Source organism: Camelus ferus, chromosome 21, assembly GCF_009834535.1.
Source record: "Camelus ferus isolate YT-003-E chromosome 21, BCGSAC_Cfer_1.0, whole genome shotgun sequence".
Taxonomy (NCBI): Eukaryota; Metazoa; Chordata; class Mammalia; order Artiodactyla; family Camelidae; genus Camelus; species Camelus ferus.
This window is the reverse complement of record NC_045716.1, coordinates 20,373,988-20,434,935: the sequence shown is the minus strand read 5'-3', so window position 1 is coordinate 20,434,935 and position 60,948 is coordinate 20,373,988. Positions and strand designations below refer to the sequence as shown.

The following is a 60,948-nucleotide window of genomic DNA, read 5'->3' as shown; positions in this document are numbered from 1 at the left end:
TTATGCATCAGGGGACTTCATAAACATTCAATTTGACAGCCATTCGTTGAGCACCAACTGAATGCCGGGTACTATGTTGGCTCTGGATGTACACAAATTGGATCTGGGCTTTGCTTTTAAGGAACTCTCAGTCTTTCAGGGAAACAGAAAAAAGCACAGGTACCTATAGCAGGGGAGCCATGGAGAGGAAAGAACTCTGTCCGGGGTGCTGGGAATCCTCGGTTTAGCTCAGTATGTGCTTTGCCACTAACTGAATGTGTGATTTCCATCTAGTTGCTCTTTCCCTCTAGTCTTCAGTTTCCAACCACAAAATAAGAGAAGTGGCCTAGATAAACTCTAAGTTCTCTTTAAACATTAACCATTAGTGATTCCAAGGCTCACTATATAAAAGTGCTAAGGGAGCCCAAAGGAGAGACAGATAAATTCTGGTAGGAACTGACCTTTGAGTTGGGGCCCGGGGAATGAGCAGGATTCTAGTATATACAAACGATGGGGAAAGGCCTTCCAGGAGGAGGAAGTGCAGAGAGGCCTGTGCTAGAAAATGGGGAAGGTTATCCCATGACTGAGGGTAGGGTGTGGAGGGCAACCACCCTGTCAAAGCCTGGAGAGGGAAGTAGGTAGTGCCAGGTGGAGAAGGCCCTTGAAAGTCCCTTGAAGGATTTTATTCCAGGGCAATGGAGCTTGGACATGAGCCCCTATACAATTGCCTGGAGGGTGGAGATTAAGATAAGGTGTGATGCTCATCCTAAAAATGGAACAAAATATGCCAATGGCTCGAAGGTGAGGTTGATCAACTTTGAATGGAGGAGATGTATTTTTTAATTCCCTTCATGGAAACGTGTGAGGCCTGGGGGTGGGGAAACAAAGATGGTGGAAGCTACTTTTTCCCTGCCCAGGGTTGGGGAAGAAACCCAGCATGTCACAGAGAAGTTCTGTCAGGGACAGCAGCAGGTAGCGTTCTAGTGGAAGGGCAGCGTGGGGAGCATGTGGTCTGCGTGAATGGCCCCCACAGAGCTGGGCAGTGGGTAGCCGGAGCACGCGGTGCTTCTCCATGGGCCTCTGCCAAGACCCACGGGGCCCTGTACTCAGTACGGTCCTAGGATCAGCAGCGTCAGTATCTTGCAGAAGCTTGTTATAAATTCAGGATCTTAGCCTCTGCCCAGACCCACTGAGTGAGAATCTGCTTTTAACAGGATCCCCAGGTGAACCATAAGCACTTTAAAGTTTGAGAACACTTCCTGCTTTCTGAAGGGAGCTTTTCTCACCCGAACTCCTTTCCTTAGTTTATTTCCTACTCAGGGAGGAGAAAAGAGTACTTCCTTGATTTCCTAGGGAGCACAGTGGATCAGATGCCAGTTTCTGGCAAGAATGCATTGTAATGACCCATAATATCTTCCTCATTCATTCATTTATTCATTCAATCATATAGTAATAGAACAACTCCTATATTCCAATATGCATTCCACTTGCATCTTTGGTCCTCCTGGCCATGACTGTGCTGGGTTACTTCTGGCAGGATGGAAAGGATCTAGTTCCCAGGGTATGAAATCCATTTCCTGGGGCATGTAGACAGTGGCGCATGGGCAGGAGAGACGTTAGCCCAGTGTCAGGTGTTGAGCTTAGAGTTTCAGATGGACAGAGGGGGAGCAGAAGTCCCATCCTGCAGTCCCAGTGTGGGGAGGTCCACAATGAGCCCAGGGCACACGTCTCCGGGGGCGTGTGCTGTCCTGTTTAGCAGAGCCCCACAGTAGCCCCACCAAGCTGATGGCAACTGAGAAAATCACCCACTGAGAGCAGGTTGTCTACAGCAGAGTTCAGGAGTGGGTCTCATAGAGAAATGGTGGGGATGTGTGTGTGAGCAGGACTCAGAAGAGTGACCAAAGCTGAAGCCCACTAAGGAAGCCAGGAGACTCAACGGGGCCCTGGGTTGAGAGCAACATGTCATTAGGAAAAAGGACCACTAGGGCATGGTTGTCATTCACAAATAGGCTGGAGTCCTGCAGGGCCCTGAGTTCTGTTCAGTCTAGGGTGTGGGCACTCGACACAGAGGCCACTGGATGTGGCCTGGGGTCTTTTAAATCTCCCCACCTGGGTGTCCCTTCTCCCCCAAGGGTGGCTTTGGGGTGCAGAGGCTGAGACAGCAGTTGGGAGCTGTGCGGACTCATCTGTGAGGAGCCGAGAGAGCCATGAGCTGGGGCACAGAGGCTGGGGTTGAAGGGCCCTTCACCTGGGAGTAGATGACAGAGGAATCCTGGGGGAGAGAGCACGCAGCTGAGGGCCAGAGGCTGGCGGGCCGGAGGTGGGAGGGTAAACAGGTCGTGGGACTCATCGTGTTCTTGAGAAGCCCTGGTGCGGAGGCCACTGTGGAAAGAAGGGAAGCATTCAGCGGTGAGCTCAGAGCCCTCTCCTTGTGTCAGCCCGGCCACAGCCATCTCCGTGGGGCCCAACCGGGACTGCTGCCTCCGCACCTTTTCCAAGACCCTCAGCCTCACAGCTTCAATCTACTCGCTCTTCACCAGCACTTCCCTCCTTGTTCCCCACGCTGAGCTCCCCAGGGGCTCGCAAAAGGAAGAAATCTACCTTTTGCTCTTGCTTTGATCATAGATTCATTGCGTGTGTTATGGAAAAGCATCTGGCCTGGAGCAGAGGCAATGCAGTAGTTTAGAGCAGAGTCTGGATCTAGACGTGCCACCTCTGTGGCCCTGGGCAAGTCACTCAATACACTCAATACCCCCTGCCTCGGCCGTCTCACTTGTATGATGGGAATATCTACCTATAGGGTTCTCGCAAATTTATATCAATGTATATGTGTATGTGTATGCGATTTCTAGTATCTGTCATGTGTTGAGCAGTCCCAATGTGCAGGTACAATTCTGAGTTCTATAAACAAACAAACTACAAATGTATATGTGTGTATATGTTTATGGCATATATATTTATAATGTGTTTATTTACAGTACTCAGGACTGTACCAGGCATATAGGAACTGCTCAACACATGTTGATATGATGCTAGAAGCTATTATTATTGTTATGTTGTCTTAAAACTGGAATGAAATGTGACATTCTTCAAACAGGGCTCTCTCCTTTGGGTTTGGAATGAGCATCAGGGCTCCCTGGAATGGCCCTGAGAAGCAGAGCTTGGTCCAAAGCTTGCACTCTGACAGACTGCTTTGTGATTTGTTAGCTACGTGACTTCAGGTTGGTCATTTAAGATCTCTCCACCTCAGTTCATTCCTCTGTAAAATGGGGATAATAACAATACTCACATCAAAGAAATTCGTAAGTGTGAATGAGTCCGTGTGTGTGAGGGGTGGGCCATTGAACCAAGGATGGGAAAAAACAGTTCACTTGACTTTATCCAGGAAGGATCAAAAAACAGAGATGGGGAGGTGGTGGGTGTAGCTCAGTTGTAGAGCATCTGCTTAGCATGCACTAGGTCCTGGGTTCAATCCCTAGTACCTCCATTAAAACAACAACAACAATAACAATAAAACAAAACCAAAGGAGGAAGCAAAGTGGCTAAAATCATACAGCACTTTTTACAGAATAGAGTTAGAAAGAAGTGTGCCCTGAAGGCTGTTCTCTCCCTTTCCTGCTCCTAGCTAGAGGAAACCAGCCTGGGATCTTTCACTGCAGATCTTTTTCCATGATTGAGGACTGATGACACAGCCAGACAACCAGTGGATACTCATCATAAGAGCTGCTTAATCTCTGCTGTGGTAATAGCATTTCCATATCCATTTTTGTATTTGATCCCCACAAAAGCTCTGTGAGATAGTGTGGTAGGCAGAATGACATCTCCCACAAAATGTCCATGCCATCATCCCTGGAACCTGGGACTATGTGACCTTAGATGGAAAAAGGAATTTTTGCAGATGCAATTAAGATTAAGAACCTTGAAATGAGGGATTATCTGAGTGAGATTTGAGGGAGAACTTTAAAATCTGAGAACTTTTCCTAGTTGGGGTCACAGGGAGGCCTGACTATGGAAGAATGGTTAGAGAGATGCAACATTGCTGGCTTTGAAGATGGAGAGTGGGGCCGTAAGCCACTGTTTAGAACATGCTGTTTAGAAGCTGGAAAAGGCAGGGAAATAATACATTCTCCCCTGGAGCTTCCACAAAGGAGCACAGCCCTGCCAAGACTGATTTTCAGCCCAATGAGACCTGTGTTAGATTTCTGACCTATAGCACAGGAAGGTAATAAATTGTATTGCTTAATGCCATCAAGTTGGCGGTCATTTGCCACAGCAGCAATAGGAAACAGACACAGGTAGATGGGGAATGATGGATAGTCCTATCGCATTTCACAGACTGGACACCGAAGCTCCGAGAGGCTCAGTGACTGCCTGGGGGGTGGCCTTGTTACTTAGGTGGACTTCCACGGAGATGGGAGAAAGCAGCACGGTGAGCTTGGATCCACCCCAGCAGTGTAGGTGGGCGCAAGTTAAGAAGCCCAGTGACCTAGCCTGAGGGGCAGCTCTGCGTCTGACTGGCCCAGACCTGCTGACAGGGCGGAGACAGAGCCACACATAGCAATTGAACTGTCAAGATCAAAGGTCCTCAGGTCTTACCTGCATGTTTGCTCTTCCCCGGAACGCTCTGGACTTCTGCGTATACTATGTCTCCTCCTTTGGGATTTACTTGGAAAGAAGTTGAAGTTTGAGAAGATTCTCAAGATTCTTGCCCCTTGTCTGAGCTACTTCCTCCTCCCCCAGCTAGAGCTGGTTTTCTGAAGGGAGCAGAGCCCTCCAGGCTTCTGCACTGACCCTTCCTTATCTCCTGTCCCACTCCTTCCCGGACCAACCCTGGGGCCCCTGCGCAAATGGAGGGTCCTCAGTCCTCACCATTGCTGTACACTGGCTGCAGTTCTATCCAGGCCGGTACATTGTGGTAGGTGGGCTCTTGGGAGTCCGAGTCTGAAGGGTTCCTATGAGACAGAAATGTTGATGTTTCCCAGAAATCCTTACAAAGTAGCTATAATGATCACTCTCTGAGAGTGAGTCTTCACCACAGGATAGTTGCCAGTCCTGGAAACATAGGTAACTGCATGACAAATGGTCCGTTGCTATGGACTATTATATTATACATCGTGATAAATTGATATTATCTATGTTCCCAGACTTTATGGTCACATGGTATGTCCCAGGTATTGGGCTGGTGCTTATAACAATATTAAGTCAATTCTATTATTATCTCTATTTTATAGATGGAAAACATGGAGGTTCCAAGGGATGAATTGACTTGCTTGAGACTTTGTAATTGGAAAGGGAAAGAGCCAAGATTCAAACCTGGCTCCAAGGCCTAGACTCTCAGAGAGATCAGTGTCCCAGAGAAATCAGTGATTAGAACAGCTCAGAGGAACTCTGGATGGTTTGGATGCTGCTACCGGGAGCTTGCCCAGGGATAGTTTGTGAGCTGTGATGTGGCTTCTCAAGTCAGCCTTTGGGATCCAAGATGGCAGCCCCTTCTTCACAGGTACAACCTCCTGTTAGCAGAGAGGTCTCTCTGGGCGATCGAGTTGTGTGACTCCACCTTCTTGGCTGTCATCACAACAGGTGTTGGTTAGGCTGGGTTGGCCATGGCCAGAGCTCCCCAGGTGGATAAAGCTAAGATCATCTTAAGACATGGATCAATTTAGTGGTCGTAGTGGTCACACAAACAACAATGAATAAGGCAACAATTGAACGAGGACGTAAGTTAATAAATAAAAAACAATTAACACTTGCTGCAAGAAAAAGGACCATTTAGGTAAGATGATGGGTAAGAAGGTCCTGGGAATTTTCTGGAGGTATCCCAGGGGAGGTGGCAACAAGAAACTGGCACAGCCCATCTCAGTAACATTAAGCAGTGACTGTGCTCTCAGCAGGAACCAGATTCAATTCCATTTTCATACCCTATGGGCATTTTATTAACCACACAGGAATATAGCCAGGGTCTTACCTGGAGGAGTTAGAGGTAGGCCTTCTTCCTGCAAAGGAAAGCAGAGAGGCATTGGATCCGGGAGAAAGAGAACTTCACAGGGAGCACAGCTCATAGGAAGTTTACTTAGAACCTGCGAGGAGTTGCTGTCACTAAAATGTGAACCCTTCTTTGTTATGTCCAAGGGCAGTGGCAGATAGGGCAAAAACTACTGTTCCTGGCTTCCAGGAGGAGTCTAGTTACAATACAAAAGCCCACAATCCATTACCCTTTAACCTGGAGTTTAAAGAATAATGGTCAACAGCTGAATGTGGGAAAATAGACTTGATCTGCTATGAAAGTACTGAGCATTTAGAAAAATCAGTAAGTTATCAAATTCCATTTGGTTTCTGTTCTCACTCCTATTCCTCAGAGTTTTTTTTCTCTTCCCGTTCCCTGGGGGTCTTGTAAGGGTAGAGAGGGAGATACCCGGCAGTTTGTCAGGTGAAGTCATTGTCTACACAATAGGGCTGCTTTGGAAACTTTGCATTTGAAAAGGCAAACTCTGGAGGCCCTAGAAGGGACGGTGAGGGCTGTGGAATTGTGTGGGGAGGAGCTGTTGAGAGCTTAGGGGTGGTCACAAAGGCAGCATGAGCCTGAGGGAATGGAGATGGGAAGGACAGGGACTCAGGCAGAGGTTATCCAGGGAGGTACCCACCTGCTTTTCTTAGGGGCCAGCCATAGAGCAGCAGTGCCACGGCAGCAAGACCCATGATGCTGAGCAGCCCCCCGGTGACACCAGTGGCAACAGGGCCAATTCTGCTCCCTGTCAGCCCTGAGAGGGAGACCCCAAGCATGAGCCAGAGGGAGAGGCTTGTGGTCTTGAGCTACCCCGACCCCTGGAGCTGATGCTGGGAGGGAGGATGAGCCTGTGGAACCAGGACCCCTGAGGCTGAGCAGGTGCTGGGGTGGGAAGGGGCTGGTGCAGGGCTTGAGGGCCCGGATGGACAGTGCCAGCTGATGTACATTAAACTCAGTGATCCTCTTTGGCCCTCCCTCTTCCACCCGGGCGCTATGGCTCCAGAAATACTTCTAAAAACAGCAATTTAGAGACCTTCCAGATTTGTGTACTGGTCCCTGAGAAGCACTGTCCTGGTCAAACATCATGAGGATTATCAGAGTACCTTTGGAGGAAATACTTTGCCCACATCTGTGGCCTGGGCATAGGAAACTTACCAGTGATGTGAAGTGTCACTGCCTCACTGCACTGGGGACCCAGGCCATTGTCAACCTCACAGGAGTAGTTCCCAGAATGTTCTGCAGTCACTGAGAGGTTGAAGGACACTCCTTGTCCAGAGTGGGACACACTGCTCTCCAGGGTGACATTCTCATGATAAAACCGGTACAGGATGGGAGGAGAGCCTCTCTGGGCCTCACAGAGAAGCTCCACCATGTCCCCCTCCACAGCCTGGGCCCCGGGAACCTTCAGAGTGAGGACAGGGCGAGACACTGGAACTGAGGGAAAACAGAAAGTCAATAGCAATTCCTAGTTCTAGCATATTCATAAGGAAAAAAAGAATATAAACAAATAATAAGTCAGATCTCAATCTAGGAAAACAGACTAAAACGCATATGACAAAGTTAATGACCTGAATCTACAAACAGTTTTCAATGCACAAAAACATCCAGCAGGAAAATGAAAAAGGGTATGAATCAGTAAAAACTTCAAATAGCCAATAAACGTATACAGAGATTATCATCTTCATCACTAATTAACGTATACAAATAAAAACACCCATTAGATAGGCAAAGCTTAAAAAGACACATAATATGGATGAGGTTGTGGACTAACAGGCACCTTGATATGTTCTAGGTCGGAATGCAAATTTGAGACTCTTCCTTGATTTGGCAATATCTACTGAATTTAAAAGGCACATAAACTTTGATCCAGCAAATCTACTTCTAAGACTATTTCCTTTAGGGACACTAACATAAGATTTGCAAAGATAATTGCACAAGTATTTCTATTGTAGAATTTTTATGATAGCCAAAACCTGGAGACAACCTAGTTGACTGGCTAATAAAGTATGAAAGATACCCAAGATATACTTTAAGTGAAAAGTGCAAGTTGCATTAAGTATATGGGTAATATGATTCTACTTTTGTAAAAAAAAAATTCTATGCCTTTATGTTTATAATACATTTTAATATTTCTAGAAACATATGCCTGAAAGTATTTATAGCGGTTATGTCTTGGAAGCATGTGAATGTGAAAGGGTATGGATGCAAGTAGAAAGAGGCCTTGATTTTTCATGTTGTCCCTTTTGTACTATTTCACTTCTGTATCATGAAGATTTATGTATTCTTTCAGAGTAGTAAATTATTAAAAGCTAAAAAGTCATGTTACAGCATGGTCACAAAGGATGGGAGATGTCATAATGCAGACTTACGTTAAGGATGCATGTAACCTTAAGGCTCATGTTTCAGTCTGACTTTAGCATTGCTAGCTGTGTCTGTAAGCTAGTTACTTCACTTCCCTAAGCTTCAGTTTCCTTTCCTGTAAGTTGAGGATAAAAATGATTTCATTTTTAACCTCACTGGTTTATCGTAAAGATTAAATGAGCTATAGCATATCAGATACTAAGCACAAGGTCTGGCATGGGCAATGGCTCAGTCAGTGCTGATGATGACAATGATGATGGCGGAGATGGTGATGATGATGGTAGTGACCATGACAATGAGAAATTCTTGCAGATCTCCATGATCTGTGTTCTAGTTCTAGGACTCAGATACAGTTCATCTAACAAGAAGTCTTTTAGGTGTGATAGCAGCAGCAGAAATAACATACATTTGCACCAGGGTATCGTATCAAAAAAGGATAGCAGATGTGCAGAAAATCATGAATGCAGAGTGTGAGGGGTATGATGTGCTGGTCCACTGTGCTGTGAAGAGGGAGGATGTGGCACTTGGTCAGCAGTATATCTCAGTGGTGGATCTAAGAAGTAAGTATGTAAACCATGGGGTAAGAGTCCCTGTGAATCTTAGAGGAAAACTGGCCAAGGTAGGTGCTGCCTGCCAGTGGGGGAAGAAGAATGGACTGGTTTAATGGAAAAAATCAGATCTGAAATCAAGTTGCCTCCTAGATGCTAAAGAGATGGCTTCTCCAGCCGCCTTGAGATGCTGAATCCTGGGCTGGTATCCCCAAATCAACCTGCTCATGTGACTTTGTCTCTGTTTCTTTAAATACCCAAGGACCTAACCAAGAGAGACTAAGAGTGGCAGCCTGTATTTTGCTTTATGTACTTCAGAGAGTGTTTGCATAGTATCTGATGGTCTCCTGTTTCTCTGGGATGTATCCTAGGAGCAGTCTTCTTTTGCAGGTCTCCTTCTGGAAACTTCTGAGTCTAAAATATTCCATATTCCCTGTGCACCCAAATCATAGAACTTTAGGGCTGGGGATGATCATAATACTCATCTAGTTCAATTTTCCCACTCTGTGAGTGAGGAAATTGAGGATGATACAGGGAAATGTGCTTGGCCAAGGTCATACAGCTAGTTATCTTCAGAGCCAAGACTAGAACTTTTATCTCAACAGCCCTCAGTATACTTCTGCTATACCCTAGTCTAGGCCTATAGGAGGTGATCATGAAACAGATTCAGAGCTCACAAGAAGCAGGTTTCCTTTGGTTATTGCACTTAATACCAAGATGTCAAAGGATGGCTAAGGGGATGAAGGAATTTGATTGATGGGTGGCCATTTGCATTCCATGTCATCCTGTTTTCACCTCTGTGTCCCCACTACTTTAAGAATTACTTTATAAACTAACTTGCATTGATTGTATGCCCTTAAAGCTAGCACCTAGCTAATGTTAACATAGAATTTTAATATAGGAATGTGAGGCATATTTATACCCCTGTTAGTGAAAGAAACGCAACAGTAGAAGCTTGTTGGAAGTCAATGAAAAAACAAAAACAAACAAAAACCTGCGTAAAGAATGGCCAAACCTTTTTTGGAGAAGAAAAACTATACTTAGAATTCTTTAGTTTCCCTTTTGTATCATAATTGCAGATCGGAACATAGTCTATGTTCTAAAAATCTTCTCTGCATTTGATCCCATTTGAGAAGACTTCTTGAATTGCGCTGCTGGGAAGCTGCAGATTCCTGAGACCATAACCACAGGAAGGAACCCAGACTTTCAAACGGAGCTTCTATAGGCAGGAAGTATGCTGGGCTGTCACACCAGCACATAGGGGTGCTGGAGCTCCAGTTCAGCTACCGGGGAGAGAAGGCAGTCAGTCCTCGGTTATGCTGCTTGTGGGCAGGGCCAACTCACCTATGACACTGAGTGTCATCACCTCACTACGCTGGGCCCCTAGGCCATTGTCAGCTTTGCAGGAGTAGTTCCCAGAATGCTCTGCCATCAGAGAGAGGTTGAAGGGCGCTCCTCCTCCAGAGGGGCTGGATCTGCTCCCCAGGGCGACATCCTCATGGAAAAACTGGTACAGGATTGGGGAAGAGCCTCTCTGGGCCTCACAGTGAAGCTCCACCACGTCCCCCTCCACAGCCTGGGCCCTGGGAGTCCTGAGGGTGAGGACAGGGCGAGACACTGGAACTGAGGGAAGAAAAATAGTTAATTGTTACTTCTTACTATTTAAATATGTTCCTCTATATACAAAACATTTCAAACAGGAAAATATTTTTCTCAGTTTTTAGTGGCCTTGTGACATCTCTTAGAATTCAGCTATGATTTCTCCAGATCTGAAGAAACAGCATCATTTGCATAGTGTTATGTATAGTTTGGAGTATTTTTGATATACAATCTCAAGTGGGAGGTTTTTCTTAGACATACGAGAGATGTAGCTTGTTAAATGTCAATGGGAAGGATCCTACAGAGCAGGAGATGCTGGGGGACATAAGAGAGAAACGGACAGTTGGTTGTTCAGTTGTTTCTTGAGAATACAGAAAAGGGTGGACTCTAGAGATCAGATGGAGATTTTCACTTTTCATCGGAAGCACAGTCTTTTATCCTGTACCTTAGCAAGAGGAGGGATAAGTTACTGGGTGGATACAGAGACACTCGACATGGTGGTGGAAGTCAAGGGTGTGATTGTCTGGGAGGAAGTAAATGTGCTAGTGAACTGGGGATTCTGTTGGAGTCTGAGAACAACAGTGATTGGAGGAGTGGAAGAAGCAAGTAGAATGATGGGAGGTTGTGGTCGGGCAACCGGAGTCGTGTATGTGTGTGGGAGTGGGTGGCTGATGTGGAAAGAATGACAAGCCATGGTAGTGAGTGGCTCATCCACGTGGACATTAGAGTCATGGAGTGATGGGAGGATTGCAGGGTGGAGAGGAAGACTATGGGTGAGGTGTCAAGCCTGCACTGAAAGTGGACATGACTAGATCAGTCCACGAGAGGGCTGGGTGGGAGATAGCTTGCTCTAGCTGAATGACAGGTAAAAGGTCAGGGGAATGATGTTGAGAAGTCTTCTAGCAAGAGTTTTGGGAGGGGTCTGAGCTGTTCTGGGACAGGAGCAGGAGAAGCTAGAGAGAAATTCACAAGCCGATGAAAGAATGAGCTGGCCTTTTTATTGACTGACAGGCAGAGGAAACCCCAACTAAATCTCTTCTGAGGTGAGACATGCTGAACTTTATAATTTCCTTTTTTGCTGATCATTCTTGGCCAGGATGCAGTTTGTGTTGTAAAAGCCTTTACTCCTACGTTAGGGAAATTTTAGTCACGATGGCCGTAGTGTTGCTAGTAGGAGAGATAAAGCAAGCAAAGGGAAGGTGCAAGTTCCCGAAAATGTACAATACAGAACTCTCCGATGGAGGCTGTGTCGGCAGCAGGCTTGCAATGATGTCACACAGCAAATGGCGCTGGGGTACCTCCAAACTCGGCTCCTGGGGAAGGTGGGGTAGATGGCTGGCCCCTGGTTGTGCTGTAGTTGGGTCCACTTACCTCTGACACTGAGTGACACTGTGTCACTGTGCTGGACCCTCAGGCCATTGTTGGCCTGACAGATGTAGTTCCCAGAATGCTCTTCCTTCAGAAAGAGGTTGAAGGTTGCTCCCCCGCCAGAAGGGCTGGAGCTGCTCCCCAGGGCGACATCTTTATGGAAAAGCTGGTACTGGATTGGAGGAGAGCCTCTCTGGGCTTCACAGTGAAGCTCTACCATGTCCCCCTCCACAGTCTGGGCCCTGGGAGTCCTGAGGGTGAGGACAGGGCGAGACACTGGAACTGAGGACAAAAATGAGTTAGTCGACACCAGGATCTTTCCCCATTGCCTTTATTTTCCAAAGATTACCTCTGTTGATTATTTGGTGACACTTTCTAGATCTTTTCTACGTATAAGGACACTCATTCATATCACCACATACATAAATGCATAAAACTCCCACATACAAGCATGGAGTCACTATGTATGTATACTGGTCTACAACCTGATTTTTCCCCTAAAAAAAAAATCAGCTTTATTGAAGTATAATTTACATGCAAAAATGCAACTCTTTTAAATTTAACATTCGATAATTTGGGGTATTATTGCTTATTTTAACAACCACAAATCATCCCATTGTATGAATTTACTGTAATACACTTAAGCAATTCCCCATTATGCAACTTTAGGTTGGTATTTTTTTCTAATTTCAAATAACTGCCACATTACCCAATCCATATATATATATATATATAAAATTGTATTTTGTCAGTGCATTTCTTAGGATAAATTCTTAAAAATGGGATTTCTAGGATGAGGGATATGGGCATTTCAAATAATGATATGTAATGCTAAATTGTTCTTCAAAACGTTTCAACCAATTTGCAATTGCACTAATAATATATAAGAGTTTCTGCTCTTCACCCTCTGATCAAATACAGTCATATAACTGCACAGGCTTATTTTTCTTATTATTTCTCTTTTCCTAGTCTTAAACTGTACAGTGGTTCCATGTGAGGATTGACTCATTCTCTCCCATGAGACCTTATAGTTTACTACTTGATTTTTTTTTTTATGGACTTCTAGTGAACTATAATCCCATAATCCATAATGATGAGTTGCTGTCTATAAAGTATTCAGAAATTATTTACAAAGTGAAAATTTTGAAATCTGTCATTAATTTTTCTAAATTATCAAGTCAATTTTTTGTTCTTCATTATGAAATAATAATGATGAGAAAATTATTTTTATTTCTTCTCCCTCTGACTGATTTTTCTTTGTTACATATATTTTTTACACTTTTAGCATTTGTAATAGTTCCTTTCTATTCTGTAACCATAATTCTCATATTTATTAGCCTTTATTTTTATACCTGAATCAGTGGTTTTCAAGTCTATCTGTACAATATTTTCACCTGAGGACATGTTTTAAAAAATATGGATTCTGAGGTCCCAACTGAGGATTCTGAATTTAATTCATCTGCAGAAGGCTTAGTAATAAGTTATTTTTCCAAAGTTCCTAGGTGATTCTAATATACAACCAAAGCTGAGAAATACTGGTCTGAAGAGATTCAGTATTCACTTTCCATATCACAGTTTCCTTGTTTTGAGTCTTTCATACTGATTCAAATCTTGGCTAGCTAGAGTTTGCCATCAAGTACTTTTTTAAGAAGGGTTAATGGGTACTAAGTTTGAATCTCTGAATGTTTGAAAATGTCTTTTTTATTTGATATAAAATTCTCAGTTCTCATTCCTCCCTGAAAGTGTAAGTCCAGACACTCTTCCTCTCTTTTAGTATTGACTTCTGTGGAAAGTCTGAGACCAGCTTAATATGTTTTCTTTCTGAGATGACTGCTTTTTTAATTTGTCGTGATTATACACACACACATAAGTATATTTTTAGCCTTAAAGCTCAATAACCTCATTAGGATACATCTTTTGATCTACATATTCAAGTTTTCTTCACTTCAGGAAATTTGTTTATTACATCTTTGAGTTTTGTTTTTCTCTTCAATTTGATTTTCGAACCTAAAGACCTTAATTTCCCACATTTGTGGTCTTCACTGTCTGACATCCATATTTTAATTTCTTTTTCTTTTACCTTTTTCTGTGTGTTTCTATTTTGCGTTCTGTATTATTTTCTCAAGCCAATTCTCCATTCTATTAATAGCTTTCGGAATTCTTCTTTCTGCTTCAAATTTGGATTTTGTTTCCAAAATAGCTTTGCTATTTTCTTTGGTTTTTCTCCTGAGCAATGCTAGACATACATATTTTTTCTGTTATCTTATCATCTCTTCTTTAACTTAAATTCCCCTTTGTACTTCCCCTGCTGGAATCTGTATTTTTCTTTAATTGTATCGAGAATACCAAGAAGAATTTTTTTCTGCTTCATAAAGCAATTCTTCTTTTGAAAAGTATTATGTATTGTGTGCCCTTTCTTTCCTTTTCATGATTTTAAATGCAGAGATTCCCATATTGGACTTTTTTGTTTGTTTATGCCTCAACTTTCAATAGATAAAGTTATATTCAGAGCGTTGTATTTGTTTGAAAATGCTGTGTGTGTGTGTGTGTGTGTGTGTGTGTGTGTGTGTGTGTTTCAGTGACCTAGGGCTGCTGATAAATTCAAACTGGGTATATCTTAACAGATCACATTCCCATGAAATTTCCATGTCTTCTCTTTGGGGTATATTCCCTTGGGGAAAAATAAAAAACATTATTCTGCCAGAAAGTCTGCATGGCTCACAGTGAAGTTTCTCAGCTCATGGACTACTTGTTTGCTAATTTGGGGCTCATTTATTTCTGTTCAGTTGATATTAGCAGATGCAAAGATCAGTGTTCTCTCCCTGCTCTCTTCTTCCTCATCTCACCACTAAGGCTTTTTGTTCATGGAATTACAAACGCTGACGGAGGACTTACTCTGTGCCAGACACCAAGTAGGCACAGGGATGAGGTGCAGATGAAAACCAATAAGGTTTCATTCTCATGAGGCTTATATTCTGGTGTTGAGGGATATAGACACGAAACAGGAAATAAAGAGGTTTTAGATATTACTAAGTTTGAGAAGAAAATACAATATGATAATGAGACAGAGGATGTCTTAGGGCTTGGGGCTTTCCTAGGTTCAGGCTTTGGAGTCTAAGTCTCAGAGCATTTACATTTCTTAGATAATCCCTTTGCCCAACAATTTTTGGGGTGGGTAATGTCTTCCTTTAGCCATGTTTTAATTCCATGACCTGAAACAAGAGCTATCAAGGAGCAAGAGATCTTTCAGATCCATATGTTCCAAGATAGGACCATAGTAATAAGAACTCCAAATGGACTCATGGATTCCTAAGACCACAGACAACAACTCGCTTAATTTACAAATTCTGCCCGGACCGCACTTACAGTTTCAATCACACTCTGACTATTTCCCACTCCCCAAACCCTAAAAGTACCTCCCCTGACTCTCCCCTAGGAGGGGTGATGGGACTCTGTCAAGGTGGTGCTCTCCCTTGCTTTGCCAGGTAAACAAGCCCAGCTTTGGGGCACCTGCAAATTTCCCTGGTCATCTTGTCTGGGGCTTCGATGAGTATTGCTTAGTTTTTCCCTCACTTAATTTCTTCCAGAACTTCAAGAATTCATGGCCTTTCGGTTCCTATTCCAACTCAAATCACAGAATTCTGGGGCTCTAAAGGATACTGTCTTATCTAACTCTCAACAGAAGGTAAAAACAGTAAGACAAAGAAAGTTTAAAAGTTTTGCCCAAATTATAAACTAGTATTTTCACAGCTGGAGCTAGAATTCAGGTTTTCTGACCTACACTTATATCAGACAACCCAAGCAGGTTGGTTTTTTTGTGTGTACACTGGCTCTTTTTAGGAAACCTCAGAGTTCCTGTTGTGCATATAAATTTCTTAGAAAAAGTATTTTCTTAGACATAGTGATATGTCATGTTGTCCCAAGACACCCTACTATCTTGGCCATCATTCCTCAGAGGGGACAGTCAGGGGAGGGACTTTTATAGCTCTGTTGAGTTAGAGGTGGGCAGTTGGTCTAAGAACTTTCCACCTACGGACTTGCCAGTGGCCTATGTGGTGTCTTAGGGGCTAGGCTGCTTGGCTAGTTAGACTAGTTAGAAGACTAGCTTGAGCCACTGTCTTGGCAGTGAGTCATACAGCATTGGCAGGTGGGGCAGACACTGAAATACACAGCAGGAACATCATACTCAGAAGTCTGAGACAGTCAATGCTGGAATTAGCAGAAGGTTTGAGTAAAGATAAGCCACAAGATACAGGGATGGAGAAGGGAGAACACTTAGGGCAATGGGGCAGAAAGACACAGAAAGAAAGTAGGCGATGGACCTCGGAGTAGAGAACACTAGGTATCAATATAACCTGTTTTATTTGTTTTTACCTCCTGGCTATCCCTACAACACATCCTTGCCCACTGAGCCACAATGTGTTGAATAAAAAAGCAGAAGAATAGAAATGAGAACCAGAAATACTGTGTTTGTAACCAGTGCTTTGTGGAGATCCTGGGGTATCTTTTCTTGTGATCTAAAATGGGCTGATGTACCAAAAGCAAGATTTTTCTACCCATACTTCTGCTTTTCTGAGAAGAAAAAGTGAACTTTCACTCTCTACTAAACAAAGATCCAGGTATAAAGAGAAGCAATTTTGCTCCTAAAATGACACTTTTTCATGGGTACACGGGTAACTATGAGCTGTGCACCTATAATTTGTATACTTTGATAAATGTATGTCATACTGCAACAAAAATTTAAAAGACAAACTACAATGAAATGACACTTATTTTAATGGGTTGAGACAAGGGATCTTGGAAACCCCAGAAAACCAACAAGCTGGTTTCCAGGAAGCTGCTTCCTCCCTTCCTCTCAACTTCAGCCCTCTTCAAACCTATTGTGAGAGCTTAAACTGCTCCAGAACTTTTTAGAGAAAGTAAGGTCTTGCCCACTCTCTGTCCATATGACTGTGCTTGTAGCTAAATTAATATGTGTCAGTGGGGAAACAGGAGATGCTTCTGTGAATCGAGTTAAGAGAAATTGGCTTGGAGACTGAGCGTACAGGGCATGAGAAGATAATTTGAGGGAAAAAATTCACTTGGTAAAGGCTGGGGAATATGCTGAGTTATCTGAGGGGTCTGGCTGAACCTGTGCTGAATGAGGACTGAGGTCCACAGATAGCTGGTTCTATGAAAAAGGAGCTAAGAGAGGCATTAGGTTGATTGAAGGAAACTCGAAGATCCACGCAGAGCTTTGAAGGGATTGGTGCAAGCGGGATCAGGGTCAAGGATGGGTCAGCAGCAGGCATCCAAGGCTTACCAAAGACAGAGAGGCTCATGGCTTTACTGTGCTGGGGACCAAGGCCATTGTCAGCTGTGCAGTAGTAGTTCCCAGAATGTTCTTCAGTCAGAAATAACTGAAAGGAGATTGTCCTCCATGAAGTGGCTCCTATCTTCTTGAGCAACACACCTTTATGAAAAAGCTGATACAAGATGGGCAGAGAACCTCTCTGAACTTCACAGAGAAGTGTCACCACATCTCCTTCAAGAGTCCGGGCACCAAGAGGGCTGAGGGTGAGGATGGGAGGAGACACAGGAACTGGGGGAGAGAAAAACTTAGTCAACTGTTGCTTCTGCCTGTAGGTTTCAATCAGCGGCTAATGAAGTGTCAGGTCTCCTCTCCACTGGCCCTTGGGGCAGCCCAGCGCCCCCCAGGCTATTCTCCCCAGCTCGTTCCTCTTCTCCATGTTGGTCTTTCCCTTTCACATCAGACCTGGCCCCTTCTCCCCTTCTCCTCTCCTGGCCCCTTCTTAGGTGATCTTTCTCCCATTTTCCAGAGGAAATGATGCTCTCAGGGAAGAGGTCCATTCTTTTCCTGCCACCGGACCAACATAACTTGTCCCTTCCCTTTGCTATATGACCATGGAAGAGCTCTTCCCTCACCTTCCCAAGCCATCCTGAGTCTTCTTGTCAGTACCTGCTCTCCATTTCTTCCTTCACCGCGGTGGACTTCAGGGCTCTACCCTGGGTCCTTTTCCCTGCCAGATTCACATACTCTTTCAGGACCTCTCCTCTGTTCTTATAGTCTCCCTGCATCCAGCTTGACCTTACAGGTGAGAAAGCTGAGCCCGGAAGATGTTAGGAAATCCACTTCTGGTCACTCAGCAGGCTGTTTCCAGGGCCTGACAGGACCCTAAGTCTGTCTTCTGACTTCTGGTTCAGTGCTGAATCACATCGTCTCCTTAAAAGTGGGCCTGGAATTTCCTAGCAGTGAAGGGAACAGCACAGGGCTCTACAGAAGCTATTTCCCTCTCACTACCACAACTACCACAACAGCTTTGAAGGTAAGATGGCATTAGATACTGGGAGAGGGGGTGATGTAGTCTGGGGTTCTTCCTACCAGCAGTCACATATTTGATATAAACACCATGTCACTACCTGTCTTGTGTCCTACATGGATTTTCACATTGGTTATTGCCAGTAATTAACTTGAATCAGATGACAGATATCTCCATATTCCTTGGAAAGAGAAATGATTTGGGAACTACTAAGATTGAAAACTCAAGCATCTGGGAAAACAGAGAAGGACAAGAGAAAAACAGTGAGTTCTACAGATGCCAGGGACCAAGGTGGGTGAGGGAGGGTGGAGCGGGAGAGAGGTGCTGCTGACACATTAAGGGATGTGATGGTATCTGAACTGGTCGAAGAATAAGGCCCACACAATAGAGACACTTGTTCAAAGACCTGGGAGCCAATGGGGACGTTTGGATGGTGTTATGGACTGAACTGTGTCCCTCCCAAATATGTATGTTGAAGCCCTAATTCCCAATGCAACTGTATTTGGAGATAGGGCCTTTAAGAAAATAATTAAGGTTAAATGAGATTATAAAGGTGGGGCCCTAATCAGACAGGACTGGTGTCCTTATAGAAGAGGAAGAGATTCCAGAGAATTCTCTCTCCCCGACTGCACAGAGGAAAGGTCACATGAGGACACAGAGAGAAGGTGGCCTACTGCAGGCCAGGAAGAGAGCCACCAATCCTACTGGGACCTTGATCTTGAACTTTTTACCTCCAGAACTGTGAGAAACTAAACTGTTGTCTAAGCCAGCCAGTCTGTGGTATTTTGTTACGGCAGCTTAAGCAGCGTATTATAGGTGACTTGAGGAAGAACAGGAAACGGATAAGGGAGTAAAGGCTTGTTGGGTAGCAGTAGGAGGAAGGCTGGAACCAGGAATGGCTGGACTTTTTTTCTGACTGACAGGAAAACCGAGGACTGAGTATCATCTAAATGAGGTGATGCTGGACTCTGCAATTTCTCCTTGGCCAGAGATTGCTGATCTGACAGAATCTGGGAAACTCTGGAAAGTCTTCATAGCTTTGTTAGGAACATTTTGGTCAGACTGTGCATTTTCCTGTTGATAATCCACTCTAAGTTATTCCTGAGTTCCTGAGAGTGTATTCACAGCAAGGCACTCAGATCTGCCAAGCAGAGGCAGTAAGCCTGCCATGATGCTATGTGAGCCAAAAAAAAGCCTGTGAATTTCTGTAGCTGCAGTCTTTAGATTGTGGGGGGCACATACACCCTGACCCTGGCTGTGATTTCTGGTGATCAGAGTTAACTCACTTCTGATGAGAGTGGTCCCTCCTTGCCGCCTGGGTCCCCAGGCCATTGTCTGAGCACACGAATCATTCCCAGGATATTCTGTGGGCAGAGAGATTTATGGATGCTCCTCTACTATAGGGGCCAAGGGTCCTCAGGATTTCAGCCTCATGATAAAACTGATGTAGGATTGGTTTCACAGTGGCACTCTGAAGCTCTAGCTCATTCTTCCCAGCACCCCTGTGCCCTAGGAGCCCTGAAGACAATGAAATGTGTCACTGGGACTGAAAGAGACAGCAAGTTAGTAGGGAGTGTCCTGGCACATACTTAAATCAAGGAGGCTTGTCAAGAGACATGGTCCCAGATCATTCTGGTTCCAAAATTCTATTTGTTCTGGCTTTATCCCAGGAACCATTGCATTTAAATGAAAAAGTAATTTGTAAAAATGAAGAGTGCAGCCTTATGTCCAACACTGAGTATTTTCTTGACCTCCAAAAGCCCCCATAGCCCCTTCTATCCTAACTCCTGCTGGTCTCTAAGTTCTGGTAGATTGTTGAGAATAGTAAACTATTGGTGGCTATTGACATCCACTCCCACCCGACCACCTCGTGGTCATCACAAAAACCCATTCCTCAGATGCTATCTAGCAGACATACCTTTCACACTGACTGTCACCAAGTCGCTGAAGAAGGAGTAGTGGCGGTTTCTGGCAACACAGCAGTACTCTCCAGCATGGCTGTCTGTCAGCACAGGGATCCTGAATTCTCTTTCTGAGGAAGTATGAATCTTTGTTCTCCTGCTCAGCTTGTTGGTTTTTTTGTACCAGAAGAATGTGATGGGCTCTTGGATTCCACCTACTGAGCAGATGATAACCAGCTTCTGCCCTTCAAGCGCCAACTCTGGGTAGGTGTATATTCGGATTTTGGCAGTAACTCCTAAATGAATAAAAATGACATGTGGGATTGTTGGCATTGGAGTGCCACAGTTGGAGAAGAGTGAGAAGGGCTAAATTGCTAATCCAGTGTGGGAAGTTGGCCTGGGGTGGAGCTGAGCTTGTTCTTTGGGAAGAGGGAGAAAGTAGTGGAGAGACTGTGATCCCTCCATGTGATTGTTTGGGAGAACTTCTACTTCCTAATGATCTTGTGGAGCATCTTGCACAGGAGTAGAGGCAACCCTGCCCACCCTCCCCTCATGCCCAGCCTATCCCCTGCTAGAGCATGGACCAGCCATTCTGCAAATTACACCCAGTACTCAACAGTGGTGTTGCTTGGAGGAAGTGGTGGGGATGGTGAGGGGGACAGAAAGACTTGGCATCAGAGGTGCTTGTTCTGAAGCTGTGGCAACTGCAGTGGCTAGTTGGAGATCCATCATTAACATATACAGTAAGCTTGCTCGCAAGCAAGCACTTCTGAACACCTCTGCCTATCAGAAGGTCAGAGGAGGTGGACCCATGACAGTCCTCCTAAAAGTGGGAAAATCTGTGATGAAAGTGTTCCATACTCCAGGTGATTGTGGTTTTATACTACGATGTTGTCTTAGGGCAGTGCCTTTTTGAGTCATCCTGTGGGGCTGGAGGAGCAAAGGGAGATACCTGGGAACAGAGCAAGAGTAGGGCTTGAGGTTGGGGCTCCATCAGTTATGCTGGGGGACATCCTGTGCTAGAAATTACTGTGTTGCAACTGCTGGGTAACAGCCTCTCCACCTTCTCACAATTTTCCAGTCCAAACCAGTGACCTAAGAAACACCTGCTGCCTGTGACTGGAGAACAAAGATTAATGAAATCTGGGCAGCTCAGAAGAAACAGGGTCATAGAACATTCTTTGTTGCTTAGGAACCAGAGTGAATTTATGGAGAATGCTACCACTGTCACTCCTTCCTCACTCAGGAAAGCATGCACCCCAGACTGTGCCTCCTTCCTAATGCTCAAACACGTTTCCTCTGAGGCAGGTCAGATTTAATCAGAAGAGGCATTTGACCATCGGTTAGCAGTCATGACTGAGAACCTGCAAAGTCTGAGACTTAGGGAAAACTGATGGTGGGTACAACACCATCCCTAAGGATAGCAAGTGGAACCATTTATCTCCAAGCTGTTGTACTCTGGTTTTCTTATTCTTAAGTGCTCTGCTCTGGGCATCTAGCATTCTAGAGTCTGTCTCTCTGGCCCAGCAGAGTCCAACCAGCCCAGTCAAAGAGCTCTGCCATAGCCCATAGCTTATGCCTGCAGACCTACCAGGGGTAAGAATGGTGTTTAGGAAGAGAACCTTCAGAGGAAAAAAGAAAGAATTGTGTCTCACGATATTGAAAGAAAAAAAATAAACCCATCTCTCTTTCTCTGGACTTTTCTGGGTATAAGCTTCTCTAAAATGTCCACAGAATTAGGGTTTCTTCTCTTATACTGCTCCCATCCCCACAGGCACGAGAAACCCTTTCCACATAGACCAGTGGCACAAACTGATGTGAGACACTCTCCGTGGCTCTTCCCAGTCCCAGTCTCAGCAAATCTCAGAACCCACTGACACTCACTTCGCACATACATCTGGAATCTCTGGCTCTTTTTCTGGACAAGGGAAGTCACTCTCCGTGCCTGGCACCAGTAGGAAGACCTTGAGTCTTCTCTCCATACGGTGGTGATCTGGAATTCTGGGGAGCTGCGCCAGTCTGATTCCAGGGTCCAGTTATCTCTGAGGAACTGGAACTGGAGCTGTACATCTGGCCTCTGTGGAACGGGCTGGGTCAGACAGGTCAGGGTCACCGCCCTCCCCTCGATGGGGTAGGTGGGGCTGGCTGTCAGCACAGGAGGTGGAAACAGCTCTAGAGAAAAGGATCACAACAAACCCCAGAGCCATGAGGCTTCGAAATGCTCTGGAGAAAAACACAATTCATCCTCAGCACCAGCAAGCAGAGCTTACAGAAGCAGGCAGGAAGGGTGCCACTTTTGATCCCTAACATCCTTCAGCCCAAAGCACAGTTGAACCTTTCTCTGTTCCTTGTAGGAGTGCGCGCTGAGGTTCAGTGGTATTTCAGCCCACCCTCTTTATCCTCTGCAGTCTCAGGGGTCCTCCTTTCGACTAACCCATCTCACAAAATAATGAGGTCTTTACCTTGGACTTGGATTTCCACTGAGTTTGAAGAAACATAGTGACCATCTTCCTTAATTCCAGTACAGTGATATATACCATTGTCCTTCAGACTTGCTTGATGAATAGTGAAGTCAGAGATGTTTTCAAGGGCTTTCAGGACTTTTCCATTCTTGTACAGCATTACAGCATTTAGTCCTGCTTTTGCCCTTGTTCGGCATCTCAGAACTACGGATTCCTCTTCAAACACGTCAAGTGGAGCCTGCAGGATCAGGTTGGCTGTTGGAAACACAGAGCACTTCTTTGTTTCATCTGATTGTTTCCCCCTTCTTTTCATTATTATCCCAATAGATTTCACAGGAATGAGGGCTGGGAAAAAGGATTCTTAAAAATAATGAACGTATCTGCCTTGAGAACATTTGGAAAGCAGAAACGTAAGTTTAAATCTGCTATCATTTCACTGCCTAGATTTTGGTATACATTTTTCCAGTTCTTTTTCCTATGTGCATGTATACATGAGTCTATGTGTATTTCTTTCTTTTGATGGAATTAGAATAATGTTTATCTATTTGATAACTTGTTTTTCACTTACCTGGCCATGAATACTTTTCTATGTCATCAACAGCTCATCCTCATCATTCCCAAACCTGGTTTCTGATGACCACAAAGTTTTCCTTTCATGCTAGTAATGTAATTTACTTAATGAGCTTTCTTTTCTTGACCGTTTGTCTTCAGTTTTGGTGGTAAATATATATCATTATTTCAGTGGGTAATTTTTTTAAGAGCAGAATTGTCAGGTCAAAGAGGATAAGCACTTCCTCTGCTCCTGGCTGCCACACTGCTTCCTTGTTCGCTAAAGTAAAGAGCATTACACTGGAATTTGATACAACATTGTAAAGTGACTATAGCTCAATAAAAAATGTTCAAAAAAAATAAAGAGCATCATAGCTAGAAAGGTACTGCTTCAAATTCAAAACAGGTGGTTTTAGGATAGAAATGAAAAATTTTCTCTGTCTCTCTCCCTCTCTTCGTGCATCTTATTATTCCAAGTTAATTTTATGGGCTTAAAGCTATACATAGATTCAGGAACAATTCAAATAAATCGTTTCTCAAATTTCCTTTTACCTGAGCAGTTTATAAAATATATAAATTCTTGGGTCTTATCTCTATAGCTTTTGATTTAGTAAATACAAGCTGAGTTCTGGGTAACTTGATTATTTCTAAAGTTTTCTTTTTTCTTTCATTGCTTTCTCACCTGGAGAAAAGAGCAGGTGCACCCGATTACTTAGGGGTGAATCCTGGGCCCGGCATCTGTACTCTCCAGAATTTTGAACTTCAAGGGTGTTTCTGAAGGTTTCATGTGAAGTTTCCCCAATGTACCAATGGTACCATTTTATTTTCTCTCGTGCACTGAAGTAAAATGCATTACAAGTCAGTGTCACTCTCTCTCCTTGGAAAACGGTGGTCCATGGAGGATGGAGGGAAATTACAGGTTTTGGTTCAGTGACTGTGGAGGAAAGAGAACGAGCATGAGGTGGAGTGACCTGCAATCCCCATCACAGTGGCTTGTGAGGGATAGACTGGAGGACCTGGCTTTAGAGAACCCCTAAGTAATCCCGCAGGGAAGGTCACTGATTGCTCAAGGCCATGTGTCAACCAGAGCACTCACCTCACTCAGTAAACAATGATTGCTGAGGGGATGGCAATGAGAAAAGTGATTTGAAAAGGGCTGTGTCAGCAGGATTTGCTGCCAAATGTCAATGGGAAAAACATGGCTGGCTGGTCTGTTGTGGAATTGGAGCCTGACAAAAGTCACCCCCTCCCCTTGCCACTTCATCATGTTCATAGGCTCAGAAGAACTTCCCAAGCAGTTGTTAAATCACAATTTTGCACTTTCCATAAAAGGATAAAGCATACTATGGTTTGGGCACTAAAAGAAGTTTGAGATATTAACTTGCCTTCATTTTACAGATCATGCCAGAAAAATCCCATCATAGCTACTTGTGGGAGAGCAAGGAATGGACAAATCATTAGCTGGAATCCAGAGGTGATCTAGTCAAGGATGAAACCTGGGGCAGTCAACTTTGGACAGGAGGGAGGTGGTAAAGAGTTTGTGCTCTTCATGGGTCCCCAAATATCCAAGATTCTCTACCCAGAAGAAGCACAATAAGGGTCAGAATTAAAAAAAAAAATGTGGGATACAGACGATTTGTCATCTCCCCCAATTTCCCTTTTTTGTGCAGTTCTTCCTTTTAAGGGACCATTTATTGGATGTTCTTCTACTCTCTCCACATTTCCTGGAGGATTTTACTCCTAAAACTGTAGCGAATGCAGCATTCCTGCTGGCCTCCCCACTGTGTGACGTTTTCAGAGGGGTTTGGTGGCTTGCTGATTGGAGAATATCTTATCCCAAGTCCTGCACACTTGCCATGGGGTTTAGATGGTCTGCCTTGTTAGCTGGGGCCCGTTTGTAATAGGAGCAAGTGCAGGGCCTAGTGCAGGCCAGCAGCTGCTTGGACATTCACCACTTCTTCCAGGAAGGATTGACGGATGACCATTACGTTATAGGATGGCCATGTAGATATCCTGGCCCCAGGGCAAAGCCAGTAGACCAGGTGACACTTTCACATTCCTGCCGGCCTCAGCAAGAACAGGAGGTATTAGAGATCCTCAGACAGCTGTCACAAATATTTCATATTTATTACCTGGGACGCTGAAGAACATAAGAAAGAAGTACTTACCAGACTGTCCAGTGACGGAAGCTGTAAAAATAGAAGGAGCCAGAGATGAGCACAGAGCAAGAATTATTTGGCTTTTCAAAGGTAATGTTTATATTTTCCCCATCCAATTATTATTTTTTTGTAAAAACTTATTTTTTAAAGTAACAGTCATTTATCAAATGTCTATATATACTGACCATTGTGCTTGGACTTTTAAGATGAATTTTAAAAATGGTATCTGATAGCAAGAAGTTGATCAGTAGGGTAAATAGAAACCTAAAGCAAAATAATATAAATTATAATACAGCGTGTAAGTACAGTAATAGAAATACACACGGGGCATCTTAAGGGCAGAAGGACCACCCGTCCCAGTGTGTAGAGAGTGTGTGTGTGAGTGTGTGGCGAAGACGGTAGGCGGACCATGAAGGACACCTGAAAGAATTGTTGCTTGAGAAACCTGTGAGTGCGAATATAGGAATCAGCCAGGCAATGAGATGATGCGGAGGGTGATCAAGGCAGAAAGGGCACAGAAGAGAAGAAATAGCACTGGTGTGCAGTTTTGGGGAGGAGAGGTTCTGGAAGCTAGGGAGTTTAGGGGAAATCAGAAATCAGAGAGGCATGCAGGCCTAAATTAGGCAGCTACGAGCTCATTATAAAAGCAGTGGGGAGCCATGGAAAGGGTTTATGTAAGAGAGTGACAAGCTTAAAATCTGTGACTTAGCTCTCCGGCCATGCGTGGAGTCCCGGGAGACCAAATACGAAGCAGGGAGACTAGAACAGGAGCTCTGTGAGAACAGGGACTTCTCATGTTCACTGTATTGCCCCCAGAATCTATAACAGTGCACGTGAGAGATATGCCACAAATATGTACCGAATACTACTTGTTGAGTAATGAATCAATTAGGGTGCTAGGTCAGTTAGTATCTCTCCTTAGGAGGACACGGGTTTGCACAAAGGGTAACGGAGAGACAGAGGAGGCAAAACTGACAAGCTTATAAGTTGATTCGATATTCCAGATGAGGGACAGATTTGCTCCATTCATTCTAGAGAAAGTTTTGGAATGCCAATCATATGCTAGGGGCTGGACAAGGCAATGGAATCCAGCAGTGAGCAGGAAGGATCTTATTCCTATCCACATGGGGCTGATGGAGATGTAATTAAAATCTAAGTGTTATGTACAGAACAACGGATTATTTGCCACTTCCTAAATATCTTGGTCACCTTGGGTTTTGTGTCACATTAAAAGTAGCTGATATTTTTCTGAGTGTATTCTATATGGTAGACATACACATATATTATTCCATGTAGTCTTCTCACTATCCTTATGAGGAAAGTTCTATGGTTATCCCCATTTTACAGACTAGAAACTATTTAAGGGCAGAATGAAGTCTTTAATCCATTTACCTGAACCCATCTTGTTTGACCACAAAGCACATACTCTTGGCCATTACCCTATCCTGCCACTCTGCTTTGGTGCACACTAGGATGTGCTTCCTATTTCTGGAATATTCCATACCGCTTCCATCTGTGGGGTCCATTTTTCTTACATTGTGCTCCACTCCATCTCTGCCCCCTCCAGCTCCTACTCTCTCTCTGTTTCATAAAGTCATTACCAGCTACTTGGCATACAGTTTATTACCCACTTTTACTATCATTGGTAACTTTGCCTGGACAATTGTTTAACTGAGATCTTGTTACACAGATATTTCCTGTACATTGCCCTTGTTCAAGGCCCGTCTATGTCATGAGCTCATCTCTGGTACTGCCCACTTCATCATAGGCAGCCATATTCTCACTATACTCTCACAAAGAAGAAGGTAAGAGGGGGCTCTCTTTGGCTTCTTTTATAAGGGCACTAATCTCTTTCATAATGGTTCTGCCCTCATGACATAATCACCTCCCAAAGGCCCTATCATCTCAAACATTCAGACCATAGCATCCTATATGGTGGCATATAAATCTCTTTTAATGCTAATGTAAAATTTAAAAAGCCAAAACTATTTAAAAAAAAACTGTAGCTACAATAGTTTAATGTACACATAATATAAAAACATGTAAATTGTGATATCTATAACAAAATAGGGGGAAGGAGACTAAAAGTGTAGTTTTTAATATGTGATTGAAATAAATTATTTAACTTAAATTGACTGTTATGTTTTACAGAAGCCTCACAGTAATCACAAGGAAAAAGAAATCATAATAAATACACAAAAGACCCCAAAAGCCAAAACTATCTTGAGCCAGAAGACCAAAACTGGAGACATCATACTTTCTGGCTTCAAACTACATTACAAAGCTATAATAATCAAAACTGGCATAAAAAACAGACATATAGACCAATGGATCAAAACAGAGACCCCAGAAATAAACCCACACCCTTATAGTCAACTGAGCTTCAAAAAAGGTGCCAAGAACACACAAGAAAGAAAGGATAGCCTCCTCCATAAATCATGTTGCAAAAACTGACAATTCACATGAAAAAATAAAATAAAATTGGACCCTTATAGCTTACCATGTACAAAAATCAACTCAAAGTAGATTAAGACTTAAATTTACAACCTGAAACTGTAAACTACTAAAAGAGAACATACAGAGAAAGCTTCTTGGCATTGATCTGGGACATGAGTTTTTGGATATGACCCCCAAAGCATAGACAATAAAAGCAAAAACAAAAATAAACAGGATTGCATCAAAAAGAAAGGCTTTTGCACAGCAAAGGAAACAATCAACAGCATAAAAAGTAACCTATGGAATGGGAGAAAATACTTGCAAACCTTATATCTGATAAGGGGTTAATATATTAAATGTCTAAGGAACTCTAACAAATCAATAGCAAAATACGAATAACTTGATTTAAAAACAGTTAAGCACTTAAAGAGATATACTCAATAGAAGACGTACAAATGTTTGATAAGTATATGAGAAGATGCTCAGTGTTAGCAATCATCAGGGAATGCAAATCAAAACCACAAGATATTACCTCACAACTGTTAGAATGACTATTATCAAATAGGCAAAAGATAACAAGTGTTGGTGAGGAACACTTGAACACTGTTGGTAAGAATGTAAATTCATGCAGCCATTATGTGAAAACAGTGTGGAAGTTCCTAAAAAATTAAAAGTAAAACTATCATAGGATCTGGCAATCTTACTTCTGGGTATGCATCCAAAGGAAATGAAATCAGTATCTCAGAGAGATTCCTGTACTCCCATATTCATTGCATCATTATTCACAGTAACTGAAATATGGAAACAATCTAAGTGTCTGTTGACTGATTGATGGATAAAGACAATGTGGTACATAAAGGCAGCAGAATATTATTCACCTTTTAAAAAGAGAAAGAAATCCTGCCATTGTGACACCGTGGATGAAACTGGAGAACATTATGCTAAATGAAATAAGCCAAACAGCAAGAGGCAAATACTGCATGATTTCACTTATATTAGGAATCTGAAAAAGCTGAACTCACAAAAGCAGAGAATAAAATGGTGTTGGCAGCTAGTGAGTTGGATGAGGTGGAACTGGGGAGATGTTGGTCAAAGGAAACAAACTTTCAGTTATAAGACGAATGAGTACTGGAAATCTAATGTACAATATGATGACTACAGTTAATAACAATAGATACTTGAAATTTGCTAGGAGAGTTGATTCTGAATGTTCTCATCACACACACACACATAATGTAGCTATGTGAAATGATATAAATGTTAATTAGCTGATTTTGGTAATTATTTCATAATATATGTATATCAAATCATCATCTTGTACATCTTAAATATATACAATTTTTATCTGTCAGTTATACTTCAACAAACCCGGGTGGAGAGGAGAAAGAATGTCATCTGTCTTATGTTTTTTCCTTGCCTTGCCCACTTACCCCTACAAATCGCCTCCTCTCCTCCCCTTCCCTGTGTTCTTTATCTATCTGCCACTGCTGTGGTTTGCATTTGTGTGCAAAAGGAGACATCTTCCATGTTAGAAAACTTGTCCTCCATGTCCAGCACCACAATCTGTGATTATCATACAAGGAATAAATACACTTCTTCACAGAAAGAAAAGTAGGGTCTTCTTTGAATAAGACAATATGAACAAGCAAACATAATACATTTCTTGGACTTCATAAAGTAATATTTGTTGTAAGAGGGAAAAAAAAAGAATAAACCCTTGGAGGGGAGGGAAAAAAAAAAAAGAATAAATCCTGAAGTGTTGTGGTCACTGTGGTTTCCTTCTCTGTAAGGTTAAAGTTTTAATCCAGCTCTGACCAGTCCTTCAGCCTCAAGGAAGAAGTCCAGGAGCTGTGTGGTAAAGCTGGAGAATATAATCTCCCCAGATCGGAAAGACTCTCCGAGCAGGGGCTAAGCCCCAAGAAAAGGCTAGGTCCGTGGCAGAAAGAGGCTGTCCCGACCCCACCCAGCGCCCATGTTAAGTAGTTCTACTCACCCAGGACAAGGAGCGACACCCACAGCAGCATGAAGACCTGGCCTGCCCAGGGCTGAGAAACAAAAGAGAGGTTTTCTGAGGGATTACAGGTTTGGTTTTGATCTTACAGTAGTATACTGTCACACTAGCCTCAAGGAGCACATCTGAGAAATTGCTTTTTTAAAGAGCAGGGTGCCCTAGTAAATCAGAAAAAAGGAAGTGGACATACCCATATTTAACTACTAATCAAAATTTCCTGCCCTGTGGTCAGAGTGAAAAAATAAATGTTAGGGTTTTTAAAAAGCACATAAACATGGCCCCACATTTCTATTGCTGAGAAAATACCTTAAGGAAAGTACGTGAAAATAGCACTAAAATAATGTTTACTGTGACATCATTCATAATTGCCAAAACACTGTAAACAACATAATAGGACTGAATGAATATGGAAATGTTTAAGAATATTCTGATACATCTACACAATGACACACAATGTAGACATTAAGAATGGGGTAAACCTGCACGTATAAGAAGACAAGACAACCCTGATTAATATGAAGAGAAAAAAGTGAGGAATAGATTGGGATTTGTAGTATTATCACATTGGGGTTGTTATAAAAAAATGGAATACATGTGTATATAACTAATATAAGTATCCCTTTTTGTTTCCTGGAAAAACATACCTAAAATAGTAGTTATATTTGAAAAACTATGTGGGAAGGAGACATTTCATTTTATGTCTTTCTATACTGTTTGATTTTTTTTTTTTAATTACTACAGAAGGTGAATTGCTTTTGTGACTTTTCAGAAGTCACGTTTCTATCCTGGCATACCATTAACAAAGATCTCTAGGACATTAGCTGCCTTGGGGAAGGCAAATTTCTTATTTTCAAATAATTTTCCCTACCCTTTCTTTCTGGGTCCATACTTTGGTCTTCCTAAGGGGCATTTAAATTTATATCAACAAAAGCATATCACCTTACATATATTATATTACATCCCACCTACTTCACTCCAAGACAAGAAAAGCATATAAGGTTAAACAGAGATTATTACATCTCAGTCCAACAGAAGGACCTCAAAGGGAACAAAGGGCTTTCACTTGCTTTTGAAGCTAATTCAAGGAGCTCTGCTACAAATATTCTGGTACAGATCTCTTGATGTACATGGGCATGTGTTTCCATTGAGTATATACCAGGGAGTAGATTCCTAGCTCACGAGGTTTAGTTTAGAAGGTATTGCTAAATTATTTTTCAAAGTGGTTGTGTTAATTCACACCTTACCATCATCTGGAATCCCAAATTTTGCAACTGCCACCCAGAGGACATAATCATATCTCTTGGCCAGTGGGGCTTAAGTTTAAGTTCCCACAAAACTGTATATACTTGCATACTTTTAAAAGCTGCTGCCTGAGTTCTGGCTTCCAAACAGCTTGAATTTAGGTCCAGAGATCTTCCTCTTAGGGACACTGACAGGTCTTGGCACACCCTGAAATACTGAGAGCATTTAAAAAAAATATCACAGGCTATTTGTACAAGCACAAAGATTTGAGAGATAACAAAGCACTGGGAAAGTCAGTGAACAATAAGCTTTAAATCCTACATGATGCAACTCCTTCAGTATGGGGAGAAGTGGTTTCATCTACTGATAGAAACCAAAACAGAGCTGAACAAAATAAAGAAACAGAAGAATATGTTCCAAATAAAAGAACAAGATACAGCCTCGAAAGAAAAAAACCTTAATGAAACAGACTTAAATAATGTACCTGATAAAATGTTCAAAGCGATGGTTAGTGGGGAGAAGAATGGATGGACACATAAAAACATCCACAAAAAGATGGAAAATATGAAAAAGTACCAAATAGAAATCAGTGCTGCTGAATACAATAACTAAACTAAAAAGGACACCAGAGAGAGTCAACAGCAGACTAGATGAAGCCTAAAAAAGAATCTGCTGACTTTAAGACAGGGCAGTTAGAACTCATTCAATCAGAGCAGCAAAGAAAAAATAAGTAATTTAAAAATTGAAGATAGCTGAAGGAACTTATGAGACAAAATCAAATGGACCTATGTTCAACTTGTAGGGGTCCCAGAAGGAGAAGAGATAGAGAAAATGGCACAAATCTTGTTTGAATACATAATGACTGAAAACATCCCTAACCTGGGTAAAGAAACAGATATCCAGATCCAGGAAGCTCAGAACTCAAATAAGATGAACCCAAAGAGGCCTACATGAAGACACATTATAATTAAAACAGCAAAAGTTAAAGACAAAAAGAGAACATTAAAAGCAGCAAGAATAAAACATTTTGTTATATGAAAGGAAACACTCATAGGACTATCTATACATGATCCAGCAGTCCCACTTCTGGGTATATGTCCAGAGGGAATTCTAATGCAAAAAGATACATGTACCCCAATGTTCATAGTAGCACTATATACAATAGCCAAACATGGAAGCAACCTAAATGACCATCGACAGATGACTGGATAAAGTTGTGGTATATTTATATAATAGAATACTACTCTGCCATAAAAAATGAATAAAATAATGCCATTTACAGCAACATCGATGGACCTAGAGATTATCATTCAAAGTGAAGTAAGCCAGAAAGAGAAAGAAAAATACCATATATCACCCATATGTGGAGTCTAAAAAAAAAAAAAAAAAGAGGACACTATGAACTCATCTACAAAACAGAAAGACTCACAGACTTAGTAAACAATCCTATGGTTACCAGGGAAAGGGGATGGGAAGGGATATATTTGGCAGTCTGAGATTTACAAATGTTAGCCACTATGTATAAAAATAGATTTTTTAAAAAGTTTCTTTTGTATATCACAGGGAACTATGTTCAATATCTTGTGATAACTTTTAATGGAAAAAAATGAAAATGAATATATGTACATATATGAATGACAGGGACATTGTGCTGTACACCAGAAATTGACACATTGTAACTGACTGTACTTCAATTAAAAAAAAAAGACTATGTGTAGATTTTTTAGCAGAAACTTTGCAGGTCAGAAGGGAGTGAAATGATATATTCAAAGTGCTGAAACTAAAAAAAACAAAAAACAAAAAAAATCCAACCAATAACACTCCACCCAGAAAAGTTATCATCCAGTATTGAAGAAGAAAGAGTTTTCCAAACAAGTAAAAGCTAAAAGAATTTTCACCACAAAATTGGCCTTACAAAAAGTGTTAAAAGAACTTATTTAAACTGAAAAGAAAGTTTAATTAGTAACAAGAAAACATATGAAAGAAAAAAATCTCACTAGAAAGGTAAATATATAGTAAGGTAGTTATTTAAACACTTATAAAGCTCATATAAAAAAGGCAAAAGTAGTTAAAAAAACTATGATTATAATAAGTAGTTAAAAGAAAACACAAGATATAAAAATATAAAATGTGATATCAAAAGCATAGCATATGAGGAGGAGAGTAAAAATGTTAAGCCTCAGGGATCAAACTTACTTTATTATCAACTTAAAATCAACTTAAAAGAGTTTTACCATTACGTTATTACACAAAAGCCTCCTAGTAACCACAAAGCAATCCTACAGTACAAAAAGAAAGACAGAGAGAAATAGAAAGTAATATAAGTAAAGTAGTTAAAAAAAAAAAAAGTCATCAAACCACAAAGGAAGAAAGCAAGATTAAGTGGTGCTGAGAAACTGGACAGCTACACGTAAAAGGATGAAATTAGAACATTTTCTAACACCATATACAGAAATAAACTCAAAAAGTATTAAAGACCTGAATGTAAGACATGAAAAAACTCCTAGAAGAGGACATAGGCAGAACACTCTTTAACATAAACTGAAGCAATATTTTTATGGATCAGCCTCCTAAGGCAAAAGAAACAAAATAAAAAAATAGACAAATAGGACCTAATTAAACTTAAAGCTTTTGCACAGCAAAGGAAACCATCAACAAAATGAAAAGACATATAACTGAATGGGAGAACATATTTGCAAATGATGTGACTGATAAGGGATTAATATCCAAAATGTATGAACAGCTTATGCAGCTCAATATCAAAACCAATCAGGTTAAAAAATGGGCAAAAGAACTTAATAGACTTTTTTTTTCAGAGAAGACATACAGATGGCCAACAAACACATGAAAAGATGCTCAATATAGTTAAATATTAGAGAAATTCCAAACCACAATGAGGTATCACCACACCTGGCAGAAAGTCTATTACCTAAAAGTATACAAATAACAAATGTTGGGGAGGATGTGGAGAAAAGGGAAACCTAGGACACTGTTGGTGGGAATGTAAATTGGTGCAGCACTATGGAAAACAGTATAGAATTTCCTCAAAAAACTAAAAATTGAACTAATATATGATCTAGTAATTCCACTCCTGGGTATATATCCAAAGAAAACAAAAATACAAATTCAAAAAGATAATGCTCCCCAATGTTTATAGCAGCATTATTTACAATAGTCAAGATATGGAGGCAGCCTAGGAATGGATTAAGAAGATGTCTCACACACACACTGGAATATTATTCAGCCATAAAACAGAATGAAATTCTGCCATTTGCAGCAACATGGATGATATTGAAGCTATTATGCTAAGTGACATAATTCAGAGAAAGAAAACTACTGTATGATATCACTTATAGGTGGAATCTAAAAATGAAACAAATGAGTGTATATAACAAAATGGAAACAGACTCACAGATATAAAGAACAAAGTAGTGGTTACCGGTGGGGAGAGGGAAAGCAGGCAGGGCAAGATAGGTATAGAGAATTAAGAGATACAAACTACTATGTATAAAATAAATAATCAACAAGAATGTCCTGTCCAGCACAGGGAAATGTAGCCATTATTTTGTAATAACTATAAATGGAGTATAATCTAAAAATATTGAATCAGTATATTGTACACCAGAAACTAATATGTAAATCAACTATAACTCAATTTTAAAATTATAATTTAAGCTGGTACACTACAGAGAGATCAAAAGTGATTTTTAAAATTTATCTGAGAGATAATATTTAAATTTCTAAAAATTATAAAGATTGTTTAAGAAGAAAATCTAACCTTTGTAAATTTGGCATGGTAAGTTTTCAAGAACAAAGCTTTTTGGAAACATCAATGATTGCAATTTAATTTTGTTGAACATATAATTTTACTTATATGTATTTAAATATTTTGTAGCTAAAATAATTATTTAACAAACAAAAGCAATACAAAATTTATTATGTCTACAAAAAAAAAAGAGCAAAAGAAGAAAAAAGGAACACAGAACTACAAAAGCAATGAAAAAAGAATTAACAAAATGGTAATAAATATATATATATATACCAATAATTGTTTTAAAATACATAGAGTGGCTGACTGATTAAAAATAAAAAAAAGACCTGGGGGGAGGGTATAGCTCAAGTGGTAGAGCACATGCTTAGCATGCATGAGGTCCTGGGTTCAATCCCCAGTACCTCCATTAAAAATAAATAAACCTAGTTACCTCCTCCTGCCATAATAATAATAATAATAATAATAATAATAATAATAATAATAATAATAATAATAACAACACAATAATAAATACATTAAAATAAGTAAAAAAAGAAAAAGAAAAAAAAGACCTGCATATGTGCTGTATAAGAGAGACTCATTTTAGACGTAAGGACACACACAGACTCAAAGTGAAGGCATGGGATAAAATAGTCTATGCAAATGAAAACCGAAAGAAGCTGGAATAGCTATACTTATATCAGAAAAAACAGACTTTAAAACAAAGACTGTAGTAAGAGACAAAGATGAGCATAACGAAAAAGGGGTCAATCCAAGAAGAGGATGTAATATTTGTAAATATTTTTGCACCCAACATAGGAGCACCTAAATATATAAAGCAAATTTTAACAGACGTAAAGGAAGAAATAGATGGCGATACCGTAATAATAGTAGGGAATTTTAATGTCCCACTTACATCAATAAATAGATCATTCAGACAGAAAATCAATAAGGAAACATTGGCCTTAAAGGACATGTTAGCCAGATGGACTTAACAGATATATTTAGAACGTGACATCCAAAAGTAACAGAAAGCACATTCTTCTCAAGTGCACAAGGATTACTTCCAGGATGGATCTGTTGTTAGTCTACAAAAAAAGTCTTAATAAATTTATGATAATTGAAATCATATCAAGCATCTTTCTGAACACTATGGTATTAAACTAGAAATTAATTACAAAAAAACCCATTCAAAGATATGTGGAAATTAAACAACATGCTACTGAACAACAGATGAGTCAAAGAGGAAATCAAAACAGAAATAAACAAAAAACTTTGAGAAAGACAAAAATTGAAATGTACCAAGATTGGTGGGATATAGTAAAAGCAGTTCCAAGTTCAACATCCACAAATCAGTCAATGTGATATGCCACCTTAACAAACTAAAGGATAAAAATCATATGATCATCTCAATAAATGTAGAAAGCTTGTGACAAAATTCAACCTTTATTTGTGATAAAAACTTTCAACAAAGTCAGCATAGAGGGAAACCACCTCAACATAATCAAGACTATATATATATATGATAAGCCCACAGCGAACATCATACTCAACAGTGAAAAGCTGAAGGCCTTTCCTCTTTGATCAGGAACGACATAAGCATACCCACTCTCTCCACTTTTACTCAATATAGTATTAGAAGTCCTAGCCAAAGCAAGTAGGCAAAGGAAAGAAATAAAAGGAAGAAGTAAATCTGTCACTATTTGCAGATGACGTGATATTATGCATAGAAAACCCTAAAGACTCCATCAAAAAAACTTTTAAAGATAATAAATAAATTCAGTAAAGTTGTAGGATACAAAATGAATATACAAAAATCTGTCGCATGTCTATACACTAATAACAAACTACCAGAAAGAGGAATAAAGAAAACAGTCCCATTTACAACTGCATCAAAATGAATAAAATACTTAGGAATAAATTTAACCAATTAGATGAAAGACCTATATATTTAAAACTACAAGAATTACTGAAAGAAATTGAAGATGATACAAACAGATGGAAAGATATACTGTTTTCATGGATTAAAAGAATCAATATGTTTTAAATGTCCATACCACCCAAAGCAATCTACAGATTCAATGCAATCCCTACCAAAATTCCAATGGCATTTTCACAAAAATGGAATAATCCTAAAATTTGTATGAACCACACACACACACACACACACACACACACACACACCCTGAATGGCAAAGCAATCTTGAGAAAGAAGAACAAAGCTAGAGGCATTGCACTCTCTGGTTTCAAATTATATTATAGAGCTATAGTATTAAAACAGTATGGTATTGGCATAAAAACAGACACATAGATCAATGGAACAGAATAAAGAGCTCAGAAATAAACACACACAAATATCGCCAATGAATTTATGACAAAGGAGCCAGAAATATATGATGGGGAAAGAACAGTTTCTTCCACACATGGTATTGAGAAAACTGGACAGCCCCATGCAAAAGAATGAAACTTAACACTGTACAGCACAAGGAACTATATTCAAATTCTTGGAATAAGCTATAATGGAAAAGAATCTGAAAATATATGTCTGTATATATATAACTGAATCATTTTGCTGTACACCTGAAATGAACATGGTAAATAAAACAACTACATTTCAGTCGAATATAAAATTAAAATATATTTTAAAAAAGCATGAAACTTGACCACTATCTCATACCATACACAAAAATTAACCAAAATAGGTTAAAGACTTGAATGTAAGACCTGAAACAATAAAACTCCTGGAAGAAAACATAGATGATAAGCTCCTTGACATAAGTGCTGGCGATGAATTTTTTCATCTGACAACAAAAGCAAAAGCAACAAAAGCAAACACAAATGCTTTTTTATTATGATGAAGTAGGATTTCATCATAGTTAAACGCTTCTGCACAGCAAAGGAAACCATCAACAAAATGGGAAGGGAATCTACTGAGTGGGAGAGAATATTTTCAAATCGTATATATGATGAGAAGTTACTATCCATAATATATAAAGAACTCATGCAATTCAACAGCAAAAAAAAAAAAACAAAAACAATTTGATTAGAAAACGGGCAGAAGATCTGAATAGACACTTTTTTCAAAGAAGGTACACAAATGGCCAACAGGTATCTGAAGAAGTGCTCAACATCGCTCATCATCAGGGAAGTGTAAATCAAAACCACAACGAGATAATACTGCATACCTATTAGAACAGCTATTATAAAAAAGAGGGGAAACAGCAAGTGTTGGTGAGGATGTGGAGAAAAGGGAACCATTGTGCATTGTTGGTGAGAATGCAAATTGGTGCAGACTCTGTGGAAAACAGTATAAACGTTACTCAAAAATTTGAAATAGAACTATCATATGATCCAGCAATTTTACTTCTGGGTATTTATCCAAAAACAAAAAATGAAAACTCTAACTCAAAAAGATATATGCACCCCTATGTTCATTGCAGTATTATTTACAATAGTCAGGATATGAAAACAACCTAAGTATCCATCGATGGATGAATAAGGAAATTGTGGCACATACACACAGTGGAATATTATTCATCCATAGGAAAGATAAAATCTTGCCATTTGTGACAACATGGGTGGACATCATATTAAGTGAAATAAGTCAGACAGAGAAAGACAAATATTAAATGACCTCTCTTATATGGAGAATCTGAAAAAATAAACAACTCCTCCGAAAAAACAGCTTCATAGATACAAAGAACAGATTGGTGGTTGCCAGGGGCAAGGGTTTTGGGGTGGGAGAAATTGATGAAGGGAATGAAAAGGAAGAAGGAAAAAATATACAAGCCCTTTAAGAAAACTGTAAAATTTACTGACATAAAAAGCTGGATAAATGGAGAGTTATATTTGTGGACAGCAACATGATCACATAATGACCTTAAACCTTACCACATTAATCTACAAATTCAAGAGTAAAAAAAAAAGAAAAAGGAGAAGCAATAGAAGTTTAAGGAGTGGGGGAAGCGACCTTGACACTCAATAACTCTTCTTCAGTAATATTCTGATGAGTTAAACATAAAAGAATTAAAAACAGATGGATTTTTTTTTCCCTCGAAATACCCATGGGTTTAAGTACCAAGGAAAATTATGCTTGGAAGAAATGTTCTTTGTTGAAACTCCCGCAAGAAAAAGAAAAAAAAAGTTTCACTGAAGATGGAATTTTACTTTTCACTCTTTTTGTCATTTGCGGTTTGTCTCAGAAAGTAAAAAGCAGTCGATATGTTATTATTCTGAACTGAAAGTAAAGCGATGTTTATTCTAAGAGCTACTGTATACTAGATGCTGACTGTCACACATCACACCAGGAACTCTGTATATATTAACTTACTTAATCTTTGCCTCAACACTGAAACAGTTAAACAATGAAGTCACACAAGCATTGCTCTATCAGGCAGATATTATTATCCTCATTTTACAGATGTGGAAAACTGAAGCTCAAAGAAATTAAGTACCTTTATTGCAAGTACCTTGTAAACCCGAAGACTCACACACAGGAAGTCGTGGAGCCAGGCCTGGAACGCAGCTCTGTCTGAGCACGAGCCAAACCAATTCAATAAAGAGATCTGACCGTTATGATATTTGGACAGGCGTCTAGATACAACACTGTCCTACTGTTATCTGTAGCAGCGACAGTTTCCATGGTTGAAGGATTGTATCTCAAAGGCAGTTCCTGAGGGCCTATTCTGGGGCCCTGGGGGCGGGAAATGGAAATTTGTTTTTTGGAGTTTATAAATAAACACTGCACTATGTGTAGCAGTACAGATTAAAGCCAAAGGTTTTTGAAGGGCAAAAGGAGAGACGTAATTAAAGTAGGGAGTAGGGAGTGAACCCCAGTAATCTTATGATCGTTGGGTAAGCTGGGTGTAGCTCAAGGGCTCTGTCTGTCAATGTGGAAAAGGAGGGGAGCCTCTCAGATGCTCTGGCTGTAAGCAGCTGTGGGGAAAGGCTCATGGACACAGTGGGGAGAGTGCGTTGACGAAGATGAAGAGGGAGAGTTGACAGCGTAAACAAATCTGGACAAAGGGAGAATTTAATTTTTAAATGTTACTATCAAGTCATTTTCCTGAGGGAAAATCTCACAAGCAGTGCTTGGTCATGACAGTGAGGAAAAGGCACACAGGTTCTGTCCCCAAGAGACTCGCAGCTCTGCCACTCACCGGAGGGATGACCTCGAGCAAACTGACCCCGAGTTTCTCTGTCTTTATAAAGGAGTCCACATCACACACCTCATTAGGTTGGTGTCAGCATATTCAAAGCTCAGACCTGCATGACACCAAAATCTGTTGTTCTTCCAAAGCTCACTGTCTACACTACAGCCTTTTTACCGGGTTGTCTTTACTTGTGGTGATGAATGCATACTGAAAATCACTGGATGAGTGTGTATATACTCAATAGCTCTACTGAAGTACAGTTTTCAATAAAATTCACTTGCTTTATCACCACCATCTGATTTTTAAAAATTTCCCACTACCCCGAATAGAAACCTGGCTCTCATTTGTACTCTCCATTTCCACCCACAGCCCCAGGCAACAGATTACTAATTTACTTCCTTTCTCTATAGATTTGCATATTCTAACCATAGAAGTTGATTCATACAATATGTGGTCTTCGGTGTGTGGCTTCTTTCACTTAGTATAAAGTGTCTGAGGCTCGTCTGTGTTTTAACACGGATCGGTGTTTTGTGGATGTGTGTTTTGGAGCTTGAATCATCTTGACGAGAATTAACAAGATTTACTAAGGATCTACTTGAATGTTTCACAGTTTCCTTGAGGGTGCTGTCTACATCTACCCGAGTTTGATAAACCAGAGCAACAGCCAGAGATCAGGAAGAAAGAACATGTCTACCATTAGTCTTTCTAGGGTTCTCAGGTGAGCCTATGGGTCACTTTGCATACTTGTTACAGTTTTCTCGACCATGTCCAGAAGGGATTTTAGGTCAGATTAGGCTGGTACCTGGCCTCTGTCTTTGAATGCTGGGCGTTCTCTTTGCGTGCTGTGGCTTTGCTACCTTGCACAGAGTTCCAAGAACAAAAGCTCCCCAGTCTTCCAACTTTTTGTTAGTTCTCTAACATATGCCCACCTCCTTCACCTAATTCAACCTCTGAATACCCTCTATTCATCGTTTCATATTGATTTTTATTTCTTATTAATTTACCTACCTACTTATACTTAGAAAAATTAATTGAAACAGACATTCATCATTAGGTTTGTCAAGCAAATCTTTCCCCATCTTAGGATTCATACTGGACCTGTCAAGGTGAATCTCACCTAAAATCTCTGCACAAAGACCCTTCTTCTCTCGGTGGGGTTTTTCCCCCCAACTTGGCCATCTCAGTACAACCATCTGCCTCATCTATTCAGACTCTGATCATTGGTCAGGGAGGAAGATTTCTTTGCAGGAAGAACACTGGTACTTGAATTGGATAGACATGAAACTGAATCTTATCTCTGCCACTTACCATCTGGGTGAGTCTGGAAAAACCATGCAAGATTTTGAGCTCTAGTTTTCTCATTCATAAAGCAGGTATTAATTATACTTGCGTTCTTGTTGTTGTCAGGATTAAATAAGATGTTTGTGAAGGTTGTGTCACAAGCACATGGCAGATGCTGCACAAAGGGCAGTTATGAAGTTCATTGGCTTGCGATCCTCAGCTTAGCTCTCTTTTCCATTCTCACGGTAATTGCTGGACTAAGGCTGCCCTCAGCCTGGGCTTTTCCAACCCCATTGTCTTCTAATTCCAGAACTAGCATAATTACAAATTCAATGACGGGCTCAAATCGTTACAAAGAATTTAGAAATAGAGAGAACTTGTTTGGGACTATTCGATTCTAGGAGGTCAGCTCTTCATGTGAGAAGGCCTCTGGCTAACCACTTATGACTTGAAAGCATCAGAACTACATCTGGTTTCACAAGTATCCGACCTGTGCTCTCCTATGGGCCCTGAGCTTCGGCTAATGCCGTGCTCTTGCCGTGTTGAAATTTCTAAGAATTTTATCTCTGAATCTGTGTTCTATAAATGAAGTCTGATGGGACAGTGGCATCAGCACATGGTTAGAGAAGATACCTGGAATATGTGTGTCCACCTTCCTTGCTGCCAAATGCAAGTAGCGTTCAAATACCCCATGAATACAGATTTCCAGCTGGATCCACAATGCACGTAAGTTCAGCAAGACTCATAGCGAGGACAAAGTAAGCATGTTACATGGCTAACAACCCCGAGAAGCCATTCTTCCCACTTGAGCCAGAATTTGTTTCAGATGTAGTCAGAAGGCAATCGTGTTCTAAGAAACTTGAACAACTAAAGAACCCTACTGTAGCCTTTCTTACGGTGCTTCCCTACATTAGCTAACCATGTACGCTGAAAATAGCATGAAAGGAAAAGAATGGTAAGACAACTATATTTCAATCTTTCCTTACTTATCAGTAATCCAAAGGTATACAGTGTTGGCAGAATGTGCACATAGTAAGAAACAAAAGTTTAAAAGTTGAGAGTTTTTTTGGGCAGCATTTCCACTGTTCTCATAAGAACAAAATGCACGTGCGTGAATGAGCAATGAAATACAAATTGTGTAATCTCAGTGGTTCTACATATGAGTGAAATGCTCTTAGATTTGCAATTGAAACTGACATTGCAAAATGTAAAGATGAACCATAAAATTCATGCAGTTTTAAAATTTTGTTTTTTATTTTCCTATAACACCTTGAGATAGCAAATTGAAAAAACAAAAACAAAAACAAAAACGAACATGACAAGAAGAGGCAGATACCATGGGGAAAAGGAAAAAAAAAAAAAGGCTTTGTATCTTAGTACCTTTAACAGCACTTTTCCCCCCTTGGTTTTTGAACAAGTGATCTTGCATTTTCATTTTTTTATTAGGCCATGAAAGTTATTTAGCATCTCACACTTAATTTTGCTCTCTTCTTTGTGGTCCTGAGTAGCTTCCTGGGGAGAACTTGAAATTCGTGTGCTTTTAGGGAAGGAGGCCCTGTGCAGATAAGCCAACTTCCCTTCGTAATGAAAACTCTCATTTTTTTTTTTTTTTAGCCAGAAAATAATAGAAGCCAAACTGGTTTGAGGCTTTCCCCTTGCCCCTCCATCTTATGTAAATTTTTGAGGTGTTATTTTTCCATGCCTCTGGGAAGTCCAAAGACCCAACATACTTTTGCATAAACATAAATGATATATTTATCTTGGGGTTCCTCTTTCTGAGACTCTTGAACTGACATTTGGGTGGGGGCTGGTGTTACTACTTACCTCAAGTTCATGCTCAGCTTTAGAGATTTTATTAAGTATAATAAGCAAGAAACTGGGATGGAGCTAAAGTGAACTGAAGGCTGACGGTGTGCACAGCAGAATCATCCAGTTTACAAGCTGGAAGTACCACAGCGATGGTCCAGGTAGACTTTCTAACTTGACTCAAAAGTAAAGGCAAGGAATTGTCAAAAGTACTCAAAATTCTAAAAAAAAAAAAAAAAAAAAAAAAAAAGAAGAAGAAGAAGAAGTTAGGCCACAAAGTGATTGGCCAAGGGGAGAGAAATCTGACATGAATCTCAAAGTGTCTACAAGTTTTTTGGCGAGCAGATTTGGAAAATTAAATGCTGGCACATCTAATGCAACACAGAGAAAAATGGGCGAGACTGCACTTGTGCCAAACAGTTTGTTAATTGTACTTCAATCTATCCCCATTCATGGCACCGTCATTCCCCTGGTTGCCAAAGCCAAATTCCTGGGAGTTTTCCTAGAGGCCTTCCTTCACCTCCAATCAGTTAACTGCTTTTACTGAGTTTCCTACAAAGTGAGTTTTGTACCCCCTCATCTACTGCACCTGTGGCTCTGCCCTCTTCATCTCACCCGGATGCTGGTAATAGCACTTAACCTCTCTCCCTGTCACCGGTCTCTCTCACCATGAAGCTGGTCTTCACACAGCCATCAGGAAGATCTCTGTGAAGGACAAATCTGAAATATGCTCTCTGACTAAAACATCGGTGGTCGCCTGTGGGTACAAGATAAATCTCACGGCACCAAGACCTCCTAGGATTTCCACCCTTTCCAGATGGACACAATTTTCCAGTAAACAGAATTTTATTCTGCAAATAGACTAAGCTGCTTGTAAGTTCCTGGACACATTTTGCTGTTTCATGCCTGTGCACATTTTCTCTGTCTGTCTAAAGCCCTTTCTTCATCCCCTGGCCCGTCTTTTCTGTGTCTAGTTTTCCAACTCGGTTTCTTTTCCTTCTTCTTCTTTCTGTTCCTTTCTTCCTCCTCCTCGTGACAGCTAACATTTATTAACAACTTACTGTGTCTAGGCTCTGTGCTTAATTAGACTTCCCACATTTAATCCTCACAGGAAGTTTCTGAATTCGATTCTATCATTTGTCCCACTTTTTATCTCTGAAGAGATACTTGAGTAACTTAACTTGTCACTTAAGGCCACACAGTTACTAACTGTGACCTGGATCTGAACTCAGATCCTCTTGGCTCCACATGTTAATTACTCTCTTAATCACTGTGTGCTATCTCTTCCAGAAAAATTTCCCTTGGCTGAGTGGGGTAGTGACTGGCTGGGATGTTCACCAGATCTGTGTCCTTTGCTCCCCAGGCCACAGCTTCACTGCTTTTTCCCCACTCTGAGTTAAGCAGGGAAACTGTGGCTAAATTCTGGTCAATGGACTGTGGGAGGAATGAAGGCATGCCACTTTCAGGGCTGGCCCCTGAAGTCTCTCAGGGGACCTTGCACACTCTCTCTCCTTTTGCAGAGAAATTGGAAACCCTAAAGATGGCAGTGCCATGAGATGGAAGCAGCCTAGGTTCCTGAATGACTAGGTGGAGCACAGCTTTTCCCTTTAAGCTGAGAGCAAGTGATGCTTTGTTTGGAAAGCTCCTAAGACTTCTAGGGTCCTCTGTTACAACTGTTAGTGTCACTTTCCCTAACATGTGGTCTAGGTGCTTGTCTAACATTACTTTCACATTATATGGGAATGATCTCTTTATATATCTATCTCTTCCAGTACGTTACTTTGGAAATTTCTCTCTCTCTCTTTTTTTTTTTTTTTTAGTTTTATTTTTTATTGACGTGTAGTTGATTTACAATGTTACAGGAAACTTCTTCTGAAGGAGAGACACCTTTTCTGATCAATCTTTATGTTTGGCATATTAAGTGCACAATAAATATTTGTTGACCTAGAAAATATATCAATGGCTTACTAAATACTAACACTGATAATCAATATGCATTGAATGCTTACATGCAAAAAGCACATTATCAGACAGTTATATTCATTGCTTTATATAACTGCCTTAATTCACAAGTGTTAATTAAGTGCTTACCGTGTATTGATCTCTGAATGAGGCACTAGGGATACATTAGTGAACAAAACAAATAAAAACCCATGTTCCTGCATAACATAAATTGTACCTGGAGTAATTAGATAGTAAACAAATAAGAAAAGTTTGTAGAACGTCAGATGATGAAGGTGCTTTGAAGAAATACGAAGTAGCATAAGAAAAAGAGTTGGTGGGGGTTATGAGATGTTGGTTATCTTAAACAGGTGATAAGGGAAGACCTCATGGAACTTATGACATTAGAGTAAGTACTGAAGTTTGAGAAGAAACAAGCAGTGGCTATCAGGAGGAAAAGCATTACAGACAGAAGGAACAGCAAGTACACAAGCCTGGAGTAGGAGTGTGCTCACAAAGGCTGAACCAGGTACATACTATCTTTATTTTGCATAGAAGGAAACTGAACCCAGAAAATTTAAGTAACTTCTCCAAGAACTTATAATTTGTAAGTGGCGCATTCAGGGCTTGAACTGAAATCCTTTGAATTTAAAAGCCCACATTCATTTTGATACACTCCCTTGCCTGTAACTTTTACTAATTACACTAAATGTGTACAAACACATGCACACGTGTATACACAACATTCTAAAAGAACTATTATGGCACATCCTGAAGAATGGCTTTCAGAATACCAATGTTTTCGATATGACTTCTTGTTCACTAGAGACTGGAAGGGTGAAGCTAGTGCTTCTGCATGTAGCCTCTCCTTCACTAAACAGATCACCTGCCAGACTTCGAGGTGGGCTTTGATGTAATGAAACTGCAGCTGTGGACTTTTCTGGAATCTGGACAGTAGAGCTGGGTGTTCTGATTCCTCTGAGCTGCAGAAGGAAAGGCTCTCCTTCCGGGTCTGTCTCCAATTTGGTAGTGTTGAACGGCAATGACAGCAGCTTCTTCATTTGGGGACTTTGCCAGTAGCAGCCAAGACCTTGCTGATCTTGAGTCACCTGTAGGGGCACTGGCTGCTCTTTTTGCCAGACCAGCTTGGCAGTTTGCTTCTTGGAGTTTCCCCTGGAGGCTCAGACCACAGCCTCATTCTCCAGCCTTTCCCTTATTTCCCCATTTTAAATCCCTTTCTTTATAAATCAGCTATGGTGGATTCTGTTGTCTGCCACCAAACCCTGACTTGATAGAGTAATTGGCACAAAATATGGGGTGACCACGGCTCTGATCACTTAAGCCAGGCTCCCAGTTTGTTTTCAGTTGCACAGATAGAGCTTGCTTATCTATTTTGGTCCCGTGATGTGAAGTCCTTGTCAGCCATAGTGTTCTGATTACCATCCTGACCTCGCTTCCTCTTACAGCAGACACGCCCACTTTAGCCTCTGCTGTGCTGAACTCCACCGTAATCAGGAAACTCATTGCAGGAGGAGTACCTTCACTTTTGTGTATTTCTATTATGCTTTTCAAAGACTCTTGGACTTCTGTCATTAACGTAATTTTCAATGCTCCATGTGGAAAGGGGTGTCCACTGGGCCCTCTTGGGAGATACAGTTAGGGTGAATGTGAATGTGTCATATGTGATAAATCTACTTCAACAATATAATTTGTATTAATCTTTGAATCCTTCTACTACATTAGTGAATTGTGGTCACAACTTCATTTAGCCCAGACCGCTGTTGAGTAGGTTTTGATCTACCAAGAGAGCGACTGATTAGGACCTCTCCCAGCTGCTTGTGTTCCTCTGTTGAATCTAGAATCTCCACCAAATGAAACTATATCAGTTAACTTAGCCCCAAACCAAATTATCTTCCTCCCCACCTGGTCTACCATCCTAAGTAAACTATCCAGTCCAGGGTTTTGCTATTATAAACGTATAATTTTAAAAAATTCTCTTAACATGTAATCCTTCCTTTTCTGGGTTTTATGGTGTAATTGGCCCTGAGCAAGGGAGAGGTCTTCAGCTGGTCTAGGCTAGAGCGCTATCAGCTCCATCCTTGGTTTTTATGACCCAGTCTACCCAAAGGGCCCAAAAGTGTGGTGGCTGGTTAGGATGTTGTGTGGGGGCTGTAGTGAGCCTTGACAAGAGAGTCACAGTCAATGACCCTAGGTTTTGCAGCAAACCTGTGCGCTCTTTAAGTAACTACCATCTTTATGCGAAAACTCTTGGGGAAGCCTTGGTCAGGTAGTCACCGGATACTTGAACATGACTCCCAGAGCCCTGAGCTGTTTGTCATTAGCTGGAAGTTGTCTGAACCACTAAACTCATACATGTCCAGGATCATCCCATCACTGAGTGACGGTGATTAAGAAGATCTGGCACCTGAAGGTGCGTATAAGTTGAGTAAACAATCACTGGCTCGTATGCTGCTCTTTGACTTCTGTCTCAACCAGCAACTGGAGCCTGGTGGAGAGTTTCCTCTGATCAGCTGACAGAGCAGGACAAAAGTCTATCATGGTTTAAACATGCCAGCATCAGCTGGAGGTGACCGTTGTATCACTGAAGCCTCACTCTGGTGAGCCCTTGAAGGCTTGTGAATCAGAGTGCTGCCAGTAGCAGAACTTTTGGTAGCACATCTAATGGTCCACTTTGCCTGGACGATGAGATATCCAGAGATGGGGGCCTACTCTGATTCAGGAGCAGGGGCCATAGGGTCTGGGGGTTGGAAAGAACAAAACTGGAAGATTAGGGAAAAGTTACATGGGCGGACCTCTCTGATTGAACCGAGAGTGTGAGCGTTTTTGTGTCTCACATGAATGCTCACCAAAGGCCTTGCTGCGGAAGAGGATGCCAGTAATCTGAGGGACACGATAACTTGCCCTACTGAATATCAGTCGGCTCTTTCCCCAGCTACCCAACTGACTGCTCTAAAGGTTCATGTAAAAAGCAGCATTGGTGGGAGAGGCAGAGGTTAAGTATGGACTCAGTTATATGAGCATTTGCTCACTGCCACGACCAGTCTGGCCACTCTTACGTGCCCGACCTGACAGACACAGCGGCCAGACCTGAGTTTGATGAAGTGCCAGATCCTTGGGGGGCCAACTTGCTACATGGTAGTAGATTGTCCACGTTGGATCCCTTCCATTCTGGAGAGGGCAGTTGTTTTGCTCAATGAAATAACAGGTCACTCAATCATTCAAAAGGATCCATTAAGCACCTACAATGTGCCAGGCACAGTTCTTGGTGCTTGGGGGTATATCAGTGAATAAAAAAGACAAATGTTGCCCTTAACTTACTTTCTAGAGGGCTGACATACAATAAGCATAATAAATAGGTAAATTTTAGAGTATATGTTACCGTGATAAGTGCTATGGAGAAAAAAAAAAAAGTAAATCAGAGTGAGGGAGAGTGAGAGGGCTGGAGATGGGGGAAAGGAATTTTCAAATTTATGTGATTCATGGTAGGCGTGGATGGATATCCAGAAGGAAGAGCATTTTAAGCAAAGGGAACAGACAATGCAAAGGCCTTCAGTGGGCATTTGCCTGGTGTGTGCAGAGCACTCACAGCTCAGTGATGAGGGGAAAACTAGAAGCCAGGGAGGCAATGGGAGGGATGACCAGGCAGCACACTGCGGGCACTTACGGGCTCTGGCTTTGACTGTGAGGGAGATGAGAATTCACTGCAAGGTTTTGAGCACCACGAGCACAGTGCTGAGGATGGGCTGTAGGGAGAAAGGAGACAAAGAAGGGAGACAGGAATCCACTGCCGTAATAAAGTGAGAGGTGCCTTACACGAGGGCGGAAACACTGGCGATGATGAAATGAGGTGCTATTCTGCAAATAGAGATTTTTAACTTTTTATTGTAGAAAATTTAAAACACACAAAAGGAGAGACTAGTATAAGCCGTCCTTCCTCCCACAAGGCACCTGTCACCCGGTTCAGAAATGGTGCTCACATGACCAGTCTCCCTTCATCTGTACTGCTACCCACTTCCTACCCACCCTCCCCTCATTGGATTGTTTCAAACAAAATCATAACATTTAATCTACAATTACTTCAGTATGAGGTAAAAGATGAATGCTCCTTTATAACCACAATATTATCATTTATATCCAAAACACATAACATTCTTCAAACGCAGAACTTATCCAAACACAATTTCTTCAAATTAATGCACCAAGTTTCCTTTAGGAGCTCATAAGTAATTTATTTTTAACTTGGTTTGTTTGAGTCAAGGCCCACTCATTCCTTTTGACTGATGTATCTCAAGTCTCATTTAATTTGTAGACCTTCCTTCCCTCTTTCAGTTTCTTTCCTTCTTTTTGTCATTTATTTTTGGGAGAAACCAGGTCATTTGCCCTGTAGAGTTTTCCTGTAGTTTAGATTTTTCTGACTGCAATCCCATGGTGCTGTTTAGCATAGTGCTTGATCCCATGTACTCTGAAAACTGGTAGTTAGATCTAGAGACTTGAGTGGATTCAGCTTTGATGTTTCGGGTGTAAGAACTTTGTAGGTGGTATTGGTCACTCCTACCAGGAGGCACAGAATGTTAGGCTGGCTTTTGTATATTAACTTAATCAGTAGGTGTAGCATGAAACATACACACAGAATAGTTATTTTCTATTTCTTTCAGTCCTTCTTTGTTTATTGGAGGAATTATTCTAACATTACCTATTTGATGACTCAAAGATACAGCTCCTACAAGAAAGTTAGCTCCATATCCTTTGAGTAGGAAATAGTATTTAGAAACTACAACATGTGTAATGAGTTATTGGGTTGGTAATTATTTCTAGACTTTCCAGTGGACAGACCTAGGAAATAACTTTTTTAAAAAAAAGGTAGGGTTTGCCATCAGTGTTTGCTGATATTTCTAGTTCAGATTTAGGCCTTCAGGGTTGTTAATTAGCTTTTTGATTTTGTATTTGTATTTTTTTTCTCTAATGTTAAAAAGTTTTGTCCTTAATGACATTAACATAATTACTTTCTGCTTTTGGAAGCTCAGCCTAGAGCCTGCTTCTCCAGCTCTCCTAATGGTTTTTCAAAGTGGTTAATATAAACTGTTACATTCCTTTATCTGTAAACCATTTGGAATGGATTCTTTGGTCTGCAACTGAATCTTGACAATGTAAACAGTGTAAGCAGAAGGGACGAAGCTATGAATTGTCTGTGAAGCACACGTGTAGCCACTCATAGTGAAACCAATTGATGCAGATGATTCCCCAGTGGGAGAATCATTGAAGATGTATTAAACAGAGACCTGAGTCACTCAGTCTTTTCCGTCTCGTGCAAATCCCAATTCACCAAAATTTGTGCTTCTGTTTTCCAACATCAGTCCTCCTCCTTCCTTATTCCTTTTCCCTAAATCAGAACCTAGGAAACACATTAAGTTAGGCTCATGGCAGGCATACAGGCTTTTCTCTTGACCATGGATCCTGGTCATTTTAGCGAAGACCTTGGAGGGCCTTCCCATCACCACCTCAGAGTGAATGAATGAAAAGTCCTGGGAGTGAAAGGGCAGGAAGAACTGGAAGGCTGGAACTAGCTGATCACTCCAGAAACCTGAGGACTTCACTGAGCTGGGGGCTTTGGGTCAGGGACAAGGCACATGAGTGGGACACCCGCATAACCTTCCATGGCATCTTCATCTTCAGAGCTGACATTTCCAGCTGAATCATCCCAGAGCTGTGTCTTCACCACAGAGTAAACAGTTGAGGCATGCTGGGGTGGGAAAAAGATAGAAGAAGATCTGGAAAGTGAGGGAGTATGGGGCTATACGTATTAGTCGGGGAGAAAATAGTCAGGAAATTAAACTCACCTCGTTCTCTACAGATGTTCTGGAGGTACTGGCTGTGGAAGAAAAGGAAACCGCTAAACTATGAGCATTTGGATCCAGTCAGAACCCAGTCTTCTAGCTTATTCCCCAGGGTCTGAGAGCCACTGGGCCTTTTCCATTGATTATCATGTTTTTTTCCACCCTGCCCCAACGTGTCTAACAATACATGTAATTTTGTTTTACAATTTCTTAACCCAGCCCTCTGGACGTTCCTTTCAAGCTCCATTGATCTATAAAGTCCTCCCCTCAATACGACACCAAGAAACTCCACTCTCTTCCTTTACCAGATGTTAAGAAATAAATTCTCTCTTAGTTTCAATTCTTGCCTCTCTTAGCGTATAGCACCTCCTCCATCTCTCCCCAGATTCAAAGTCCAGCTTTCAGTTGTTCTGCATGTTCCCACTAGAGCTCTTCACACGTATGCCCTGTGAGGGAAACTCCCCTGCGTTAGCAAGTTCTAGCTCTTGATTTTATTGCCTTAGTTTCTTAGAGATGGAGAGATGGAGCCACAGGAGAGATAAGTTAAGCAGGCATGATTTATCCCATACGATGTATTAGAAATTAAAAATTTCAGAGAAGGAGGTAAAATAACAAGGGCTATATAGAAATTTTATTGAGAGATAGAGCCTGGGGAAAAGAAAAAGATACATCCTGGTACACTCAAGATTTCTCTCTTTTTCACCACATTTTTACCGTAGATCTTTTGGGGTTACAGATCTTTTAAATGACCTGATAGAAGCTATGTACCCTCTCCCCCAAAACAATGGTCATATGCATAGAACTTTGCATACAATTTCAGGGGCTTTATGCAAACTTTGAGGCACCGGTGAAGAAATCTTGCTACAGATCATCAGTACATAAAGAGCCTAAAATGTAACTAGTCCACCAACTGAGTGCTCGGCTTCGGTGGTATTTTGACAAATATGTCAAGGGCAGAGTGTGAAGAGCAGCAGCTGATCAAGGTGACTCCATGAGAAGCACCCAGTTAGCCCAAGCAAGCTGGTGACAGTTCTAATTCCATCATTCAGAAGGTCCTGATGAGTGGGGGTGGCTGAGAAGTCAAAGTGACAGACAAAGCAGGTGTTCAGATGATACACGTTAGTCAAATACAGCAGCCGGCACTGTAAGCAGCAAGCCTCTTACTAGCTTTGTGACCTCGTAAAAGCCCTTCACCTCGTTTGTAAAACAAGTTCAGGATCAGGTTACAATTGAAGTTTCTACTAGGCACAAAGATACTGGGGAGGAGCTCTATTTCCGTTCCCAAGGACAGATGTGGTCCATGTGGGAGACAGAACAAGCAGGAGTGTGGTCATCTTGGGTCCTGTTCAGTAGGGTCTACAGGTTCCAAGGGACTGTAGCAGCAGGAAGCTGAGTGTGACTGACTGGAGGTGAGGCCACTGACGGAGTCACAACTCCTGGAATTAGAAATGTGTCAGCTGTGCCAAAGGAGCTTTAGAAAGGAGGGATCCAGCGGGAAACCTCGAGAGACCATACATGGACCTCACAGGGGAGAGTGCCCGCTTAAGCACCTGCCATCCCAGGGAGGCGGAGCCAGCTTCTAAGATACCAGGTGGAGTAACTCCTTTCCCTAGAAACCTCCAGGCTAGTTAGAAACAGCCAATCAAAGAAAGAGAGAAGAAGCCAGTTGTACCCTGTCCTCCCTTTCTCCCTTTCATCCCTACCATTGCCAGCTTCCATTCTGAAATTTGCCTGGAGTAGTCGAGGGGAAAGTTTTAATTAACATCTTCAAACTAGGTATTCTAGTTACTAAATTGAGATTGTGACATAAGGCATCCACCTATCCAGCTACTGTCTATTACCTAAGAGAAAGCAGAGTATGTTGAAAAGCCTTTGGCTACCAGAATTTTCATCATAAGTGCCCAGAAAGATCTCCTGCAGAATAAAGTTTAAAGAGACAGTGGGGGTGGGGGTGGGGGGTAATAGCTCAGTGGTAGAGCACGTGCTTAGCATGCATGAGGTCTTGGTTTCAATCCCCAGTACCTGCATTTAAAAAAGAGAGAGAGAGAGACAGCAAAAGGATAGAAAATTTTTGCAATTAAGTTACAAGTCTTGCTTGTTCAGTGTATTGGTTACATAGGGTTGTTATATGGATTAAGTAAACATATATATATATATATACATGTATGTGTATATATATATTTATGACATAGTAAGTGCTTTGTAATGACTGATTCATTACTTAATGGCAGCCTTTGCATATACACCTTCACAATTACAGTATCTATTAGAATGATGTTTAATTTTTGTTCTGATCATCAGCAAAGATATGTACTTTCCAGTGTCTGTCTTCTCTTCTTAGAATCTAAGCACCACACTGCAGAGATTTTTATTTTCCTTGTCACTGGTTCAGTCTTTTAGATGCACTTAAAACAGTATCACATAAGAGGTGCTCGATAAATAAGAGTTGAATGAATCAATATAGTTTGCAACCAGAATCTCTCCCCAGTGACTTACCTGCTCCTTCTTCTCCCGGCTGAACAATCTGGATCTCAGAATATACCAAGTTTCTTTCTTTGAGGTGCACTGAGAAGAAAAAATAATGCTTTTCTAAGCTGCCCCAGTCAGTGGAATGTGCTTCAGATGCTTCTTCCTAAGCAATTATCTATTGTGAGTGTCTGGGTTTGGAATACTTTAGGGAGACGAGGAGCCTTTGCCAGACCTCAAAACACAATATATCTCCCTGCCTCGGGCAGGGAGCAACTTCCTACCGGGGAATCCTTACCATTGTCGTACAACAGCTGCAGCCCCACTGGGGCGGGGCACACAGGATGGGGGTGCTCTCTGGGGCCTGGGCTGGCAGGGCTTCTGTGAGACATAGAAACACGTGATCACCCTTGGAACATTATCATATGCACGAGAGTGGGATAGACAGAGAGGAGAAGGAACTGGGGGAGTCTGACATAGTAGGAACAATCATCTCATAGATAGAATGGTCACTTTCAACTGGTTAAAAAACCCAGCCTCATCTTCTGGAGGTAGTGTCCTCAAGTCATCCTGTCTGGACAATTCAAGAAGACATTAGACATAATATGTGCTCCAAGTCCCTGACTATAACCTACGACTGAGACGCTGACATAGAAGAATAAGACCATATTTTCCAAACCAAATTTAAAGATATAAAATCTGATGAGTATATATGCAAATGTGGGGCAAAAAGATTACTAGAAACTGAGAATCCCTTAGAAAATCTAGATCAGATAGTCATTTTATACATAGTTATAGTACATATAATAGTATATAATAATGTACATATACATTGTCTAACTATAAGGACTATTGGCATCAGAAATATCCCATGCTAACCTAGAAAATCTATAACCTTTGGTATCATCCATTTAGATGAATGGATAATTTTGAAACAAGAAACTGATCTAAATACATGCAACATTTGTTATACAAACTATTAGAAAGTTTCCAGGAAACTATAATTGTGGCCATTTCAAGCAATGTGAAAACGGGAGCACCTAGACACAGGGACATAGAGAAATTACTTGGCCTAATTTTGCAGCCCCACAGTTCATCATATTTTATTCTTGGGGAACCAGAAGGCTGACGCCTCACCTGGTTGTGTCTCCCAGAAAACCATCTCCTGCAAAATAAAACAAAGGCAGATTTGTGTCAGCAGAGGGCGCTCGTTCACAAGTACTTCACACAGCTGTGCTGCCTAAGAGAGGTCATCAGAAAAGGTCAGTTCAAACATGGGCCCAGTTTCGGATTCTGATGAAAATGATGTGAAAAAGAACTTAACAAAGCAGATAAATTTCTGGGGACAGGGCTACACATTCCTGGGTTGAATATGCAATTATTTGAGACTTGACTTAAAGTTCAAGGCTGTGTTGATATACCTCAAGAAATACTGCCTTTCTTGCAGAGTGGTGAGGGGCTATTGGTGGACTTTCAGGAGCACCTGGGGTTATGCCCAGAGGAACCTCAGGCTCCGATTCAAACCTGTTAAGGAGACTTACGGTCAGAGGTGCGAAGCTCCCTATATCCAGTCCAGTGCAGCGTGCACAGAAGGGACTCAGGAGGATATGGTGATTGGATTGGATTGGATTGGATTGGATTGAATTGAATTGAATTGAATTGAATTAAGAGACAGAGTTGGAGGAGGTAAGTAATTATACTAGAACTGAAAGAGATTCTGTACCTGTCTTCTACCCCAGGTTTTCTGGCATCTGAAACTAGGCTGACCTGGACTAAGGCAGAAAGACTTTGGAAGCATGTGGCAGAGAAGGCTTGGGAGAAACTCTCCCCCTAGGTAGAGAGGGAGCCGGAAGCTGACCTGTGGAGAGCAGGACCGTTGGAGCACAGGGTGGTGGGTTCAGGCTTTGACCCGAGGAAGTCCCTGAGGAAGAAAGACAGAGATTCGCCAGCTGCTATACTCAGTCATCTCTTCATGGGCCCTTCAGTTTCTTTTGATTGTCCACTTATGGGGAATGTAGGATGGGCTGAAGTATCTAGCTGACCAGTCTGTTCGAACCAAGGAAACTATTCGAGGAATCTGTTTAAAACTTTTGAAACTTTACATTAAAATTTTTACTTCCTCCTTAACTTTCACTTGAGGCTTAGTAAACCAGACTAGATATCTGTTAAGGAAACTGCCATTTGACGAATGGGTGTGAATGTGTCTGTAAGCACTGGGGTGGTGAGGTGGCGGACGGTGGCGTGGCGGTGACTGGCGCTGCGGCAAGCTGAGTTATCTGGGGCAGAGACAGGGCGTGGATTCCAGCAAAGGGCAAGAGGGAATCCAAACCTGGTTTCCTCCGGTGCCAGCAGTAAAAGAGCAGGGCCACAGCCAGGAGAAGCGTGCTGAGTGTTCCCCCAGTGGCTCTGGCAGCAACAAGGCCTCCTCTGTTTCCGGGCACGCCTGGAGGGAGAAAGTCTGTGTGAGCCTCGGAGAGAGAGGTCTAGGGCCTGGAATTGCCATGAAGCCCTGGAACATTTCCTCGGCGTGGCTGGGGTCCTGGGCCCTGGGAGACGGAGGAATCTTAAAGACTAGGATTCATGGGGACCTTGAGGACTAGGCTGGCTGGTGTGGCACAGGAAGCAGGCTTCTACTTGGAGGCAGCACGGCCCTGAGCCTGTGTGTGGCAGGAAGTGACTCACTGTGAAGTGGAGTCTGGGTGGGTTGTGGCAGAGGGGAGGAAAGGCAGCCAGCTCTCTGCAGCGACCCACTGACATCATTTCAGAAATTAACCTTTGGGGGGAAATCCATCCATCCATCATCTGTCTATCTATCTAGCCATCCCATATTCTTATAATCTGGCCTTTTAGACACTTCCTCCAGACATCTGGAAATATGTTATGGGGAAGGGGTTTGGCAGCACCTAACTTTGGAACATCAGCCAACCTGAGAAAGAAAGTAAGTATTAGCACTGATTAGGGCACTAGCTGAACCAGTAGTAGTTCTGAGATTGCTCTCCATTAACAAAGTCTCTGTGGGGCACCACAAAGAAAAACCTAAATGATGCCAGTCTCCTTCCTCATAGAAGCCTGAGTCCTATGTGCTTTGAAGGGAAAGAAACTGATGGAAGAAACAAACTAAATTGTTGGGGAATTCTGATTTTTCCATTGGATCCATTCTTCAAGACAAGAGTTTCCTTTTCACCACTCCTATTCAGCATAGTTGTAGAGGTCCTACCCAGAGCAATCAGGCAAAAAATAAATTAATAATAATAATAATAATAATAATAATAATAATAATAATACATCCAAATTGGAAAGGAAGAAGAAAAATTGTCTCTGATTGCAGATGACATGATCTTAAATAAAGAAAATCCTAAAGATTCCACACCAAAACCAACCAGCCAAACAAACAAAAAACTATTAGAGCTAATAAGCGAATTCAGGAGAGTTGCAGGATACAAAATCAACATACAAAAATCAATCTTGTTTCTATACAAAACAATAAATTATCTGAAGAAGAAATAAAGAAAACAATTCTATTTTCAATAGCATTAAAAACAATAAGATACTTCCTAAGAGATTTAACCAAGGAGCTAAAAGTTCTGTATATTGAAAACTGCAAGACACTATTCTTCAAAATTGAAGAAGAAACAAATATAGGAAAAGATATCCCATGTTTGTGGATTGAAAAATTAATGTTGTTAAAAGGTTCATACTATCCAAAGTCATCTACAGATTCAGCACAATCTCTATCAAGACTCCAATGGCATTTATGAAGAAATTTTTTTTAAAATCCCAAAATTTATATGAATGACAAAATATACCAAATAGTCAAAGCAATCCTGTGACAAAAGAACAAAGCTGGAGGCTTCACACACCCTGATTTCAACTATACAACAAAGCTAGAGTAACCAAAACAAATTGGTATCAGCATAAAAACAAATACCTAAACCAGCAGAACCAAATCAAGAGCCCAGACATAAACCCATGCATACACCGTCAACTAATATTTGGCAAGGGAGCCAAGAATACTCAATGGAGAAGATATCTCAGTAAATGGTGCTGGGAATATTCACATGCAAAAGAATGAAACTGGACCTCTATCTTACACCACTCACAGAAATTAACTTGAAATGCGTTAAAGGCTTAAAGGTAAGACCCAAAACCATAAAACCCCTAGAAGAAAACACAGAGAAAAAGCTCATTGACATTGGTCTTGGCAATGATTTTTTGGATATGACACCATAAGCACAAGCAAAAGAGCAAAAATAAACAAGTAGTAGAACATTAAAGTAAAAAGCTTCTGTACAGCAAAAGAAATAATCAGCAACATGAAAAGGCAATCTACAGAATGGGAGAAAATACATGGAAATCATATATCTGATAAGGGGTTAGTATCCAATAATATAAGGAAGTCATGCAACTCCATAGCAAAAAACTCAAATAATCTAATTTAAAAATGGATAAAGTATCTGAATAGACATTTTTACAAAGAAGATATGCAAAGGCCAACAGGTTCATGAAAAAGAGCTCAATATCACTAATCATCAGGGAAATGCAAATCAAAACCACAGTGAGGTAGCAACTCACACCTGTTACAATGGCTTTTATAAAGAAGACAGAAAATAACCAATGTTGGTGAGAAAGCGGAGAAAGGGAACCCTTGTGCACTGTTGGTCAGAATGTAAATTGGTGCATCCACTCTGGAAAACAGTATGTAGATTCCTCAAAAAATTGAAAATAGAATGACTATATGATCTAGCAATCTGACTTCTGGGTATATATCCAAAGGAAACAAAATTACTATCTCCAAGAGGTAACTGCATCCCCATGTTTATTGCAGCATTATTTATAATAGCCAAGGCATGGGCAATCTAAGTGTCCTTCCATGTATGAATAGACAAAAAAACTATGGTGTATGTGTATGTGTATATATACACATATATATAGTGGAATATTATATAACCATTAAAAGATAAAATTCTGTCATTTATAATAGCATGAATGAAGCTTGAGGGCATTACTCTAAGTGAAATAAGTTGGACAGAGAGAAAGACAAATACTGTTTTTAAAAAACCAAACTCATAAAAACAGAGGATGAATTGGTTGCCAGGGGTAGTGGGTGAAGGGGGAGGACATGGGTGAAGGTGGTCAAAGGATACAAGCTTCCAGTTGTAAGATGAGAAGTTTGGGGGATGTAATGTACAGCATGGTGGTTATAGTTAAGAATACTGTGTTGCATATTTGAAAGTTGCTAAAATAGTAGATTTTAAAAGTTCTCATCACACACTCACAACTGCGACTATGTAAGGTGATAGATGTGCTAACTAACCTTGTTGTAGTAATCATTTTGAAATATATACATGTAGCAAATCATTATGTTGTCTACCTTAAACTTACACAATATGTCAATTATATTTCAATATATTGAGTGGGACAACAAAAAAGGAAGACACAGAATCTAAAGTTAGGTTTTGGGGCTAGATTTCTGGCTGCTCCCCTTACTAGCTATGTGGTCAGGGAGCTTTATTTAATCTCCCTTGCCTCAGTTTTACCATCTGTAAAATGGAGACAATGGCAGCTATAGTAGCACTATTATTGGTGGAGAAAACGAGTTAATGTATGTAAAATGCTTTGAACAGTTTCTGACGCATGATAAGTGCTATGTCTGTATAAGTGTTAGTTCTTATTTGTTTCCCCTACACTATGCCCTAGGCCCTCAGAAATATCATGCTACCCTCTGACCAGCTTAGGGGACCCCCCACCCCAACACGAGGCCTGCTCCCACACAACACCACCCCTGCCAACTTCAGCCCTTGCTATGGACCAAATTGGGTTCTACCAAAATTCACGTGCTGAAGCAGCCCTAACCCCAATGTGATGGTTTTGGAGATGGGAGCTTTGGGAGGTAGTCAGGTTTAGATGAGATCCTGAGAGTGGCCCCTCATGATGGGATTAGTGCCCTTTTAAGAAGAGACATCAGAGAGCAGGTTCTCTCCCTCTCTCCCCTGACTATGTCACATGAAGACACAGCCAGAAGGCAGCTGTCTGCAAGACAAGAAGAGAGCTCTCATTAAAACCTGACCATACAGACATCCTGACCTTTGACCTGATTTCAGACTTCCGGCCTTCAGAACTGTGAGAAATACATTTCTGTTGTTAGAGCCACCTGGCTATAGCAATGCAAGCTAAGAAAGACCACTGTAGCCTTGGTGCTCCAGGCCACAGTCAGAGTTTCTCTCCTGGTGGAAATTCTCCCATTTCTAAGCACAAGATTTTGCATAACATCTATGAATTAAGATTTAAGAAGAAATTCTTGTTCTGTCAAATATCAATGGAATCCTTGACATCTGCTTAACCTCTGAGATCCCATTTCCTGAGCAGATGATGACATCTGCCTTGCAGAGGAGTTTGTGAGAGAAAAATGAAATTCCATGTGTGAAGTAACTGGCTCACTGCCTGTATCAGAGGAGGCTAATTCATCCTAATGATCTCAACCTCCAAAAGGAAGATGAGAAATGTTACACTTAGTTGTGAATTACCAACAGATTCGCAATTACTCTGTGCTTCAGCATGGCAACCTTTGGGGTCCCCAAGGTAAATTTTTAATACAAGCACCTTCCTGGAAAAGCAACACTCTTACCACCAAAGTCACTCTGGATTTTAGGGCATTCAGGAGTCTTCAGGGGACATCCCTGGGCAGCTTTCAGCTTTGCTAACCTCTTTTTCCCTTCGCCCACCTGATTCTTGAATTGCCATTAAAATGACACCGGGCTTAGTCTCTGCCCTTATCTGCTGGGAATTACACCCAACGTTACTATTCACTACGAAATTCTGAGGGTGAGATGCAGACCCTCCTGTGACATCCGTTTATGGAAAGACATGTCAGTCCCCTGACCTGGGAAGGCCTTGCTTGATCACAAGACTTGCCTCAAGGGAGCTGAAGGGAAAATTGCACAGCAGCTGGGCCATTAGCATAGCAACCCCCTTCCCAGAGTCACCAACCAAATTGTTCAGGGTCACGGCTCTGTCAGGGCTGACTGCTTTTAAATAAACAACACAGCTCTCCGCTTATTTAGCATGGCTGATGGTAGATGCTTGACTGTTCGGTACTTCTTCAAAGAACTTTGACAATGATCTCTGTCCTTTTTTAGCCAAAAGATTTTATCGAGGTTCAAATCTGGGCTTCCAGGTATAAGCTTTGTGATCTTATGCAAATTACCAAAACTTTCTAAGCTTCATATTCCTTTTCTATAGAATGGAGATAATAATATCTTTATTTTCTAAGATTATTACTACAATCAACAAAAATGACACGTATAATTTATTCATTCAACAAATATCTATTGAATGCACAGTATGAGCTGGGCACTGGAACAGGCATTTGGGATAAATATGGTCAAGACAGAGATCTAGCTTCATGAGGCTACCATGGGAGGTGTGGGAGGAGACAGCAAACAAAGACTCCATGGCTTGGCAGCGACTCATGCTGTGAAGAAGAATCAAGCAGGACCTGGAGAGGGGCACCTTGGTGAAGAGATACTACTTTGTATAGGATGGTTGGGAAGGTCTCATTGAGAAGGCGAGTAGAATTCTGGAGGAAGTAAGGGGATGAGTATGAGGATACGGGGGAAGAGCAGTGCAAAGGCCCTGAGGTGGGAGTGTGACTGAAAGGTCTGTGGAAGAGACAGAGGGCCATAGTGGCTAGAGTAGAGAAGGTGAAGGGAGATTGGTGGGAGGTCAGGTCAAAGTAGCAGGAGGGCCACATCATCAG

General features: G+C 41.3%; 2 protein-coding genes across 8 annotated transcripts in view; both read right to left on the bottom strand.

Moving 5' to 3' along the window:
• Positions 1 to 1,340: 1,340 nt before the first annotated feature.
• FCRL5 (Fc receptor like 5) lies at positions 1,341 to 29,967 on the bottom strand. Of its 5 annotated transcripts, XM_032463966.1 has the most exons (16): positions 29,680 to 29,967; positions 25,260 to 25,280; positions 23,774 to 24,025; positions 22,543 to 22,797; positions 21,965 to 22,252; positions 20,098 to 20,376; positions 19,466 to 19,543; positions 17,162 to 17,440; positions 11,863 to 12,141; positions 10,237 to 10,515; positions 7,139 to 7,417; positions 6,621 to 6,737; positions 5,945 to 5,972; positions 4,849 to 4,931; positions 4,576 to 4,644; positions 1,341 to 2,361 (listed from the first exon to the last, which is right to left on the bottom strand). In XM_032463966.1, exons 1-16 carry the CDS (start codon positions 29,708 to 29,710, stop codon positions 2,162 to 2,164), a joined length of 2,817 nt encoding a protein of 938 aa, XP_032319857.1. In that variant the 5' UTR covers positions 29,711 to 29,967; the 3' UTR covers positions 1,341 to 2,161. The 5 variants fall into 5 exon arrangements, with proteins under 5 accessions (XP_032319857.1, XP_032319859.1, XP_032319860.1 ...); XM_032463968.1 differs by lacking the exon at positions 19,466 to 19,543 and having other exon boundaries at positions 1,342 to 2,361; XM_032463969.1 differs by lacking the exon at positions 17,162 to 17,440 and having other exon boundaries at positions 1,343 to 2,361.
• Positions 29,968 to 48,793: 18,826 nt separating this feature from the next.
• The window catches only part of FCRL4 (Fc receptor like 4), a 23,200-nt gene continuing 11,045 nt past the window's right edge, over positions 48,794 to 60,948 (bottom strand). For 2 of the 3 annotated variants that reach the window (XM_032463972.1, XM_032463973.1), the window contains exons 7-13: positions 55,522 to 55,635; positions 55,051 to 55,113; positions 54,330 to 54,357; positions 53,491 to 53,573; positions 53,223 to 53,291; positions 50,730 to 50,761; positions 48,794 to 50,632 (exon numbers count right to left, since the gene is read on the bottom strand). In XM_032463972.1, the coding sequence (XP_032319863.1) occupies positions 50,483 to 50,632; positions 50,730 to 50,761; positions 53,223 to 53,291; positions 53,491 to 53,573; positions 54,330 to 54,357; positions 55,051 to 55,113; positions 55,522 to 55,635 (539 nt within the window). In that variant the 3' untranslated portion in view covers positions 48,794 to 50,482. Of the gene's footprint in view, positions 50,633 to 50,729; positions 50,762 to 51,227; positions 52,163 to 53,222; positions 53,292 to 53,490; positions 53,574 to 54,329; positions 54,358 to 55,050; positions 55,114 to 55,521; positions 55,636 to 60,948 lie in introns of those variants that run through there. The other variant, XM_032463974.1, reaches the window with a different exon arrangement.

Excerpts from the sequence above, each read along its gene's own strand:
- FCRL5 (XM_032463966.1), bottom strand. The coding sequence starts at position 29,710 with ATGCTGCTGTGGGTGTCGCTCCTTGTCCTGG. Across the intron at positions 7,418-10,236 it reads GATGACACTCAGTGTCATAG|TTCCAGTGTCTCGCCCTGTC; the intron begins GTGAGTTGGCCC and ends GTTTTCCCTCAG. Across the intron at positions 2,362-4,575 it reads GGGGAAGAGCAAACATGCAG|TGGCCTCCGCACCAGGGCTT; the intron begins GTAAGACCTGAG and ends TTCTTTCCACAG.